The sequence below is a fragment of the Nicotiana tabacum genome, chromosome 16, assembly GCF_000715075.1.
Source record: "Nicotiana tabacum cultivar K326 chromosome 16, ASM71507v2, whole genome shotgun sequence".
In the NCBI taxonomy this organism is placed as follows: domain Eukaryota; kingdom Viridiplantae; phylum Streptophyta; class Magnoliopsida; order Solanales; family Solanaceae; genus Nicotiana; species Nicotiana tabacum.
This window is the reverse complement of record NC_134095.1, coordinates 70617755-70689843: the sequence shown is the minus strand read 5'-3', so window position 1 is coordinate 70689843 and position 72089 is coordinate 70617755. Positions and strand designations below refer to the sequence as shown.

The 72089-nt window shown below is 40.4% G+C and overlaps 3 protein-coding genes and 1 long non-coding RNA gene across 4 annotated transcripts; 1 reads left to right on the top strand and 3 right to left on the bottom strand.

Annotated features, from left to right (window-relative positions):
- Positions 1-19396: 19396 nt before the first annotated feature.
- On the top strand, positions 19397-21965 carry LOC142170283 (uncharacterized). Its single transcript, XM_075232158.1, has 4 exons — positions 19397-20053; positions 20120-20567; positions 20757-21007; positions 21450-21965. Exons 1-4 carry the CDS (start codon positions 19397-19399, stop codon positions 21963-21965), a joined length of 1872 nt encoding a protein of 623 aa, XP_075088259.1.
- Positions 21966-32166: 10201 nt separating this feature from the next.
- Positions 32167-33860, bottom strand: LOC107783613 (pentatricopeptide repeat-containing protein At1g77405-like). The gene has a single exon (XM_016604596.2). It carries the CDS (start codon positions 33632-33634, stop codon positions 32285-32287), a length of 1350 nt encoding a protein of 449 aa, XP_016460082.2. The 5' UTR covers positions 33635-33860; the 3' UTR covers positions 32167-32284.
- A 4089-nt stretch (positions 33861-37949) lies between these two features.
- Positions 37950-38393, bottom strand: LOC142170282 (uncharacterized). Its single transcript, XM_075232157.1, has one exon. The coding sequence runs from the start codon at positions 38391-38393 to the stop codon at positions 37950-37952; it is 444 nt and encodes a 147-aa protein (XP_075088258.1).
- A 16900-nt stretch (positions 38394-55293) lies between these two features.
- Positions 55294-58160, bottom strand: LOC107783618 (uncharacterized). Its single transcript, XR_001647482.2, has 3 exons — positions 57988-58160; positions 56336-56408; positions 55294-55501 (listed from the first exon to the last, which is right to left on the bottom strand). It is a non-coding gene; the product is annotated as an uncharacterized LOC107783618 (long non-coding RNA).
- Between the last annotated feature and the right edge of the window lie 13929 nt (positions 58161-72089).

The window sequence follows — 72089 nt, the reverse complement described above, 5'->3', positions numbered from 1 at the left end:
AGGAGGAAATGCATCTCCTATGGGTAAGACGTGGAATGTATGCCTCTATTATCTGGGCGGGCTCCCAATTTCAACACTTGAAATAAAAAAGACTGAATGTATGCCTCTGTTATCTGGGCGGGCTCCCAATTTCAACACTTAAAATAAAAGACTGAATGTATGCCTCTATTATCTGGGCGGGCTCCCAATTTCAACACTTAAAAGTAAAGACTGAAACCAACATATCCTATTTGAGGGCGGATGAACCCGACAAATCCTATTTGAGGGCGGATGAACCCGACAGATCCTATTTGAGGGCGGATGAACCCGACAGATCCTATTTGAGGGCGGATTAACCCGACAGATCCTATTTGAGGGCGGATGAACCCGACAGATCCTATTTGAGGGCGGATGAACCCAACATATCCTATTTGAGGGCGGATGAACCCGACAGATCCTATTTGAGGGCGGATTAACCCAACAGATCCTATTTGAGGGCGGATGAACCCGACAGATCCTATTTGAGGGCGGATTAACCCGACAGATCCTATTTGAGGGCGGATTAACCCAACAGATCCTATTTGAGGGCGGATTAACCCAACAGATCCTATTTGAGGGCGGATGAACCCGACAGATCCTATTTGAGGGCGGATGAACCCGACAGATCCTATTTGAGGGCGGATTAACCCAACAGATCCTATTTGAGGGCGGATGAACCCGACAGATCCTATTTGAGGGCGGATGAACCCGACAGATCCTATTTGAGGGCGGATGAACCCAACATATCCTATTTGAGGGCGGATGAACCCGACATATCCTATTTGAGGGAGGATGAACCCGACAGATCCTATTTGAGGGCGGATTAACCCAACAGATCCTATTTGAGGGCGGATGAACCCAACAGATCCTATTTGAGGGCGGATGAACCCGAAAATATCCTTAAGACTTGAAATGTCTTACCTCGAATACTTGTTGGGGATTGGGATGAATTTTCCCCCTTTTTTTTTCATTATTATCTTTTTTATTCTTTTTTTTTATTCTCTTTTTTTTTCTTTTTTTTTTGTTTTTGCATAGCTTCTTCCTTCGAAGACTACCTCCCTTGATTTACTTACCTGTTGGGGGTAAAATGTTATCAGCTAAGGGTACCTGACTTCCAGAAAATTTTCTAAATGAAAGGAAAATTTTCTGCCCCAGTTTGATAATATCCCTTGTGGCATGCGTTTCTGCATCAATGCCATTTCCTTTACCTGTTTCAAATCAAACAAAATTTGTTAGTTTAAAACATGGTGGTTGGCTGTGATACTCCTACTGGGATGGCTTTCCCTTTCTCCTTCCTTTCTCTGTGCTCCACAACTTGTTGGGGATGATATCGTGTGCTGGGGATAATCCCTTCCTGCTGGGGGTATCCCTCTTCTTTTGTGGCATAGCTCGGAAACTGGCATTTTCCCGACCTTTTAGTCTAGTATGGATTTCGCCCAATCATGCTCACTGCTCTCCTTGCTCTGTTCATGGGCCTTGGCCTTGAGGTTTATAACGCTTGTCAATCTTTCTGTCAATTCCCTTTTGCTGGGGATATCTGTATTGACACTGGCATCGCGCTTGTTCCTCGCTGACTATACCATTTGGATATACTAGTCAGATCTCATCTTGGAAAGCTGATGGCATATTTTGAAGTCCTTTCATACTCGTTCTGACCGGACAGACTCTATTGGGGAAATTTTTATGAAAGGAGAAAGATAACATAAACAAAATAAAAGACAAAGGAAACGATGACTCTTTTACAAAAGAAACTATAACTAAAAATATATCAAACGCAGATACCGACTCTAATGGCCATGACATGCGTATGTGGCCTATCCTCTGCCGTCAATCATCTTTTAAGATCTTCCATTGGCGATTCCCCCTCTGATTCTCAATCTTATTCGACTTGTAGTGCCCGAAGGGTTTTCACTATCAAGTCTCTCTCATTTTTGGCTTTTCTCTCAGCTTTCATCGCCTTATGGTGCCTGTGAAGGTTTTCACCGATAAGACTCTCTCATTTGTATCACTTTCCAGTTGAGGATTTGGAGTGTCGCCGGTACGACTCTTTCTGCTGGAGATTAGAGTCCTTTCTGCTGTGGAACAGAATGTTATGTTCGCCGGTAAGATTCTTCATTTGTCTGACTTGGTATCTTTTGAAGACTGATCAGAAGGTCTTTCTTTGGACCGTAATGTGGGTTTTTGGATTGGCTAGAAAGAAAGGGTATTAAAAGGCTCAAAAATACAATTTTTTTTTGTTAGTTACAACCTTCGGAATTAGATTTATTTACAACAAACACAACTTTTGCCCCAGTTTCTTGCTTGGGGATATTTTAATCGATGATTTTTTCATTTTTCAAAACTATGACCGAGCCGTGAAGCGCCTACGTATCCTCTTTGAGGAATCAGGTCAAACGTAGTTCCCAATTCCTCTTTTCATTTGATTTTCTTTTTTTTTTCTTTGTTATCAATTTCTTTTCTTTTCTCTTTTCCTTTTTGTTGTTTTCTTTTCTTTCTTTTCTCTTACCTGCCATGCTTGCGTATTTTATTCGTTGCTACTAATTCCGAACGAGGGGTATGAAAGAAAATAAATAAGGCTCAAAGGGCTAACGAAGGATAAAGTGTTTGGGTAGCGGAACAAAATGCCTTCGTCATTCCAGTCTTCAACACATGCCAAGTGCAAACAACACAATTAAACAATAGATTTATAGTCTCTTCCGATGGTGCCGGACTTGACAATTATATTCAACATCTGTTTGTTCATTTGTCACTTCTAAAACACCGTTGGGCGACACTCTCATTCTCATTATTATGAACGACCCTCATGCCAATTTAGGCGAATCTTTCTTTAACGGTTTTCTTTGTGTTTAACTTGCCCCAGTTCCACATGACTCGGGCTCCAAATAATCTCAAACCGTCCTTATTTTCTTTAAATGGTTTGATCGCCTTTCTGGGGTTTATGATTAACTTTTAAGATTAGGCCCAAACTGGGTGTGCATGTCATGTCCCTAGAATCGGCATTGAACAAAAATGGTAAAAAGGACTAAACAAAAGATGTCTGGAAATAATAAAAGACCGGACTTTGTATTAGACTACCGGCGAAATGGTTTAAATAACAAAACAAACAAAACAATCCAGAACAAAATCCTAAAAACAAACTGCATAAGACAACATCCGACTCATAACCCTAATAATCCGAACAACAGAAATGACAACAAAATGAGCCACCACAAGTTTCTCTCTTGCTGACCAAGGAACAAAACGTCCTCCCACTTTATCAAAATTGGCATTTTAGCCACTGAGCTTTGCATCAATATTACCAGCTTCAACCTCATCAACCTCCGTAGGCAAGTTCTCGAGGAGGTTCGAGTGCTCCATGTCACTGTTATTAATCGCAACCCGCCCTTCTCGGATCATTTTCTCTACTTCCTTTCTCCAGCTATGACAGCTCTCAATGTTGTGCCCTACGACATTGGAGTGGTAGGCGCATCGTGCTGCCGGATCAAAGCTCCTTGCAAGCGGATTTATAGTACATGCGGGGAGTGGCTCAATCGAACCAGCATGCCTTAGCCTTTCAAACAGACTGGCATAAGATACCCCGATGGGGGTGAGAGCCTTTCCTCGTTTCAGCAACCTCTTCATTCTTGCATGTTGACAGGGCCGGAAACCTGATCCAGGTGGCTTTTGGTAGGCTTGTGTAGGTGGGTAGGCGTTTTGTGGAGCCGGGTGCCTGGAAAGTGAAGTATGGCGGGGAAAGAAGTGGTGTTGGGGAGCGGAGAAGCATTGAGGAGTGATGGAGCTACTCGGGTAGCTGGGAAAGCTGCCATAAGTGGGTTGGGATGGAGAGTATGGGGGATCTTCCATTATGGTGTTGGGTGCTTGGGAAATGACCGAGCTCAAGAGACTTGGCGGTGGAGGGGGTGGTGCTTTTCCCGTTATCCATGCCTGATACATGTCTGCCACATGCTGTCTCAGCAGTCTCACTTCTTCTACCAACCCGCTGTTCCGTTCGATCAATTGTTGTCGGTCATCAGCACCGACCCACTCGGTTCTGCGGTTCTGAGCCATTGTCCTTTGATTTTGCTTTGCAAGGAGGAGTTACCACAACCAACCACTTTTCTATATATGAACACAGCAAAGGGAAGCCATCAATGTTAGTGTTAGGGCATTTGACAGACAATCATATATAGATACAATGCGCCTAAGCAGTCAGACAATTGTGCCCCTCTGAAAATTTCCCACACTTTCCTTTATTTATTTATTCTTTTTTTTTGTTATGGTCGAATCTTATGGAGATTGCCTACGTATCATGACCCCGCATGAATCAGACCTTGCGTAGTTCGTTCCAATAAAAGATAAACAATAATGAACATTTTTTCAATTTTCATATTGAAACAAACTAGGTTTCAAGGATTTAAAGATGACCCGCAAACTTGAAAATCAAACAACCCGCATGTTCTAATCAAAAGATTGGTAGACTCAAAAACAAAATTCCAGCTCCCTTTCTCTGTTCGACAAATGCAACCAAATGGTTATTTTTTGCAAATGTGGCCCTTCCAAATTTCACATGAATTTTGAGGCCGGGGAGGATTATTTATGACACTTTACAAACTTGTCCGTTCTTTTACGAAAATAGCCTTTCGACAACTGAAAGATACTCTAAGGCTATTTCGGCAAGAACGGTTTAAGACGCGGCCGAAGCTGGCTCGGCTTATTTTGTTTTTCATTTTTTTTTGACTAAACATCCAAACGACATTCACCTGACCGTTTACTCTTTGTTTTTTTTTTCAAATTACGATAAAAACCTTGTGTTGCAAACACGACCTTTCGACGTCTCGGGGACGAAGCTTTTTAAGGCTGTGTGGGTCAACTAGACCAAACTCCTAGACATGACCCAAAAGGTGGCTGTTTACGCAAAGTCAGCCTTCCGGCGTCCCTTTCGTAAGCATTCGGCTATTTATGACAAACAACGTCTCCTGACTTAGTTATGACTCTTTTATTGTTTTTCAAAAATAGGAAACTCAATATTGCAAACACGGCCTGTCAACGTCTCGGGGACGAAGATTTTTAAGGCTGTGGGGGTCAACTGGACTAAGTCTTAAAATGACCCAAAGGTGGCTGTTTATGCAAAGTCAGCCTTCCGGCGTCCCTTTCGGGAACATTCGGCTATGTCTTGATAAAACAGCGTCACCCGACTTCTTTATGACAAAAACTAAAATTTGACATGTATTTTTTTTTTATGATTATTATTTGTTTGTTTTTGGCTTTTTAGCAAAACGGTGGGGTTGGACCCGATGAGGGTTGCCTACGTATCTCACATCCGGTGAGAATCAAACCCGCGTAGTTCGGGCAAATAAGCTACTTTAAAAGAAGAAAGAAGCATTTTTTGATTGATTTTCTTTTTACAAGAAACACTTCTAAGATATATTTTGAATTTTCATTTGCTCTTTTTTTCTTTATTCTAAAGAAGAAGAAGAAAATATTTTTTTCGGAATTTTGCTTTTAATAAAAGAAATGCTTCTCAAAATGTTTTTTTTTGGATTTTGATTTTCTTTTCAATTTTGAAAAAGAATCAAAATATTTTCGGATTTGTTTTTTTTTTATTATTTTATATTATATTATTTTTTGAAAACAATTAGAAAAACTTCCTAGAGAAGCCAATAATGGAGAAAATATTTTTGGATTATTTTAATTTTGTCACTTTCATAAACAAATAACTAACACATATTTTAAAAACAAGACTCTTTTTTCATTTTTATGGCAAGACAAACAATTTTCTTTTCTATTAATGCTTTTTTTTAATAAAACAAACTAATAAGACATTTTTTTTTATTTTATATTCTCAAAATTTCGGCAGAGTTTCGACACTACTTGGACATTGATTTTTCTCTAAGTAGTTACATCTCTACACTGTCATTTTTTCTCCTCTTTTCCACGATGTTTTTTTTTTAATCTGTGGAAAATAATGAAAACATACAAAATCTTTTTGAATTTTCATGCTTTGTTTTATTTGTAATTTTATTTTTTTATATTTATTATTTCTTTCAAAAATGTGGCATGGGAGACATAATTATTTCCAAGACTTGTTGGATTCCGCAAATGCTCCCCATGCGCTTTTCCCAACATATGAAGCGTGGGGGACATATGGGAATTCCAAGACTTCTTGGATTCCACAAATGTTCCCCATGTGTTTTCCCAAAAGCAAGCGTGGGGGACATAGGGAATTCCAAGGCTTCTTGGATTCCGTAAATGTTCCCCATGCTTTGATTAAAATAACATCATGCTGGAAATGACCAAATGACCCATTCGCCCTTGACTGAATACAACATGTAGCACATAGGATGCCATAAGATGGTCTATTATTTTCAGGTTGCTTGTCCTAGACGGACCCAACCCCTGTGTTGAGTCCCCTAAGTCAAATGCACATGATGCAAATAAACGTTCCTACTAGGGATCCGGCATGTGGCTTTGTTATACTAAGTTCAAAAACCTGGGTCGGTGTTCTAGACAGTGTACCCGAGCGGACAGCTCGAGCCGAGGGGGGGCAGCGTATCGGGAATACAGAAGCTTCACCGGCTTAGCAACTTGTCCGAACCTCGTTCTAAATTGGGATTGGACACTATACAGAAAAGAAGTCGTACGAAGTACACCCTTCTTCATGATTCAGAAGACTCAGAGAGAAGATGGGTTTCGGCACAATTTATATACAGTTCACATAATATCAAAGCGGTAAAAGCAACATTTAGCACATAAACATGTAAAAATCAGATAAAGCCAAATATAACAATTTATCTAAGCTCAAATTTCTAACCCTGAACCAGTGGTTCTGGGTCGTAGTCCCCAGCAGAGTCGCCAGAGCTGTCACACCTCCTTTTTCCGCGCCCGCGGGGCGCAGGGGAGTTTTTTCCAATTAAAGGACAATCGAAACGGGATTTATTTGTTTATTTCAGAGTCGCCACTTGGGAGATTTAGGGTGTCCCAAGTCACCAATTTTAATCCCGAATCGAGGAAAATAATGACTCTATATTACAGTCTGCGTACCAGAAATCTAGATAAGGAATTCTGTTAACCCGGGAGAAGGTGTTAGGCATTCCCGAGTTCCGTGGTTCTAGCACGGTCGCTCGACTGTTATATTTGGCTTATTTATCTGATTTTTTAATACACTATGAACTTATGTGCAAATTTATCTTTTAACCGCTTTACTATTATTGTTTTTAGGAGAATGTGAACATCGCTTAAAACACGTCTTTGGACTGCGTCACATGAAATGCACCCACAATCCGGAACGCGTTTTATTTGATGTTTTGAGATTTGGATTTGGGTCGCATAAAATGCACACCCGAGCTTAAGAAAGTAAATTATTAAACACGCGCCTAAAGAGACTATCGCGTTATTATTTTTTTTTTGCGGAGGCCGCGAAATTCGCTAAACGGCCCTCCTGAATTCTAAGTAATTTTAAACAAGTATTTACTGAGGGCCCCGCAATTTGTATTTTTATTCGGCGAGGCTCATCTCATTTTTTATATTTTTTTTTTTTTTATTTATTTTTTTTTTGCGAGGCTCGTCTCATTTTTACTATTTAAGGGCAAATTTAAAACAACTACGATTTCCTACCAGTGAAGCCATCCGAGATTAAACAAAAAAACGATTCTAACAGGTAACAATATCCATGGAAAAAATGAAAAATAGGATAACCTCGTTCATATGCTCACATTTACTTTAAACATGCAGTAACTAAACATAACATAAACATTTTTAACACAAAAAATTGCATTGTTGACATTCATATATATCGAATATTCTCATTTATTGCCTTGAACCATAATATGCAAAACATGAATGAAACGAAACAAAGGACGAAGAACACCAACCTTCGAACCTCGACAATCCTAGAACGACAAACAGTGCTTTCTACGGAACTCGAACCGGACTTCACCGGACAAGGAACAACAACGAAAACCCCGGAACAAACTCGACGAACCGGACCTCGACTCAACTTTGGACTTTGGACTGGAACTCGACTCAGCTTTTTGGACTGGAACTCGACCTCAACTCGACCTCACTGACGGATTGTTTGGTCGACGACTGTGGAGCTCGCAACGGCAACAATGGCGGATTCAAGGAGGAGGAAGGAGATGGTTATGGCGGTGTTTGGACAGTGTCCAGGAGCTGGTCGTTGCTATATTTTTCCGGCGCGACCTCTGTGTATGTGAAGCAGCAGTTGGAGAGGTCGTTTGGGCAGTTGGCGACGGGGGGTGGTTGGACGACGCAGTTTGGGCAGTGGTCGACGACGGAGTGTTTGGTGGGGGTGACGACGGGTCGGTTTGGTCGTCGGGCAATCGACGGAGTTGGAGGGGACGGGTGGTTTTGGGTTGAGGAGGGGGTCTGTTGGTTTTCCTCTTGACGATGGGGAGTCCCCCTTTTTCGTAGGTTTTTGCTTCTTCTTCTTTTTTGAAGAAGAAGCGTCAACAGTACTTGTTTTCTTTTTCTTTTTTTTTTCTTTTTTTTTTTAAATTCCAAAATTCCCAAAAATCCCCCCCTTTGTCAAATGTGTAGTCCGTGTATTTGACATGGTTTGCCCCGAAAAATGAGCCCACGCGTGGTGGGGTTCAAGGCATATGTCCCCCACGCGTGGTGGGGTTCCCCACGTGTCCTGGACACGGTTTATTATGGGCTAGGTCCGAAAATTAGGCCTAAAACCGGGTAGTTTGAACCCGAATATTATTCTTTTGCCCGGACCCGAGAAATAGGAATACGCTGCTTAACTAGTCCTATGTAAGCAAAATAACTACCAAAAATAAGACTAGTATTTAAACGAAACTATATATTTTTAAATATTTTTCAAGATTTTAAAATAGCTACAAAAATATTAATAAAACTATTTTTTGTAATTTTCGTAAATATTAAGATAAAATATGAAGTACTATTTTTGTATTTTTTTCAAAGTTAAAACCATTTTTTGTAATTTTCGTAAATATTAAGATAAAATATGAAGTAATGTTTTTTTTTGTATTTTTCAAAGTTAAAATAACTATAACATATTAATAAAACTATTTTTGTAATTTTCGTTTTTTTTAATAAAGACAAAAATATGAAATAATATTTTTGTATTAAAATGACTTCAAAACATTAATAGAATTATATATATATTTTTTGTTAATTTTCGAATTTATATAAAGTACCAAAATAAAGTGCAATTTTTGATTTTTTTTTCAAGTTTATGAGGGATACATAAACTAAAATTTATATATATACTTTTTTTTGTAATTTTTCTTTTTGCAATAAAATAAAGTAAAAATAGTTAAAATAGCTATACTAGACCCAATTTCACATATTCACACTAAAAATGTGAAAATTCTCGGGGAGGGTCAAAAATCACGTGCTTAAAGCCTGCAATGCTCGAGGTCACGGTGACTCTCAGAATGCTCCAATTCGCCTAGCACAATATCTCGATCCCCTTTTTCGTTCAGAAGTTTATGGAAGTAAGTCTGCCATTTCCTCTTAATCTGGGCATCTTCCATCAGTATCCTACCATCTTCGTCTTTGATGCATCGTACTTGGTCCAAATCCCGAGCCTTCCTCTCTCTCAACTTGGCCAGCCGAAATAACTTCTTCTCCCCGCCCTTTTCCCCTAGTTCCTCGTACATACGACCATAAGCCGCAGTCTTTGCCTCTGTGACTGACAGTTTAGCTTCCTTCCTAGCTACCTTATATCTCTCCATGCACTCTCGCCTCTCCTCTTCACTTATGCTCCCCACTAACTTCAGGTATGCCACCTTCTTCGCGTTCAATTTACCTTGGACCACTGCATTCCACCACCAGTCTCCTTTATGCCTATCAGAGACACCGGTCGAGACCCCTAACACCTCTCTTGCAGATGCCTTTATACAGTCTGTTGTTGCTGACCACATAGTGTTTGCGTCCCCACTGCTCCTCCAAGCTCCCATAGCCGACAACCGCCACTCCAACTCTTGGGCTTTATCCTTAGTTAGGGCTCCCCATCTGATTCTCGGTGATCCCCGAGTAGAGCGTTTCCTCCTCTCTAACCTAATACCAACGTCTATCACCAAAAGTCTATGCTGCATCGCAAGTGTCTCTCTCGGAATCACCTTGCAATCCTTGCACAACCCGCTGTCACACCTCTTAAGGAGGAGATAGTCAATTTGAGTCTTTGCTACCACATTTTGAAAAGTAACCAAATGCTCTTTCCTCTTCGGAAATCTCGAGTTCGCAATCACCAACTCGAAAGCCTTAGCGAAGTCCAACAACGTGGTACCTCCTCCGTTCCTCTCCCCAAAACAAAATCCTCCATACACCTTGCCATAACCACCTGCGCTCTCCCCAATATGACCATTGAAATCCCCTCCTATGAATAGCTTCTCGGCAGGCGGAACCTGGCGCACAATCTCATCTATCCCCTCCCAGAAGCGTTGTTTAACTTCTTCATCTAGGCCCGCATGCGGCGCATAGGCGCTGATGACGTTCAGGGTGTACTCTCCAACCACCAACTTAATAACCATCAATCTATCATTCACTCGTCTAATTTCGACCACAGACTATCTAAGTTCCCTATCCACTAAGATACCCACTCCATTCTTACCTCTCTCGACTTCTGAGTACCAAAGTTTATACCCATCCACATCCTTCGCACTCGACCCTACCCACCTTGTCTCCTGGACATACACTATGTTGACCCTCCTCTTCTGGAGAATCTTCGCCAACTCTATAGACTTACCCGTCATTGTACCTACGTTCTATGACCCGATTCTTAACCTATAGGCACCCCTGTTCCCTTTACCTCCCTTGCCTCCCGACCCACCCCCTAACCCCTTCGCTACCTCCCACCCCACCCCCAGAGGACCTGACCTTACTCGACCATACCAGACCACCGCCACTATACCTACGACAAACTAAAGGGAATCACTAACATTCACACAAATCAACGGGCAAGATAGGCAAAGACAGGCTACAACTATAAGTGCACTAATACAATGGATAAACTAATAGGAACTATGATTGCAACATCTTAACTAACACAATAAAGGGGAAAATGAAAAACGGGAGGTACCAACTCCCGCGAGTAGAACCTGGGAATTGTCTTGGTATATACGACGAAGTTGCGTCCACCTAGCACGTTCGCATCCAACTCCTGCCGACCCTTGTCGGGGTTGTTCCTTTTGCTTGCACACGCGCGTCCCGCTCACCGATAATAGCTAGAGTCCCTAACCTGAAATACACACAAAACACCACGAAGACAAACAGAGAAGGGGGATTGTCACCGCTACCACTGGTGAGGCTCCACCCGTAGCAAAGGAGCGCTAAAAGGTGTAATAAAACCTTAAAATAATTTTTGAAAATAAATAAATAAATTAATTAAAAATAGTCAAAGGAAAATGCACAAATTATTAAAATAGCAGTAGGTAACTAAATAAAAGTGAACTACAAAATTGCAATAATTTCTAACAAAATTTTTAACAAAGATAATATGAACTAATATAACTAATCTGTTAACTAAGTTAAAGTAAAAAGTAGAAAAATAAAAAGACAATCGAAAAAAAATGGGGTTGCTGTGCTAATAAACAGATAAAATTTGCTGAATTGCATATTCAATGGTTAAGTGAAAAGTGCGGAGAAAACGAGAAATGAGAGAGAGGAGAAACCAAAGTGTGGAAATAACCGTTAGGAGCGCTGGCCGCTCAGTCGGTGCTTCAAGAAAAATCAATCCAAGAACCAAAAATACCACCAAATAAGCACTTACAACAGAACATACACAATTAAAGAAAGAAATAAAATCCCAAACAGCAAACAACAAAATAAACAATAATTTGGAGAAACAAAATCTAGGATTTTCAGCTAATAGCTGATGTGCATAAAGCTAGCTAGCTATGACAACACTTCAACCAGATCTTGTCTAAAAAGAGGAAGAATAGACGCGGGAACTAAGCAACAAAAAGCAGTAATTGAATCAACCAAAAGAAAGCAAGAGAAGAAAAGAGAGGAAAAGAAAACAGGGGGTGGGGTGCTTACTTGGGTCCGGTGGTTACCGGTTGTACGCCGACGCTGGCAGTGGTAGGGGGTGGGGGTTTGGGGAGTGGGGATTGAGACAGAGAGACGCTTCTTGAATGGTCCTTGAATGGTGGATTTGAAACTACAAACTCAACAAACTCATTATATAAGTTTCAAGGTCCTTGAATGGTGGATTTGAAGACTTTAAGAAAATTTATAAAATTTTAATATAAGCAAAAAAACACGAAATGCAAAATCTGAGCAAGTATAGGATTTTGACAGAAAAGTGATGAGATTACATAAAAAAATGACGGGGTCATCTGGATTTCATACTCTATCAAAAGAGAAATTTATAAGATTTTTCATTTCAAAGGGGAAAGGGAATAAAGTAAAAGGGAAAAAGGGATAGGTAGGCCGGATAACATGTTTTAGCCGAATAGCTAGTTTTTGTAACAAACTTCCGTATAGGTAATTATTTGGGGTTGTGTGGGCATTTAGTATAGTTTTCCCAATTGGAAGGGATTGGGTTATTCTAACGTCTTATACAGAGTACTAATGTGAGCAGCTTATTTTTGACCATGTTTGAATTTATTCCTACTTTTCTCTACTCACTACCCACTTTTTCCACTTTCTCCACTCACTACCCATTTTTCCCATTTTCCCCACTCATGTTCCCCACTTTCCCCACTTTCTCCACTCACTACCCACTTTTCCCACTTTCTCCACTCACTACCCACTTTCCCCATTTTCCCCACTCATGTTCCCCACTCTCCCCACTTTCCCCACTCACGTTCCCCACTCTCCCCAAAAAATATTTCCTCCACCCACTCTTCATCATTCTCTCTACCTATAACACACACATCAAGACCTCACCTTAAAAAAAATTTATATATAGAAAAAAGCGCATTTTACAAGAGAGCTCTCTTCTTTTTCTTGGATTTTTTCTCCAAGCAACAGACAAATACAATAGATCTCACCCTTTCTTCCCAAGAAAAACGGCCGCACACACTCATTTTACCACGGAAGCTTCTCTGAAAATGCACACCTGAATTCACACCCAACATTTGAGAGACTCACTTTGAAAATTTCTTCACACCCAAAAGAGCTGAAAGCAAAGGCTTCAAAATTCAAAATTTTCAGCTGGATTCGGGTAAAAGTTTGCTGCTCTGTTGCTACTGTTGAAATTGCTTGTTGAGCTCCTCATGTGATTTGGATTCTGCTTTTCTTTGGCTTATCTCTTGGTGTCCGCTTAACTCTGTTAGGTCAGTCCCAAATCCTTTGTATTATGTTTTGCTGAATGGTTATATAAAGTTATTGAATTCTTTTTAGAATTTTGGATTTGCTCAAAAATACGATTTCTGCTATTCTAGTGTGTCATGGATGAATGTTTGGTTTCCATTTGAATAAAGTAGTGTAATGAATCAAAAATATTAAACTTTAGATTAAATGTTGACGAAGTAAATGCTGTAAAGATTTTGGAATCTATTATTTGCTTTGGGAGTCTTTACTCATTTTCTTTAATTTCCACTTCTTGTCATCGAGGAAGAGAGTAAAATCCAAGCAAATTTGCTCTTAAATCGAGGATCTGATGGCCAGCAATGGTTATCTTTTAAAAGCAAACAAGCCGTAAATTACATTCTATACTCCACTTTCAGAAATAAGATAAGCGGCATCATGAGGTATATAGTTTTTTTTAGTAGCAAAAATATAAAGATATATAGTATCACATGTTTCAACTCGTAGGCATAATGATTCCTCAATAGTTTGTTAATGAGTTGTTTGTACACTCCAGCTTTTACAACCACAATCTACTTTATTTATTTGATTAGTTTAACGTCAAAATTTGTCCCTTATCCTCTCTGCCTCACGTTTTCTGGTTCTTGGACTTTTTGCCTCCTGATTTATCCAATCCTTTTTTTACTAGTCTATGTATTTTCATGACTTGTACATTAAGTTACATAAGTCGAGCAAATTTAAATATATATCTTCCTTTTTTACAAAAACTTTTGAAGTATGTATATATTCGTGTATGTATAAAAGAGATAGAAAACGCAAGCTAAAAAAATAGAAATTGGCTTGAACTTTCGTAGTTTACTTTAGATGCGTTAATTGAATAATTGTCATAGCTACGGGTACGGTTCCCGTAACGTAGTTTGTGACACCTAGTTACTAAAATCCAGAGGTACAGTTATGTGACCCGGCCACAATTTAATCTTTAAAAAAAAATTAAACATGTTGTAGATCGTGGGTACGGTTCTCATGACATAATTCGCAATATGTAACAATAATTAAATAAAAGTGGTTATAAGGTAAAAATACACAATAGTTTAAAACATGTATTAAAATCAGATAATATGCCAGTTATAATAGTTTAAGCGACTGTGCTAGAACCACGAAATTCGGGGATGCCTAACACCTTCTCCCGGGTTAACAGAGTTCCTTATTCAGAATTTCTGGTTCGCAGACTTCAAAAAGGAAAGTCGAAATTTTCCTCGATTAGGGATTTAAAATAAATCGGTGACTTGGGACACCAAATAAACTATCCCAAGTGGCGACTCTGAACAAAATTGAATAAATTAATCCCATTTCGAATAATGTCACTTTAATTGGAAAAACTCCCTTGTACTACCTTCGGGTGTGTAAAAAGGAGGTGTGACAACTCTGGCGACTCTGCTGGGGACTTAACCCAGAATCTCTGATTCAGGGTTCAAGAATTCGAGCTTAGAATAACTGTTATAGTTGGCTTGTTTTATTTGATTTTTACGTCTTGAGCCTAATGTGCTAAATGCCGCTTTTACCGCTTTGATATTGTTTGGACTGTATATAAATTGCTACGAAACCCTCCTCTCTCTGAGTCTTCTAAATCATCTGGGAAGTGTGCACTTCGTGTGACTTCTTTTCTGTTAGAGTCTTATCCCAATTTTAGAACGAGGTTCGGACAAGTTGCAAAGCCGGTGAAGCTTCTGTATTCCCGGTACGCTGCCCCTCGGCTCGAGCTGTCCGCTCGGGTAAGCTAGGTCTAGAACAATAAACCCAGGTTTTTAAACCTAGTATAACAAGCCTCATGCCGGATCCCTAGTAGGAACGTTTGTTTGCATCACGTGCATTTGACCTTGGAGACTCAACACAGGGGTTGGGTCTATCTAGGACAGGTATACCCAAATGAAAAAGACCATCCTGATGCATCTTACGTGCTACTTGAGCATCTGTTTGTTTCGGCTTGCATGTTGACCGGCTTCTAGAACAGAGGAAGAAAATCAAAAAAAAAAAATAAAATAAATAAATAATAATAATATAGGAGTGAGAGGTAGGTATTTAGAAAATTCTGAAACTCTGCCGAAATTCCGAAAAAAAAGAAGTCATCTCCAAATGAGCCAAAGTTTTCAACTGCCATGTTTCCCCTGTTCTGTCAAAACTGGCGAACTACGCGGGTCTGATTCTCACCGGATGTGAGATACGTAGGCAAACCTCATCGGTTCCGGCCCATAATTTTCAAAAAAAAAATCCAAAAATATTTTCCTTTACTTCCTCTCTAGAAAAGTCTTTTTTTAGACTCCAATTTTCAAAAAATCCAAAAAATAAAAAATATTTTCCATTACTTGCTTCTTTAGTACAAAAATATTTTCTTTTACTGCTTCTTTAGACCCTAATTGTTTTAATATATATATATATACAAAAATATTTTCTTTTAATTTCTTCCAAAAATCCAAAAATATTTTCATTCTTCTTTCAAAATTGAAAAGAAAATTCAAAATTCAAAAATATTTCAATTTTTTAGAAGCATTTCTTTCATAAATTCAAAATAAAATTCCAAAAATATTTTTCTTTCTTCTTTAGAAGTTTTTTCTATCTAAATTCCAAAAAAAAAACAATAAAAGTCTAAATTAAAAAAAAATCTCTTTCTTCTTTCGAAATTCCCAAAAAAAAAAAGAGTTAGTTTATTTACTTTATTTCTGGTCTTCCCGAACTACGCCAGTTTGATTCTCACCGGATGTGGGATACGTAGGCAACCCCCATCGGGTCCAACTTCATTTTTGTAAAAATAGCCCAAAAAGAACAAAATTTTTTTGTTTTGATTGTAAATAAGTAAGGTGATATCATTCTTGTCTAAAATAGTTGAATGACCCCAAAAGGGCGCCGGAAGGCCGTTTTTGCAAGAACAGCCACCTTTAGTAGTTTTTTTAAGGTTTTGGCCGTTTAGCAAACAAAACATTAAAATCTTCTTCCCCGAAGTACTGAAAGGCCGTATTTGCAAAGCCGGATTTTTTATGAAAATTTAAAAAAATAGTGATAACCTTTTCTTGAGTCAAAATGAGTCATAACCTTTTAAATTAAATCACCCTAATAAATGTGCAGGATGAGCACAGATGAAAACGAACCCTTCGCAGCTTTTGAAGAGATCCCCTTACAGCTCCACATGTGGTGGAATGACCTAGGAAAAGGTAGCCGAGGAACTGTGATAAAAGTTTTGGGTGGTCTTGTCGGACTTTTGAACATCAAGCCAAGATTGGACGTGATTGATGCCTTGATACCTTTTTGGGATCCGACTCGCAATGTGTTTCGCTTTTCTGATTTTGAGCTCACACCCACGCTAGAGGAAATAGCGGGTTACGCCGGCCTTAGCAGAAACTTTAGAAGTCGGTACCCGGTGTCACCGAGACCAGTATCTCCTCACAAGTTTCTGGATATGTTGAGTATTAGCCGGGATATTCAGGATGGGAATTTATCTGAAGGGTTTTGCACTTTCCAGTTCTTGTACCAACTCTATGGCAATCCCCAAGGTTTCGAAGCACCGAATACTGGTCTGACCCATGCCGGAAATAAAGATAAATGGGAGACAAGGCAGGGTTTGGTTTTTATAGTAGAATTCTTGAGTGTTATAATATGTTCGCGAAAAGACGACAACATAGAATTGGGCCTCGTGGGAATGGTTGATGTCGCAATCAAGAAAGCTAATGGCACTTTGGTTCCCCTGATCTTATCTAAGATTTACCGAGCTTTGACCATCTGTCGAGAAGGGGGAAAATTCTTCCAAGGCTGCAACTTACTACTACAATTGTGGATACTGGAACATCTCTGCCACCGTGTCGGGTATATGAACTACGACATGACCGGTTTGGATTGCATCGAAGAATTTGAAAGCCGAGTGGCGGGGGTTGAATTTCTTGAGGGTACCGAAGCTTGGTTTTCACACTTGAGTTCTTTAACTTCGGATAAAATTGAGTGGACGTTCGGATGGCTCCCTGCCACCGAAGTCATATACATGAGCTAAAGTGTGCTACTTTCTCCTAATGGGCATCCGGAGCATCCAGCCATATACTCCTCACAGGGTTTTGCGCCAACTGGGAAGATTTCAAACCGTCCCCCATGACGAAGATTTGAGTGTACATGTCGTCGAATTGGGCCCAAAGGCTGTATTTCCAGAAGGAAGAGTTCGCCAAGTTTGGAATGAGTGCAGATTTCTCGAACCCAAGACTATGGTGCGGGATCTAGCTAGAGGTGAGGTGGACCCCAATTATATGGTTTGGTTTGGCAAAAGGTTTCAAATTCCTCGAGAGCTCGAGAGACCTGCTAAGAGACCCCATGTCCAACAATTCACTAACGACTCGCAGGAACAGTGGGGCTGGTTGGCAAAAGAAGAAAGCTATAGGGCCAAGATAAGTAAATTAGAGGGACAAATCAGGGACCTCAAATTTGGCCACAGTATCCAAGCTGCCGCAGATGAAGGGGAAAAGAAAAAGCTAACTCAGGAAAACGAAGCTCTCAAAGCTCAAATCCATAAAATGAGAATAGTTGCTAGAAACCTGGAAAGAAGCCGGGCAGATGAAATGCTTATAAGCGGTATGAGAAAGAAAGTACTTGAGTGTCAAGATGACCTAGAAAAATCTGAGGCTAGTCTAGCAAAAGTCCAAGCACAATTGGCAGAGAATGCAGAAGCGGGCAGAGTTTGTGCGACAAATGAAAAGAAAATATGAGGGGACAATCGCCAATTTAAAGAGAAAGCTAACCACCCTTGAAAATGAGGCGGACAAACAGACCAGGAATTTTAAAGCCGATAGGGAACATTGTTATGCTCTGATGGCCCAAATGGACGAAGATATGCAACAATTGCGGAATCAAAATCATCATGACACTCAAGTGTTGGAAGCTCGGAATCAGCAAATCGGGCATTTACTTTAGGAAAAGGGTATTGTCCGAGAGAGGGTTAGAGCCATTGCCTACTATATCATCATGAAATGCCACGCATGTGAGGATATGACTCAGACCACTTTCTTCGCTGCTGAAATGACATTTGTCCGCCAGATAATGAGTGATTTGGAGCGGCTTCAAGGGTATCTCGGACGTAGGCCCGTGAGACCGAATGATGTCCCACGGGCCTCAGGAGTTGAAGCATTGATGTATTCATGATTTTTCATTTATTGAGTCTGTATTTTGGAAATTATTTTTGAGTCTGTTGGTAGTTTTTAAAATTCCAAGAAAATGAGTAGTTGGAAGTCTTTTGTAATAGAAAGTTTAGGAGTTTTATTAATGAAAATTTGAAAATTCCCAAAAATTATTTCTTTATTTTTCGCATTTGTTTTTCTTGAACTACGTATGATTGATTCACATGGCATCGTGACACGTAGGCAATCCTCATCGGATCCGGTCACATTTTTGTAAATAACTCAAATAAGAGAGGGATGTGAAAAAGAGAGCCAAAGAAAAACCAAAAGAAAAACGAAAAAAAAGCAAGGAAAGAGAGGAAAGAAAAGAGTGGAAAATAGGAATAAGAGGAGAAGTACAAAAGCCAAAAGTGGAAAGAAAAAGAAAATTGGGGAAAATAAGCAGAGCCGGGATGAAACATGCAACCATTGCGAAACATGTAAAAACACATTTAACTGTATAGGTGCATCACACCCCAACGTGCGATTACCTATGTGTTAATTGCTTCAAACTGACCGGTTTGTTTACTGTTAGTTAGGTTCTATAGTAAGGTGGTTGGTTTTGTGGTAGTCTGGCTTCACATTCATACTTCACAAGGTCAAAAGGAAGCATTGAAATGTCTTCAGAAATTCCTCTGCCAACAGTTCCTATTCCAGAGGATAGTCCGATCTCGACCATCCCAACTTCTGAGTCAGCAACTGCTGAGGAAAATAGAATTCTGCGTCTCCGCATGATGGAAATGTGGGACGCCTGGGCCAATGGAAAAGAACCACCAAGTGCGATCCCTGGATTCCCTGAGCTTTTTCCCAGGACAAGTGGGACCTCCAACATCCCCATGAGTTATCCAAATACCCCACTGGGATATCCTACCATTTCAGCCCACTTTGCTGGAACACCTTCTGAGTCTCGCCCCCAGGTGTTAGCTTCAGGTGCAGCTTCAAACATATTCACCGCTCCAGCTTGTTCAGCTATGGCACAACCTGCTTTACCCAGGCCTAACTTCGATTCATCTTCCTTCACATTTCAAGCACCATCTTTACCACTGGAACCTACCCAGTTTACTACCAATGCTTACCCTCAGCCGCCCCGGTACGAGTTTACCGCGGGGCAGGAAAAAGCTAAAAAAACACCTGAACAAGAGGAAATTACCAGAAAGATGAGAAACATGAAGCAAAGTCTCAAAAATATACAGGGTCTGAGTGGGCAAAAGAGCGTATCTTACGTTGACCTATGCATGTTCCCGCACGTACATCTACCTTTGGGTTTCAAAACCCCAAAGTTTAAAAAGTATGACGGGCATGTGGATCCCATTGCCCACCTCAAAAGGTACTGCAACCAGCTGCGGGGAGCGGGCGGAAAAGAAGAGCTTCTTATGGACTACTTTGGAGAGACTTTGGTCGGCATTGCTTCTGAATGGTATATGGATCAGGATATATCTCGTTGGCATATCTGGGACGACTTGGCTCGGGATTTTGTCAGGCAGTTTCAATATAACATCGGCATTGCCCCTAACAGGAATTCATTATCAAATCTAAAGAAGAAGTCCTCGGAGAGCTTTCGAGAGTATGCTGTCAAATGGCGCGAACAAGCGGCCAGAGTCAAGTCTCTAATGGACGAAACAAAAATGGTCAGTGTCTTCCTGCAAGCCCAAGAGGCTGATTATTATCGAAACATGATGTCTGCAATGGGAAAGTCGTTTGCCGAAGCCATCAAAATCGGTGAAATGGTTGAGAATGGGTTGAAAATAGGGCAAATCTTGAGTCAGTCTGCTATAAGGGCTACCTCCCAAGCAATCCAAGGCTGGTCTGGAGGAGTAGCAAACCGAAAGAAGAAGGAAGAAGTAGCAATGGCAACTTCGAGTGTAAGAAAACCCCGTTCGACCAGACTTCATTTCTCTGAAAGAACCCCACAATACTACTACCCCCATCACGATGCGACCTATGCTATGGATCTTCAACCATACACAGTGATGAATGCACAACCATACGCTAGGTCACAACAACAATTTCACCAAAACCGAGCTCAATTTCCCAGAAATCAACTTCCTCACCAAGCTCAGTATAATCTCCAACCTCCACAAAATAATTTCCCCTACAATGCCCGTGCTCGGGAGCCGCCCAAGACAAACTTCACACCTATTGGTGAGTCATATTCTAGCCTTTTCCCTAAACTGGTCCAAATGGGTTTGTTACAACCCGTACCCCCAAATAGGCAAAACCCAGAGTCACCCTCTTACCAACCTGGCGCCTGATGTGCCTATCATTCTGGGGTGGAAGGGCATGACACTGAGAGCTGTTGGACTTTGAAAAGGGTTGTCAAAAATCTCATAGAACAAAAGCGGATAGTGTTAAAGGATGAAGACATTCCTAATGTGACCAACAACCCGTTACCGGCTCACAACAATGGACCGGTTATTGGAATGATCTGCGAAGATAAAGAGTTTGATCCTGCCTTGAAAGCCATCATTGCAATCGCCGACGTCGAGAAAAAGCCAAAGGCTGATGCAAAGCAAGAAAAAGGGGAGAAGAAGAGTAAACCCACCCCTCAAAACACAGAAAAAATAGTGGAAACCAAAACTGAGGTAGTACCCTCGAAAGATGCCATCCTTTATGTGCCCCGGGGTCCTAGGAAAGGACAAGTGACATTGAGCCCTCCAAGAAGGTTTGAGCTGAAAAAAGGATCTAAAATGTATGTGCCAAAAGGGACCTATGTGGTACGGGGGCCAATAATTTCACCAAGGCTGAATGAGACCGTGGTTATTGGCCGCGCACCGCAGAGGCCCATGACAGATCCTACTGCTATAACGAGGCGGTAGTAACCTACAAAGGAAAAGAAGTCCTGGGAGAAGTAAATGAAACTAACCCGCTGAGAAATACCTCAATCTGGAGGAAGTGAATAATGCCACGAAGAAGCGTTTCCCACTCAAGAAGTCAGTTAGTGCCGAAGAAGCAGAAGAGTTCTTCAGGAAAATGAAAACTTCGGACTACGAGATAATTGACTAACTCCGAAAGTCTCCTGCTCAGGTCTCTTTGTTGTCTCTATTAATGAATTCAACTGAACATCATAAAGTGTTGATCAAAACCCTCAATGAAGCTTACGTTCCGATTGAAACTATTGTGGAACAACTGGAGAGGATGGCAGAAAGATTCTTCACAATCAATCAGATCTCCTTTAGCAAGAATGACCTGCCCCCGGAGGGGGCCACCCACAACAAAGCCCTCCACCTAACAGTTAAATGTGAGGGGTACTATGTGAAAAGAGTCATGCTGGATGGCGGTTCCGGAGTAGATATCTGCCCTCTCTCAACTCTGCAAAGAATGGATATCGAGACTGAGAGAATCAGGCCCAACAACGTCTGTGTTCATGCCTTTGATGGCATCAAAAGAGTGACCATAGGCGAGATCGATTTGATTTTGACTATTGAACCTGTGGATTTTGAGGTGACCTTTCAAGTCCTAGACATGGATACTTCTTATAATTTCCTCTTGGGAAGGCCTTGGATTCACGCGGCAGGAGCCGTACCTTCCACTCTCCACTAGATGGTGAAATTGGAATATGAAGATCAGGAGATCATAGTCCACAGAGAGGATGAGCAATCGATCTATCGGGACCCGCCGGTCCCATGCCCGAAGCTAGGGAAGGTAGTGAACATATAGTCTATCAAGTTTTCGAGGTTGTGGTCGCAGACCAATATGAAGAAGGAAGCCCTTGCCCTCAGCCTTTTCTCTCAAAAGTGTCAGTTATGGTTGCCAAGGAAATGATCAGGCATGGTTATAAACCCGGGAAGGGGCTTGGGGCATCATTGGAAGGTATCACCGAACCTATCACCTTACTTGCCACCAAGAAGTTCTTCGGTGTGGGTTTTCACGCCACAGAAGCTGATGTGACGTGGGCAAATCAACGAAAGAGCAATGGTTGGGTTTTATCTCAGCCAATTCCGCATCTCTACAGAACATTTGTCAGGCCCAAGTACAATGAAGAAGAAGAAGATGAGGCCTTCACGGCCGAGGAAATTGAAGAAATCTGTGGGGCTATGAGGCAAATGCTGTATGAAACCCACATGGTTCAGCCGGGAGAAGGCTCGAGCACCGCTGAGGTGCTGCATATGGGGCCCAATGCTAAGCTGCAAAACTGGAAGGCTACTCCGTTTCCAATCAGGCGGGAATCCCGGTAGTCCAGTCCTGCCACCTTTTCTGCATCACGAGTTATTTCAAGGTGTAACTCGGATGTTTTTCTTTTAGTTTCCTGTCTTTAAATGCTAATGTAAACCCTGTTATCTTCAAAATTCAATGAAATGAAATTAATATTTCATCGTTCGTCTCTCTTTATTCTTTCTAATTTTGTTACTTTTTTTATTTCTTCTTTCAGTTCTAATAATGCGGCTTTAAATAACATGACATGCTTGCGGACTTCATGCCCAGATCCAAACATGCTGTCTAATTGTGAAATAATGAATCAAGAAATGGAATATGATGAAGAAGATGCTTTTAAGGAAATAAATCGAGAATTGGAACAATTTGAGAATAAACCTAAGCCGAACTTAAATGAAACCGAGCCGGTTAATCTGGGTAGCTCTGAAGAAGTCAAAGAAACCAAGATAAGCATTCACACAGATGAAAGAACCAGGGATGCATTGATCCAACTTTTGTTTGAATTCAAAGATGTGTTTGTTTGGTCATACGATGACATGCCATGATTAAGTGTCGATTTAGTGGTCCATAAGTTTCCAACCTACCCCGATTATTCCCCTGTCCAGCAAAAACAGAGGAAGTTCAAAATTGATATCAGTGACAAGATTAAAGAAGAGGTCACAAAACAGTTAAAGGCGGGAGTGATCCGAGTGGTCCGATACACCACATGGCTGGCTAACATAGTTCCCGTGCCAAAGAAAGATGGGAAAATTCGGGTGTGCGTTGACTACCGAGATCTGAACAAAGCAAGCCCCAAGGACAATTTCCCTCTGCCAAACATCCATATCCTTGTTTATAACTGCGCCAAACATGAAATATAGTCTTTTGTGGATTGTTATGCAGGATATCACCAGGTGTTGATGGATGAAGAAGATGCGGAAAAGACAGCTTTCACCATACCCTAGGGCACCTATTGTTACATGGTCATGCCTTTTGGTTTGAAAAATGCCGGGGCAACTTATATGAGGGCCATGACTGCCATATTTCATGACATGATGCATCAAAGGATAGAGGTGTATGTGGACGATGTGATCATCAAATCCAGAACCCAGGACGACCATGTTCGGGACCTAAGAAAATTCTTTGAGCGGCTACGTAAATATGATTTGAAGCTAAATCCGGTGAAATGTGCATTCAGAGTTCCGTCTGGCAAACTCTTGGGATTTATAGTCAGTCGGAGAGGCATCGAGCTAGACCCAACAAAGATAAAGTCTATTCGGGATTTGCCTTCTCCAAGAACCAAGAAAGAGGTTATGAGCCTGCTGGGAAGGTTGAATTACATTAGCCGATTCATTGCTCAGTTGACTTCAACATGTGAACCCATCTTCAAGCTGTTAAAGAAAGATACAGCGATTAAATGGACGGATGAGTGTCAAGAAGCCTTTGACAAAATCAAAGAATATTTGTCGAACCCGCCAGTCTTGGTCCCACCTGAACCGGGAAGGCCTCTGTTCTTGTATCTGACAGTCTTGGAAAATTCCTTTGGCTGCGTCCTTGGGCAACATGATGTGACCGAAAAGAGAGAGTAGGCCATCTACTATCTGAGCAAGAAGTTTACCAGCTATGAAGCCAAATACACTTTGTTGGAAAGAACTTGCTGCGCTATAACTTGGGTCGCTCAGAAGCTTAGGCATTACTTGTTGGCCTATACCACTTACCTCATTACCAGGTTGGACCCTTTGAAGTACATATTCCAGAAGCCGATGCCCACAAGGAGGTTAGCAAAATGGTAGATCCTGCTCACTGAGTTTGACATAGTCTATGTCACCCGCACGACAATAAAGGCCCAGGCTTTAGCAGATCACCTAGCTGAAAACCCTGTGGATGATGAATATCAACCTCTGAGTACTTACTTTCCAGATGAGGAGGTGAATTCAATCGAGATGACATCAGAAGACACCAATGCTTGGAAAATGTTCTTCGATGGAGCTGTGAACGCAAAAGGCGTTGGAATTGGGGCAATCTTGATCTCACCCACTGGTCAGCAGTATCCAGCCACAGCCCGACTTCGGGTTTTCTGCACAAACAATACTGCTGAGTATGAAGCCTGCATTATGGGTATGAACATGGCAATCGACCAAGATGTCGAAGAATTGTTAATCATGGGAGATTCAGATCTGATTATCTGACAAGCTCAAGGAGAATGGGAGACTCGAGATGTCAAACTTATTCCCTACATGCAACACGTGGAAGATCTTAGTAGGCGATTCAAGTCAATAGAGTTCAGGTACATCACTCGTTGTCACAATGAACTGGCCGATTCACTTGCTACTTTGGCCTCGATGCTGCCATACCCAGGAAATGCCCACATTGATCCCTTGGAAATCCAAATCCGGGAAAAACACGGTTACTGTAATACGGCTGAGGCAGAACCAAGTATTCAGCCATGGTATCATGATATCAAAAGATTTCTGAAAACTAAAGAGTACCCCGAGCAAGCCAGTGGGGACCAAAAGAGAACCATCAGACGGTACGCAAGTGGTTTCTTCCTGAGCGGTGATGTTTTGTACAAAAGGACTCCGAACCTCAACTTGTTAAGATGTGTTGATGTCAAAGAAGCCGGAAGAATCATGTATGATGTACACGCAGGATTGTGCGGACCCCACATGAACGGGTATGTTTTGGCAAAGAAAATCCTGCGAGCGGGCTATTACTGGATGACTATGGAAAAGGACTGCTTCAGTTTCATCCAAAAATGTCACCAATGTCAGGTGCACGGTGATTTGATTCATGCACCGCCTACAGAACTGCATCCCATGTCAGCACCTTGGCCATTTGTTGCCTGGGGTATGGACGTCATTGGGCCGATTGAGCCGAAAGCTTCAAATGGGCATAGATTCATATTGGTCGCTATCGACTACTTCACAAAGTGGGTTGAAGCAATTACCCTTAAATTTGTCACCAAGAAAACTGTAGTAGACTTCGTGCATTCCAACCTCATCTGCCGTTTTGGTATTCCTGCAACTATCATTACGGATAATGCTCCAAATTTGAATAGTCATTTGATGAGAGATATATGTGAACAATTCAAGATAACGCATCGGAACTCTACTCCTTATCGTACCAAAGCCAATGGTGTCGTCGAAGCAGCAAACAAGAACATCAAAATGATTTTGAGAAAGATGATTCAAAGTTCCAGGAAGTGGCATGAAAAGTTGCCGTTTGCATTATTGGGGTATCGCACTACTGTGCGCACATCGGTCGGAGCAACCCCGTACCTTTTGGTTTATGGCACGGAAGCCGTAATACCCGCGGAAGTTGAAATCCCTTCTCTCCGGATCATTGTTGAAGCTGAAAGTGAAGACTGTGAGTGGGTCAAAACCCGTTTGGAACAGTTAACCCTGATCGATGAAAAGCGAATGGCTGCAGTCTACCACGGGCAGTTGTATCAACAAAGAATGACTCGTGCCTACAACAAGAAAGTGCGGCCTAGAAACTTTGAAGTGGGGCAACTCGTCTTAAGGCGTATTCTCCCCCATCATCAAGAAGCCAAAGGAAAATTTGCTCCTAACTGGAAAGGCCCATATATCATCAGAAAATTGTTGCCAAAAGGGGCATTATATCTTGGAGACATTGAAGGAAATGACTCTGAAATAGCTGTAAATGCAGATGCGGTCAAAAGGTACTATGCGGTCAAAAGGTACTATGTCTAATCCTTCTGCAGCAATAACATTATCCGATTGGGATGACGAAGGCTTTCATTCTCGCTACCCCAAACACTCCAATCCTTTGCTAACCCTTTGAGCCGTTTACCTTTCTTTCATTACCCTCTTTGGAACCTGAAAGTCTCAATAAAAAAAAGAGAGAAAACAAAACAAAACAGAAAAACAAAAGAAAAATCAAAAACAAAGTTTCCTGAACTACGTTCGACTTGATTCCGAAAGGATACGTAGGCAGCCTCTCCCTGGGGTTCAGTCACACCAAAACAAAAATCCAAATTTCCCCAAAAGTGAAACTGGGGCAGACGTTATAATAATTCGGCGATGATCCAGCCCGAACGGTTCCAAATTTGTAATTCGATCCAAGTTCTTTTTACCCAAACCTGTTTCTAGTCCTTTCGATCAATCGGCAAAAGGATTTTCAAAATCAAAGAACGCAGTTGCTTGGATATGATGCAATCAAGATGAGAGAAATAAAATGAGAGAGTCTTATTGGTGAAAACCTACGGGCGCCATAAGGCAATGGCGAGCAGAGAAATCGAAAATGAAAGAGTCTTGTTAGTAAAAATTCGTAACGAGCACTATAAGGCGACGATAAGAAGAGAAATGAGAGAGATCGATTGGTGAAAACCCACAAAGGGCGTCAACGATCGAAAAGAAGAAACCCATCACCACCATTGGTATTGAAAAAGTCCTGGCAAGTTTTCTCGGTTTTGAAACACGGGTCGCAATGAGTTTATGAGAAGATAGGATATTTGTGCGGATCGGTTGTCTAGTCCAAGAAGTATGTCATGTCTATTTGAAGTCTGCATGCACCTCAGATAAGTCCGTCCTTCCTCCCTGAAAGGGATGCTTCTCTTTTAAATTCATTTTCTTGTCATTTGTTTACTTTTTCTTGAACCTCTTTCGGTCTAACTCTGTTCTGTAACTAATACAAAGAAAAGGTGGCAAGATTGGTTTTATAGAGTTCTGCTTGATAAAAACCAAGTCCAAAGAAAAGTACCCCAGCCTCAGCGGGTGCATCAAGTCGATCCCGACTGGCCATAATAGCCGATGCTCTAAAACCAGAGTTATTGAAAATGAAAAGAAATTCGAAGTCAAAGCCCTAGAGGTGGATTAAAGTGAAAGGGACAAAGCCCCGCACGGTTGAACCGCCGTTTGGAAAGTTTGAAAAGTTGAGTTCCTCGGTTTTAGGAGAGAGATCAATCTTCAACAAGCAGCAGAGGTTCTCACCAAAAGAGCTAGACCGAGATTAAGTGATCAAAAACAATGAAGGCCACAAAACCGACCACCGTTTCAAACTAGCAGTTGTTCTTTGTTTGAAAAATTGAAACAGGTGCAATCCAAAACAACCATGCAAAAATCAGGTGCAACCAAAAGGAAATGTGCAAGGGTTAGAAATAGCTATGCTACAATAATCAACCCAAAAGGGAAGTCTCCTCCCAATTCTTTCCTGCATTTTTTACTCATTTTCTTAAACTCAAAAAAAAAATGAAGATTGATAAAAAATAAAAATAAAAAGAAGAAGAAGAGAAATTCAAAATCATGGTAGCATAGAGTCTCCAATCTCTAGCTACGTCCTTTCCAACATAGGACCCCATTCCCTAGTCGATGCCAGTAACCTGGTAATCTTTTCCCACCTAGGGTCTCATTCCCTAGTCACTGCCAGCATAACCTGGTAGTCTCTTTTAGTATTGAGTTCCACTCTCTAGTTGATCCCCGGCATAACCCGAGGACCTTTTCCTTTCTCCGGCATAATCCGATGACTTTCCCGACATAACCCGTGGATCTCCCCGGCATAACCCGAGGACCCTTTTTCTTTTCCGGCATAACCCGATGAACTTTTCCGGTATAACCCGTGGACCTCCCCGGCATAACTCGAGGACTTTTTTTTTCTTTCGCGGTATAACCCGTAGACCTCCCCGGCATAACCCGAGGACCTTTTTCTTTTCCGGCATAACCCGATGACTCTCCCGGCATAACCCGTGGACCTCCCTGGCATAACCCAAGGACCTTTTTCTTTTCCTCCCGGCATAACCGGTGGACTTCCTTGGCATAACCCAGAGACCTTTTTCTTTTTCTCCCGGCATAACCCGTGGACCTCCCTGGCATAACCCAGAGACCTTTTTTTTTTCTTTTCTCCCGGCATAACTCGTGGACCTCCCCGACATAACCCGAGGACATTTTTCTTTTCCGGCATAACCCGATGAATTTTCCGGCATAACCCGAGGACCTTTCCTTTTTCTGGCATAACCCGATGAATTTCCCGGCATAAACCGTGGACGTCCCCGGCATAACCCGAGGACCTTTTTTATTTCCGGCATAATCCGATGACTTTCCCGGCATAACCCGATCATTTTTCCAGCATACCCTGGTAATCTTTCCAACTTGGGGCCTCCAATCCCCATTTGATTTCATTTTAGATATAGGGTCTCCATTCCCTAATCTCTTTTTCTCTGGGATACACAATCCTGATTTTATTGCTTTCAATAAAGAAATAATTTAGATTTTGTTGCAATAACTCACAAAATTTTCCTAGTGAAAACTGGGGCAGAAAAATTTCGTTTGTTTGTTTGTTTTGGTGCCTAAGAAGGTTTTTACCTCGAGGGACAAGTTTCGAGGCGACCAAAAGAAGAAGTCTCTTTTCAAATAAAAGAAAAGAAACACAAGAAAAAAGATGTGAGCTCTAAAGTGCAGAAGCGTAGAAAAGATGCGGGCTGCTCAAGATAGGATTGAAGTCACAAGCTTCGCATGTCCTGCCTTGATCCAAAAGCTGAAGAATGAATCAGCGATTGCAACTAACGAGCATCAAGATTCAGATCGGAGTCCAACAGCAAGAACCAACTAAGACTCAAGATCAAGCTTCAAGAGACTTATAGATGGGAATCTTATAACTCATAGTTGATAGGCTTACCTAGTTTAGCTTTTTATTTTTCCATTTTTTTGTGTAATAAGGAGCTCAGCAAGCAGAAACAGCAGCAACAACAGTGAAACCACAGTTTCCCGGTAATCCCAGCTACCAAAACTTTCAGAACTACACCGACCTGATTCCTTTATAGCCAAGGATATGTAGGTAACCTCTGAAGCAAGGTTCGGTCAAACTTTTTCAAAATGCTTCCAAATGGAGTTTCAAACGGGCAAAAATTGCTTGTAGTTGCTCACTTTATCTTTGCCCGAAAACTCTTTATGTTTTCGAGCAAAGAGGGACAGCAGTTGTGAGCAGCTTATTTTTGACTATGTTTGAATTTATTCCTACTTTTCTCTACTCATTACCCACTTTCCCCACTTTCTCCACTCACTACCCATTTTTCCCATTTTCCCCACTCATGTTCCCCACTCTTCCCACTTTCCCCACTTTCTCCACTCACTACCCACTTTCCCCACTTTCTCCGATCACTACCCACTTTCCCCATTTTCCCCACTCATGTTCCCCACTCTCCCCACTTTCCCCACTCATGTTCCCCACTCTCCCCAAAAAATATTTCCTCCACCCACTCTTCATCATTCTCTCTACCTATAACACACACATCAAGACCTAACCTTAAAAAAATTTATATATAGAAAAGGGCGCATTTTACAAGAGAGCTCTCTTCTTCTTCTTCTTGGATTTTTTCTCCAAGCAACAGACAAATACAACAGATCTCACCCTTTCTTCCCAAGAAAAACGGCTGCACACACTCATTTTACCATGGAAGCTTCTCTGAAAATGCACACCTGAATTCACACCCAACATTTGAGAGACTCACTTTGAAAATTTCTTCACACTCAAAAGAGCTGAAAGCAAAGGCTTCAAAATTCAAAATTTTCAGCTGGATTCGAGTAAAAGTTTGCTGCTCTGTTGCTACTGTTGAAATTGCTTCTTCAGCTCCTCATGTGATTTGGATTCTGCTTTTCTTTGGCTTATCTCTTGGTGTCCTCTTAACTCTGTTAGGTCAGTCCCAAATCCTTTGTATTATGTTTTGCTAAATGGCTATGTAAAGTTATTGAATTCCTTTTAGATTTTTGGATTTGCTCAAAAATACGATTTCTGCTATTCTAGTTTGTCATGGATGAATGTTTGATTTTCATTTGAATAAAGTAGTGTAATGAATCGAAAATGTTAAATTTTAGATTAAATGTTGACGAAGTAAATGCTGTAAAGATTTTGGAATCTGTTATTTTCTTTGGGAGTCTTTACTCATTTTCTTTAATTTTCACTTCTTGTCATCGAGGAAGAGAGTAAAATCCAAGCAAATTTGCTCTTAAATCGAGGATCTGATGGCCAGCAATGGTTATCTTTTAATAGCAAACAAGCCGTAAATTATATTCTATACTCCACTTTCAGAAATAAGATAAGCGGCATCATGAGGTATATAGTTTTTTTAGTAGCAAAAATATAAAGATATATAGTATCACATGTTTCAACTCGTAGGCATAATGATTCCTCAATAGTTTGTTAATGAGTTGTTTGTGCACTCCAGCTTTTACAACCACAATCTACTTTATTTATTTGATTAGTTTAACGTCAAAATTTGCCCCCCTATCCTCTCTGCCTCACGTTTTCTGGTTCTTGGACTTTTTGCCTCCTGATTTATCCAATCCTTTTTTTACTAGTCTATGTATTTTCATGACTTGTACATTAAGTTACATAAGTCGAGCAAATTTAAATATATATCTTCCTTTTTTACAAAAACTTTTGAAGTATGTATATGTTCGTGTATGTATAAAAGAGATAGAAAACGCAAGCTAAAAAAATAGAAATTGGCTTGAACTTTCGTAGTTTACTTTAGGTGCGTTAATTGAATAATTGTCATAGCTACGGGTACGGTTCCCGTAACGTAGTTTGTGACACCTAGTTACTAAAATCCGGGGGTACAGTTATGTGACCCGGCCACAATTTAATCTTTAATAAAAAAATTAAACATGTTGTAGATCGTGAGTACGGTTCTCGTGACATAATTCGCAATATGTAACAATAATTAAATAAAAGTGGTTATAAGGTAAAAATGCACAATAGTTTAAAACATGTATTAAAATCAGATAATATGCCAGTTATAATAGTTTAAGCGACCGTGCTAGAACCACGGAATCCGGGGATGCCTAACACCTTCCCCCGGGTTAACAGAGTTCCTTATTCAAAATTTCTGGTTCGCAGACTTCAAAAAGGAAAGTCGAAATTTTCCTCGATTTGGGATTTAAAATAAATCAGTGACTTGGGACACCAAATAAACTATCCCAAGTGGCGACTCTGAACAAAATTGAATAAATTAATTCCATTTCGAATAATGTCACTTTAATTGGAAAAACTCCCTTGTACTACCTTCGGGCGTGTAAACTCCCTTGTACTACCTTCGGGCGTGTAAAAAGGAGGCGTGACAACTAATATTTTCTCTCTTGGTTCTTATATGACTTTAGTAACTTCCATTTTGCTAATTGCTAGTGCTTTGCTAAAAGCTCCGTTTACCCACAACTCGGTTATCGGGATTTGCCTTATCTACAAGTGTATATTTATCTTATAGAACTCTCTTTTAGACAAACAGTATCCATGTTTATTAGATGTATGTATGCCCTTTACAAAATTAATTATTTCGGCTAGAAAAGTTGATGACGAAATTCGTCTGACCGGGGGGCATGCAGTTAGTACATTATCCAAATTCTCAAGATTAGGTAGCTTGGTTTCTTCTTCGGCTAAATTTGCAACTTTTGATAAATTAACGATTAAATGTGCTACCTTAGATAATAAAGGGATAAACAATATAAAAAGTAGATCACACAGGAGCCTATAACTGTAGAGCACAGGGGAGTAGAACGTATAACCTTCTTGAACTCGAAAAAGCGCCGTGCTTTAGTGCCTAAAAAATTCCTTTTGATTTATGTTCTTTATAACTAGAATTCATAACCTAGAAAATGAGTCAGGCAACCTGCTATAATAGATTAAAATACATATCGAAAAAATTCACTACACTAATAGTGCATATAAGTTAAATCCTATATCTTTTATAAGATCAGAATCCATAAAAAGCTTAATATTCAATGCCAAGAAATACTTTCATGCTGCAACAAAGGTTTCATTTTCATCACTTGTCTAATCCTACCTTTAATACCATCTTCTAATCGCCTACAAAATTCTGCATCAAGTAAATCAATCTTCCCTGCAGATTCTAAAGCATCACGAACTAGTTTATAAGTATATTCTCTTGGAATTGAACCATGTTCAGCCAATTCCACAAGAAAATCTTTCGCCTCCACCACCCTACCAGCTTCACACAGGGCATGAATTATCGGTGTATATGAACTGTTACATGCTACCACTCCATCATCCATTCCTTGCATTCTTCTCAGCATCTCAATAGCCTTATCAATCTCATTAGTAGCACTGTAGTACCTTATGAAAGAATTATGCGTAATTCGATTAGGTGCAATACCCCTTTTCACCATATCATCCAACAACTCCATTGCCCTCTCTATCCTATTAGTTTTGCAGCATCCATTGATCAAACTATTATAAGTTACAACGTCAGGAACAAATCCTTTGAATAGCATAAGGCGAAACAAGTGATTCGCCTCCCATATTCTCCTCCTAATAGCTTTTCTACAGCCAGTTTCCAGACCATACCTACAATAAGAGCTAATCAAGATTGTGTAAGTGAACACATCAGGTGGACACCTAAACCCCGGCAACTCCATTTGCTCCAACAAAAACTTGGCTTTCTTGAAATTTCCAACTCTACAAAGAGCTAATATTAGAGTGTTGTAAGCATACACATCAGGCTTACAGTGAAACTGTTTCATTCTATAAAAGGTAGCCAATGCTTCTTCCACTAACCCTTCTTCTCCTAGGCGTTTTATCAAACATGTAACGGTCGGTGTCGTAACGAGCCCTTTTCTTGACATCTTTTTGAGAAATTCCCAAATGAGTTTCAATTTACAACCCCCTTTAGCAAGAACAAGAGACATCTCCTTACACGTGAGCTCATTGTGAGTAAACGCACAATGAGTCTCAACCCAATGGAAAAATTCTAGTGCTTTGTCCACGCCTATCTGTACATTTTGAGGATCTCTATGAGCAGCTGGACCAAGAATGAGTACCCGTTTTCGGGCCTTATGGAATTCTTCTCTTAGGTTTCTTTGCTTTAATGGGGTACGGTGGCGAAACCCACTTTGGCGGCCAATGGATCTTGGGGATTGAAAGAGGTATCTGGGGATTGATCTTAAGACTTGAGAAACTGCTTCTACAGTCCAAATGGGTTGCTTGGGAATTGAGGCTGCGACATTTGTCTCAAACGGCCGATTTCGATTTCGGATAATTGCAGCTAAAACTTGGTTTATCAGAAGGTTTTGGGTAAAATTAGGAGAAGAAAGTGATCTTGATGAGAACATATTATCATAAAGCCGCGAAGTGCAAGAAGAGCTTTAGTAGTAGTAACTGTACATAGCTGGAAGTTGAATGGCTTGAGAACTGAAGTGTGTGAAAACTGAAACGGAACCTCTTAAGAACTAAGAAGGGGAGTGAAGTTGTCGGATAGAGCCACATAAACATATGATATCACATGTGGAGATGAAATGATGTTATGCCTTGGACAGACAATTTGGATGCCAATTTCTTCCTTAGAGAATTTGAATATAAGAATACAGTTCTATAAAGGCGTATATTATTGTCAAAGGTAAATGATAAAAGTTATACTGAATAAATTTTTCATAAATTAATTTTAGCGTAATTTACTTGTAGTATTAGTATGACGAAATACATAAACAGTCCTTTTAAGTTGTCCTCGACAATCAGACAAATACCTCAACTAACCCTTTTAGTATTTTGACACTTATAGTCCATAAAAAATAGGCCTCGTGAACATCCGAGTCCTACTGACCATATGCGTGAGTTACACTCGCCAATGACTTATCAAACCAATTAAAAATGACACCTTTAAATTGTAATAAAAATTTGACAAATGTAATTAACAAAAAAAAAAAAACACATGCAAAGCAATTTCTTTTACTGCTCTAGCCTTAGTCTTAGTATGCGCACTCTGACTTATGGCTTTTCGATGATTTCGATCAGACAGGCAGCATGGGAGAAAAAAGAAACTATTTCCTTTTTATTATGATTGGGCCCTATGGTGGTAGAACCTCGTGAATCAGGCGTACTACTGAACTTGCTCCCCCCCCCCCCCAACAATATTCTTCTTCGTTCCCTTTCTACTTTCCTTTTTCCTTTTCTACAAATAACAAATAAAAACCCCCAATGCTCTTTTCCCCATCCCTTCTTCCTAAAGACAGGACCTCTTCTCGCCCCTCGTCCTAAACAAATTAACTGTAAAATCCACCAAGGACCTCGTTGGAAAAGGTCCTTTCCGGCAATCTTCTTTCTCTCTTTTTATCTCATTGTGTTATATTTGAGAGCTCATTCACGTCAATATTGACGAAGTCGACACATAGTAGCTACAGTATTATTAACCAGCTCGACAGCTCCGACGAGCTCTATCTATCTATTTTTTCGTCCTCAGTCTTCTCTCTCTTATTATATTGATTCAGAACTTGGGTTTTAAATTATTATTCTCTTTGTAGTATTCTAAATTTTTGAGTAATTTATTTTAATATTGGTATCCAGTTGATTACTTAATTCAAGCAACTAGGTTTCGATTGTTTCTAATGTAGATGGATGAAATAATTTTGTTGAGATTTCATGAGTTATGAGTTCACAATTTTTTGGTTGATGGTTGACTTTAATCTGCTGGAAAATTTTCTTTTTCTACCGTGCATCTTACAAGTCTGACAGCCACGGCGGTGGCGGATGCGGCGATAATAGCGTTGATGGTATCATAGCTGGTTGTTGAAATTTTGGGACCCACTTCAAATTAATTCCAAAAATGTAAAAGCCTAATTTACTTGACGGGTAACATGCGTTTCTGACCGCGTGTCATGCGAGGTGGGCTGACTAGACCAGATATTTACTTGATAGTCACTTGAAGTGTTAAAATGGTAAATGAGTCAGTTGGAGTGTTTGTCTGATCATTGACGACAACTTAAATGTGTCGTTTATGTATTTCGCCTATTAGTATTATAAAATTGTACTCTATGCGTTTATTTTTATTTGTCCACTATACTAAAATATATGTTCACTTTTACTTGTCAATTTTAACAAACTAAGAGAAGATCATTTTTTTTTCTTATTTTATCCTTATTATTTACTCAGTTCACAAATCATTTCCCATGACTTTTCAAAATAAAATTATTTTTATGGATAATATGATAAAATATACACTTCATCTGTTAATAAAGTCACAAAACTCTTTTTATACATAAAGACATTGCCACATCAGCAAATTAAAAGAAATTCAACTTGACATCTCCTCACATTTCGCTCCCTGACACAAATTCCCTTGTGGTTTACATACTGCGGCACCTCCTTTATTTTAGTTTTTTTTTGTAATAATTCTTTTTATTATTTTTCATCAATATAAGTTAAATACAGTATGACAAATTTTCCCTTTTTAAATGTTATATTCTTTCAATTAATTACTTCTATCAAAATATCATCTTTAACAAATTTTATAAAATATAATAAAAAGGCAATTCCTATAAAATATTTTGCTATAAATATTTTTTGCCAGACTGATTTTGCGCCCACAGATTATACGAGCCTATAATAGAGTTCTTAATAAATAAAGACTTTGACTTTTCTAACACAACAACAACAACAATATAACCAGTATTATCTCACAACGTGGAGTTTGAGAAGAATAGTGTGTACGCAGACTTTACCCCTGTGAGGATAGAGAGGCTGTTTCCAATAGACCCTCGGCACAGGAAAGTATAAGCACCACATTAACGAAAATATAGACAAGAAGGGACAGTACGAAAAAGCCATGTAAAAGCAGAATAAAAATAACAAGACAGTAAAGTGATCAACAATGAAAGAAAATAATGGTTAGTCATAAAAACCTACTACCAACAGAAAGCGAGACTGCGTACCAATACTACTGTTATGAACACTCTAGACTACCTACTCTACTATCCTAATCCTCGATCTCCATACATTCCTATCAAGGGTCATGTCTTCGGTCAGCTGAAGCTGCGCCATGTCTTGCCTAATTACCTCTCCCCACCTCTTATTTGGCCTACCTCTACCTCTCCGTAAGCCCTCCAATGTCAACCTCTCACACCTCCTCACCGGGGCGTCTGTGATCCTCCTCCTAATTAATATGACCAAACTACCTAAGCCGCGCTTCTCGCATCTTGTCCTCAATAGGGGCCATACCTACCTTGTCGCGAATAACCTCATTTCTGATCCTATCTAACCTGGTGTGCTCGTGCATCCATCTCAATATCCTCATCTCTGCTACCTTCATCTTCTGAACATGACCGATCTTGACTAGATAACACTCAGCCCCATACAATATCGTTGGTCTGACCATCACTCTAGAACTTACCTTAAGTTTCAGTGGCATTTCTTTTCACACAAAACCCCGAAGCGTGTCTCCATTTCATCCATCCTGCCCCAATACGATGTGTGACATCTTTATCAATCTCCCCATCCCCATGAATAATAGACCCAAGGCACTTAAAACTCCCCCCTCCTAGGGATGAACTGCGAGTCCAGCCTCACCTCCCCTTCCCCTCCTTGAGTCTCGCCATTGAACTTACACTCCAAGTATTCTGTTTTGGTCCTGCTTAACGTGAAACCTTTAGATTCCAGGGTCTGCCTCCATAGCTGTAATTGCGCGTTCACACTGTCTCGCGTCTCGTCAATCAATACAATATCATCTGCAAATAGCATACACCATGGTACCTCCCCTTGGATGTGGCGTGTTAGTATGTCCATCACCAGAGCAGACAAAAAAGGGCTGAGTGTCGACCCCTGATGTAACCCCATCATCACTAGAAAATGGTTCAAGTCCCCACTCACCGTTCTCACTCGGGTCTTTACTCCATCATACATGTCCTTAATCAACCTAACGTAGGCAACATGTACACATCTAGCCTCCAAACATCTCCACAAAACCTCCCTCGGAACTTTATCGTACGCCTTTTTCTAAGTCGATGAACACTATATGCAAGTCCTTCTTTCTCTCCTATACTGCTCCATCAATATCCTTACAAGATGGATGACTTCGGTAGTCGAGCGCCCCGACATAAGCCCAAACTGGTTCTCGGAAATAGGCACACTCCTCCTCACTCTTAGCTCTACCACTCTCTCCTAGACTTTCATAGTATGGCCAAGCAACTTGATACCCCAATAGTTATTGCAATTTTGGATATTACCCTTGTTATTGTATACAGGAACATCGTGCTCTACCTCCACTCTTCGGGCATCTTCTTCATCCTAAAAATGATATTAAATAACCTAGTGAGCCACTTCAAGTCTGCCTTGCCCGCACTCTTCCTAAACTCCATCGAGATTTCATCCGGCCTGGTCGCTTTGCCCCTGCTCATATTACGCATAGCCCCCTCAACTTCATCAACTCTAATCCGCCTACAATACCCAAAGTCACAACGACTCTCGGATAGTTTCAAATCACCCAGTACAATGCTCTTGTCCCCCTCCTCATTCAAGAGACTATAGAAGTAGGTCTGCCATCTCCGACGGATAAGCCCCTCATCCAACAAAACTCTACCTTCTTCGTCCTTGATGCACTTCACTTGGTCCAAGTCACGCACTTTCCTTTCTCATACCTTGGCTAACCTGAACAACCTCTTATCCCCTACCTCGACCCTCGAGTTTCTTACACAAATGACTAAAAGCTGCAGTCTTGGCCACCGTAACTGCTAGCTTTACCTCTTTCTTAGCAACTTTATAATGCTCTCTATTCGCCCTCTTATCCTCATCGTCTACACTTTCCACTAACTTCAGATATGCTGCTTTCTTGGTTTCCACTTTTCCTTGCACCTCTCTATTCCACCACCAGTCTCCTTTGTGACCACCAGAGTAACCTTTTGAGACCCTTAATACCTCTCTCACGGCTTCCCTAATGCAATGCGCAGTCGTGATCCACATAGCGCTTACGTCCACACTACTCCTCCAAGCCCCTATAGTCACCAGCTTGACCCCCAACTCCTGCGCTTTTGCTTCCGTTAAGGCTCCCCACTTTATCCTATGTTGGATATGCATCACCCTCTTCCTCGTGATCTCAAGGTCCATGACCAGGAGCCTATGAAGGGTCGAGGGGTTCTCACTCGGGATGACCTTGCAATCCGTGAAAAGACCTTTATCGAACTTCCTGCAGAGTAAATAATCAATCTGAGTCTCGGCCACCGAACTTTGGAAGGTGACCAAGTGCTCCCTCTTCTACGGGAAACTTGAGTTTGCTATCACCAAATCAAATGCTCTAGCAAAGTCCAGCAGAGACGTTCCTCCTCCGTTTCTATCTCTAAAACCAAAGCCACTATGCACATCATCATACCCCCTAAACATCGCTCCAATGTGGCCGTTGAAATCTCCTTCAATGAAAAGCTTCTCGGTATGCGAGATACCACGTATCATCTCATCCAAATCCTCCCAGAAACGCCTCTTGATTTCCTCATCCAAGCTTTCTTGGGCTGCATACGCACTGATTATGTTCAACGTAAAACCTCTAACAACTAGCTTAATAGTCATCAGCCTGTCATTCACCCTCCTAACCTCCACTACTAGTTCACGGAAGTCCTTATCAACCAAGATACCTACCCCGTTCCTGCCGCCCTCCCAGAATACCAAAGTTTGAAACTGCCCACATCTTGCGCCTTTTCTCCTACCCACCTAGTCTCATGTACACAAGCTATATTAATCTTCTTTTTCTCGAGAATCTTCGCTAACTCTACAAGATTTTCCAGTCAAAGTTCCTATGTTCCAAGACCCCACTCTCATCCTAGTAGCTCCCTTAGCCCTCTTACCCTCTTACTCCCCTGCACCCCCTCCCCCGCGCTGACACCCCCGAGGACAAGACCTTACCCGACCATTGTTCACCAAAGCCACTATAATTTAGGAGTCACTGCGCAAGCACTATCCCGAAAACAAGAGACAAAAATAAAATAAATTATCGAAATATAATCTACCACTAAAAGTTGCAAAACAGGTGAAGAAATAAAATAAAGGAATTAACCGGAACTATAATCTACAACTAAAGGTCAGAAAAAACAGGTGAAGAAATAAAATAAAGGAACTAAAGAAACTATAATCTACAACTAAAGAATAAAAAAACAGGTGAAGATATAAAACAAAGACTTTGACTTTTCTAATATCTACATAATTTGAAGATATATACAATATTTGGAATAGACCACATAAACAGGACAAGGGGAAATTATACAACAACAATTATAAAGTCAGAGTAATGCAAAATATCTCAAACTAATTAAGATAAGCACGTATAAATAAGACACAGATGGGTAAAATGCGTAAATTTGAAAATCAACACTAACTCTGTTTCTTAATTCAAATGATAATTTATCATGCCGCTCTTGTTTATACATTGTACAGAGAAAGAAACTTCCCATTATTGTTCTTTTCTTGTATTAGCACTTTATTTCGAGTATAAAAATACCACTTGTAAGATGCGTTTCAAGAACGGGCTTTTTAAAACATTAGGCCAAATGGCCTCCGAGCAATCTTAAACTTCCACCCAATTTTAAAGTCGATACATGAACTCTTCATTTTTTCATTTGAATACTTATACTTAATAGAATAATTATTAATTAGCACCTTTGATCATTGACTATACTTATGTGGCGGTAATTGATGTTGGGCATATTTTCATATATTTTGACACTATTTTTCTGTATTTTTACTGTTTGATACTCCCTCCAGTTCACAATAAGTGACCAATTTGCCTTTTCATTTTGGTTCATAATAAGTGTCCAATTATGTAATCAAGAAAGAATTCAATTTGTTTTTACAAAATAACCCCTATGTATATATCCCTAAAAAAAATTCTTACTCTTCACATTAAATGTTTAATTAGGGGTAGTTTAGTCATAGTAGGTATTTTTGTATAGAATTTAGTATTTTCTTAATGAGCGTGCTAAAAGTAAATTGGACACTTATTATAAATCGGAGAGAGTATTAAATATACTATACTTAGCTTGATTATGGAGTTTTACACTTATTTAGATGTTAATGAATAATGTAGGTACTTTTAAGGTAAAAATTCGGGAGCAAAATAATATTGCAAAGTATATTTATACATTACAATGATTAGCTCATGAGTATGCAATTATGACATAATGATAGGACGGAACATTTAATCTAAGCGACGCAGTCAGTATTCCTCGCGGTAAAGCTCGCGTCGCATTTTCCAATGCGAGAAAGTTCAGGCGCTTCGTGCTGCGACGCTCGGGTCTAGTTTTGAAGTTATTTTATCTTTTTATTTTTTTATTTTTTTATTTTGGACTTGATTATTTCGCCTAGGCTTTTATCCCACACCTATAAATAGTCCTTAAACATAATTTTTACACAACTTTTGATGAAGGTAAAACACAGAACCGCCATAGAGACTGGATTATCATTTTTTCTACCAAACTTTATAATTTTTATGTTTCTTTGTATGATTTGTTGTTTGGCTACCATGTCTATGTGGAGCTAAATTTCACGTTCTAGAGTTGTGGTTCTTCATGCCTATTGTTATTCGGATATTGATTTTTCTTTCTTGATTTATCATATTGATTTGTTTATTCAATCTTGCGCTTAATTATTTAATTGCTTGGTCACCAATTGAATACCATCTACGAATCTAGAATTGAATTCGAAAGTAAAATTCTAGATTGCACATAGGATTGAGTAGAACAAGTTCTTGAACTTGGGCATCGAGGAACGGATTCGCGGTTAGGATAGACATATACCTAATTGCCTTACTTGGTTGATGTACATGAATTATAAATGTGTTCTTGTTGATTCTAACTCCATAGACATATAGACATTAGGTTAGCTTGAATAGGCGAGTAAGAACTCGACAGATTCTTATGAGCAATATTAACCCTGAACCAATAAGCTAGATAAATTAGTTAGTCAATTTAATTGAAGAATACAATAGGAATGTTAGATAACCCATAACCCTAGATCGTTTTCATCACATTAATAACATAAAAATCTGCTCTTCATTTGTCCTTAGTTCATTATTTGTTTTCTTTTTATTTTAATTAGATTAGAATCATATACTTCTAGGTTTAATTCTTATTTAGATAATTATGATAGTCTAATTTAGTTAATAGTTATTCACAAGTCCTTGTGGGTTCGACATCCGACTTTTAGTCACTTTATTATTTGACGATCGCGTATACTTGCATATGCGTTTAACCGCAATAAATTTTTGGCACCGTTGCTGGGGACTTAGAATTAACTATTTTTCTAAATTAGACTTTTACTTTTTTCTTTACATTTTTTTTTTGTAAATATTTTGATTTTTATAACAATTTGATTTTTCTCTTAGTGTGTTTCTAGTTCTCTCAACATGACATATGGGGATGAAATATCCGGAGGTAAGGTTATTGATGAAGACACTTGGTTGATGGAAGACTTTTTGGGCTTGTTTTGACCTGAACTTTTGGAGATCTAAATTTGAATATGGGAGTAAGAGTTGGTATTGGTACGAATATTCGCGATTAAGGGAATATGCGAACCGACGTTGTCTTCTAACAATGTTGGCGAATGATTGGTTTAAGGAGAGAGTTGATCTTGCACAAAAAATTGACATGTTTGGCTTGGCTTTGAACAACTTGGATGCAGATTTGAGTGCAAAAGTTGATGCGTTCAACGTCCAACAATTTAGTGATGAGTTGTGTGAAACTGAAAAAAAATCTTCCAGACCAAATTGAGAAGCTAAAACGAGTATACCAATCATTAGACCATTTTTTAGGATGCCAATATTGAGAAGAGTGTTCTAGAGTCATGTGAGGAAGTAGATAATGTTATATTTGACGACTCTAGTGCATGTAAATATGAGGATGTAAATAGTAATACAATTCTAGAATTGAGGCGTATTGGTCCTCATTAAAAATATTTTTTGACATTGTGTTTGGATGACATGAAAATCGAGTCATCTGAGCGTTTGGAGGAGTCAACGGAAGAGGAACAAGGTGCTTACATTCTTGGATTTGTCGTGCCAGAGTGAAAAGATTACATTCCTCATCTAAAAGCCGAGAAGTGTAGAGTGAAAAATTTATTACTTGGCCTGGTTATCTTTGTAGCATCACCAAAAGAACATAGCCGCAGACTGAATGCCCTGTTAGGTGTACAATTCTTAAGTTCAAGGTGGAGGCAAAAAGCGGTTCACGTCGTGTTGAGACGTTAAATAAGGCGCTTGTTGGGAGGCAACCCAACTTTACTGCTTTCTTTTATTTGCTTTTATTTTTTATTATTTTTATTATTTTTGTAGTATTTGTTTTGTAGGATCATGAGCATGGGACTCCAAGCCATAAGAAGTGTGCAAAAGAGAGAAGATGGTTGGAACTGGTATGAGTTATCCGCAAAAAGGACCATCCTTGGGAGAAGTATGAGTACCCCGAGAGCCACGATTGCTTCGGTCTTTGTCCACTTAGGGAGTTTCTTTTCTACACTCGTTATTTTTGCTTTATTTGTTCATTAGGGATACTGTATTTTTTTAAGTGCAGGGTGAAGAATTCCTCTAGATAATTAGTAGTAGTATGCTAATAAAGTATTAACTTCTTATTTTAATTTTAGCTTCTTATTTTTCTTTTTATAGTTGTGTAGTATTATTATAGTAGTTTTAGTAGCTTAAATTTTTTTTAATGTAAAAAATTAGAAAAAACAATTTTTTTTTGAGAAATTTTGAACTTTTCCCAACGATGGATCTCCTATACAGTTTTCTTGAGGGATTAAAGTCTAACAAAAAATTATAATTTTTTTTTGAAAAAATAAAAAAAAATCCAAAAACATGTCATTTATTTTTCTTTAGGTAGTAATGATACATTGTGATTTTTCTTTGCACCTCGGTTCTTTTTTATGGGATGTAGATTGAACCGGGTAGTAGTTTTTTTTAATTTTTAGAGTAGATTAATATTTAAGGAATAAATAGAGGAAGAATGATGAACCTAGGCGCCTTTGACTTGTTTGATAGTAGCATATTTAGGCTTTGGCTTGTGTAATATCTTCCCTATATATTTGAAATTGAGCATGATGCCTCTATATATTGAATATCATGTCTTGTGACACCTATGTCTCACTTTCTTGACTTGTATTCGTTTTGTGCTTAATGCTTAATATCTTGTGGCTCCGTGAATACTGGCATTGTTTGAGAATCCGAATAAGACCGTCCTTAGTGAGTCATGTACCATGTGTGAAGTGAGTTTTTATGTAGTCTATGTTGTTGTGATTGAGTCTAGGACTTGCCCCATATGTGAGTCGAAGAGAGATTTTAGGTGATGCTCCATTTGAAAAATAATTTTAGGCTTTCTTTGTTCTTTTTGAGCTCTATTACTCACTATGAATAAAAGTTATCTCTGGTTAACCCTTTTGAGCCTATAGACTTTTATTTGGCACCCACATTACAAGCATATACTTTTTTTGTTCTTAATTGACATTGTTTTGATCCTTTTACTTCTTAAAGCACTTTAATTGTGAAATGAGCGCTAAACGAAGTAAGAAGCACTACAACATTTTAGGTATGTAGCCACCCCAAAAAAGTGTGGCTTAAACTATCAAAAAGTGTGACATTTGATCAAAAGCCACACTTTTCAACTATAAGCAATGCTTTCCGGAGGGTGGCCTAAAGTACCGTAACCTATTCCCTGTAGCCACGCTTTTTGGGCGTAGCTTTAGAAGCGCGTTGCCAATAAGATACAAAGGACACGGTTGTATTATCTGATACGACAACATTTTTCATGTGCTAAAGCTACACCTATGAGGTGTGGACTTTGATATCTATTAGGCTACGCTTTTGAAGTGTGGCAAATCTTGAATAGGTAATTCCAATTCTTTTTTAATAATATTTATGTGAGCCACAATTTTGTAACTGAAAAGTTATATGTTTTTACATAAATGTTGTAATTGTATGGATCTGAATTTGACCGACCATGACCTGCAGTGAGCACGACTGACGACCGAGCACCTTCGAGTCGATGCCCAGAAGGGTATGACCTTGTAGTAAGAGAAAGAATAATACGACCTCGGTGGTAGAGTAAGCATATTACGGGACATTGAGAATATTCCTAAAAAAGGATCTTTTGCATGTCGTTTCTACCGGGGGGGATTCCTCAATATATAAGAGGAATGAGAGCCTTGTAAAAGGGGCAGACTCTTTAAAATTCACGAACCTTGAATAAAAAAGGATATTTACAATTCTCTTCTCTATTACTATCATCCTAGAGTTTATTATCTTCAGCCACGATTTACCCCTTCATCTTTGATTGATTTATTCAAAAAGGTTTTAATATCTTTTGAGTCAAACAATTTGGCGTCGTCTGTGGGGATTTCCATAGCTAAAATCATAGTTCTCATCTAGGTTCTTGAAAGTGACGATTACTCTTCTTCAAACCTCATAAAAACCAACAATGGCGGAAAAAGAAGCGAGGCTGAAGATGATAGCAAATGTCTCAAACAATCTCCTGAACTCCCTCAACGAAGCCGGTAGAGAATACATCGAGAATACAACACCAAGAGTTACACCAGAGGGGGAGATCTCACCTTCTCCACACGGGGATCTAACGGTCTTGCGTGAAAGGGGATCCTCAACGTCCACGATGGAGGAAGCACCACCAACAGTCAAAAAGCTGCTAGAAGAATGGTTGACAAGCGCTCTGAGCAATATGCTCGAAAAACCCCCTCAAGGAAATGTCGAAGACTTACCACCTACAGAAATCGCAGCTACCACCAGCGAGCCAAGCACTACACAAACGAGAAACAAAACACTTCGTGATCAAATCAAGGAGCATCAGGAAAGGGTTGACAAAATACCAGGCGCCCCTAAGCTATTACCAAAACACGATGTGGGCCGATTCGTCGAACAGTCATACAACGACGGGGCTATTCCTCATCCTATTCCAAATCCTTCAAGATGCCGCCACACTTGAAAATATATGATGGGACCACGGATTCGGAGGATCATCTAATCCATTATGTTACTGCAGTAAAGAGCAACGATCTGTCAAAGGAACAGGTACCATCTGTGCTGCTAAAAAACTTTGATGAGACTTTGACAGGGGGAGCATTGACGTGGTACTCCCAGCTACCAGCACGATCAATATCAATATTTGAAGAAATGGCGGATAAATTCGCCACCGCTCATGCAGGGGCGAAGAAGGCTGAAGCTAGGGTCAATGATATCTTCACCATCAGGCAAACGGCGGGTTAGGGACTTCGGGACTTCCTGGCCCGATTCAACAGAGTAAGGATGAGCCTACCGAACGTGTTAGAAGGGGCAGTAGCAGCCTTTCAAAATGGGTTAAACAGGAACAGATCAAAGGTAACCAAAAAACTACTCAGCAGACTCATGAAATACCCCTCACCACATGGGAAAAGATCCACAATGCCTATTGCGCCGAGGTAAGGGCAGATGAGGACGATTTGAACGGCCCGATTCAGCGATTAACGTCGGTTCAGACTGAGTCAAGGAGAGATCGATGTAATGATGGGTGAAGGGCTCAACCCTCACGTTTCAATTGAGAAAGGCATCAGACCTATGTCCGAACATCTAACCCGCCCCCTCCAAGACATCCGAATGCCGTGCTACGACACACTGCACCCCTTTCAAAATGATAGAGGTATGCCTCCACTGTTATCTGCTCATAACTTTTGTGTTTCCCCTTCAGAGATAGTGTACGCATTGGAGAAGCTAGGCACGAAGGTGCAGTGGCCGCAAAAAATGAAATCAGACTCAAGCACTAGGAGGTCAAACGTCCTCTGTGAATTCCATCAAAAAAGAGGACACAAGACTGAAGATTGCATAGGCCTGCGGCAGGAAGTAGTTAGGATGTTGAACCAGGGGTACTTGAAAGAATTGCTCTGCGATAAACGGAGGGCCAACTTCGCCAGAGGACGCGATACATCTTAAGGACCTCCAAAGCCACCGTCGCCAGCACGCACCATACAGATGATCATTGGCGGTGGCAACGACATGGTAATCAACCATGTGAAATTCACCACCACGCATAAACTCAAACGGACGGTCGCCCACGAACGGTATGATGACCTCGAAGACAGTATCATCTTCGATAAGTCAAATGCCAATGGTTTGTCTTTCCCTCACTATGATGCTTTGGTTATAACTTTATGCATCGCTGATACAGATGTAAAAAGAATCATGGTAGACGATGGAAGCGGCGCGTGTATTGTTCACCTTCGAGTCCTCATGGAAATGAGGCTTGAGGATAAAATAATAAAGCGTTGCATAACACTAACAGGTTTTAACAATGCAGTAGAGTGGACATCCGGAGAAATAGTGCTGCCTGTCCTAGCAGGAGTCACACTAGAAATAACATTCCACGTCATGAACCATGATACAACCTATAACGCCATCATAGGGCGACCATGGATACACGCCATGCGAGCCGTCCCCTCAAGCTTCTATCAAGTGATCAAATTTTCCACCTCGTGGGGAATATTCAGCATCCGAGGTGATCCACACACCGCCCAAGAATGCTATCGGATCGCCCAAGATTGCACGCACACCAAACAACTTAAAGGAGTAAGTGCGGAGGCATAACAATCAGCCATGTCGGGAACTAAACTCGACCCACAAGCAGAGGCCATCCAGGACCCAGATATCATAGAAGCTTACAAGGCAACTATAGAGGATCTTGACCCCGTCCAATTGGATGACGCTGACAACACAAAAAAGGCTTACATAGGGCACAACCTCTCGGAGCCAAGTAAGTATCGTGAATTTTTAACTAACAACGCCGATTTGTTTGCCTTCTCTCACTCAGATATGCCAGGAATCCCAAAGGACATCGCCACTCACAAACTAAATGTCGACCCACTCTATCAACCGGTACGGCAAATGAGGAGAAAGTTCAATACTGCAATCAATGAAGTAGTCAGCGAAGAGGTGGATAAATTACTCACTAACGGTTCCATTCCATCAGAGAATCAAAGTACCCCCAATGGGCCACCAACGTGGTCATGGTCAAAAAGAAGAACAGGAAATGGCGAATGTGTGAAGACTTCACCGATCTAAATAAAGCATGCCCAAAGGATTCCTTCATGTTACCCCATATCGACCAACTGATCGATGCGATAGTGGGGCATGAATTGCTGAGCTTCTTAGACCCTTACTCCGGTTACAATCAAATCCTAATGGCTGAAGAAGATCAAGAAAAGACGACTTTCATCACTCACCAAGGAACGTATTGCTATAAAGTGATGCCGTTCGGACTCTAGAATACAGGGGCCACGTACCAGAGGCTAGTCACCAAGATGTTCAAAGAGCAGCTCAGCAAGACCATGGAGGTGTATATAAATGACATGCTGGTAAAGTCGGCAAAGAAGGAGGATCACATTAGCCATCTGAAAGAAGCCTTCGAAATATTAAGGCAGTATGGGATGAAGTTAAATCCCGAGAAATGCGCCTTCGGCGTAACCTCAGGAAAATTCCTCGGTTTCCTCGTATCACAAAGGGGAATCGAACTCAACCCGAATCAAATTAAAGCCATCGATATAATACCAGAAGTACTAACCAGCAAAGAACATGTACAGAAGCTAATAGGGCGAATAACCGCATTGTCGAGCTTCATTTCACGATCCTCGGACAGATGCCACAAATTCTTCAATGTGTTGAGAAAAGACCACGGGTTACAATGGAACGAGGAATGTGTCGACGCCCTTAGAAAGCTAAAAGCGTATCTGTCTTCGCCACCACTACTCGTCAAAACGGACCCGGGTGAATGTCTACTTGTGTATTTGGTAGTTTCTGAAGTTACAGTAAGTGCAGTCTTTGTCCGGGAAAATAAAGGTACGCAGTCTCCCATTTACTATATCAGCAAAACTTTAATAGATACCAAGACAAGGTACCCTCACCTTGAAAAGCTAGCTCTGGCACTGGTCGTAGCTTCACGTAAGCTTAGACCATATTTTCAATGTCACCACATAAAAGTGTTAACGACCTTCCCCCTGAGAGGTATCCTGCACAAACTCGAACTATTAGATAGACTTGCCAAATGGGCCATAGAATTAAGCGAGCACGACATAACATACCAACCGCGAACTGCCATTAAGTTGAAGGTGCCCGCCGACTTCGTCGCTAATTTCGGCGCAGAGATATTGCCCGAGGCAGAACAAGAAGCACTTCGCGCTCCCTCACGTACTGACCTCTGGGTCCTCTACACCGATGGAGCCTCGAATGCCTCGAGATCGGGATTGGGACTCGTCCTCGAGGTCCCTACGGGAGAAGTAATTCACCAGTCCATACGATGCCTCGAGATGACTAACAACGAGGCCGAGTATGAGGCTGTGATTGCAGGTTTGAAGTTAGCCCTCAAATACGGTGCCCGATGACTCGTCCTCCACTGTGACTCTCAACTCGTTGTGAATCAAGTTACCAGGACTTTCCAAATCAAAGATCAGAGACTACAAAAGTACTAGTCAGAAATCCACAAACTGCTGCCAGAGTTCGATGAATGCCGCCTCGACCAGATACCTAGGGCGCAGAATATTCAAGCAGATGGCCTCGCCAAATTACTGCGGCCACCAAGAATATCGACCAAGAAAATGTGGTCACCCCTCTTCACTCCGCAATAGACCACGTCGAGGTATGTTCTATAAACCTAACTTGGGATTGGCGTAACTGCTTTGCAGCCTATTTACAGGATGGATCGCTCCCACGAGACAAAAAAAAGCCAAAAAACTCCGGGTACAGGCAGCCCAATACAACCTAGTAAACCATGATCTCTACAAGAGAACGTTCAGCGGCCCCCTAGCCAAATGTCTTGGACCACATCAAACAAGGCGAGTACTGGAAGAAGTACACGAAAGGCACTGCAGCGCTCACATGGGAAATTGCACCCTCGTTCAATGTCTCATTCGCGCCGATTACTACTGGCCTACCATGAAAAAAGAAGCTGCAGACTATGTCCGAAGGTTCGAGCAGTGTCAAAAGTATGCCCCTATGATACATCAGGCAGGAGAACTCCTCCATTTCGTCATTTCGCCATGACCATTCATAAAATGGGGAATGGACATAGTCGGCCCCCTCCCAGCAGGGCGATGTAAGGTACGCTTCCTTTTGGTTTTAACTGACTACTTCTCTAAATGGGTGGAAGCAGGTGCATACACTCAGATACGTGAGCAGGAGGTCATCGCCTTTATATGGAAAAATATTGTATGTCATTTTGGCATCCCTAAGGAAATCAGCTGTGATAATGGACTTCAATTCATCGGAAAAAGAACAACTAAGTTCTTCGAAAAGTGGCACATCAAACGGATACTCTCCACGCCATATCACCCTGCCGCCAATGGCCAAGCCGAGTCCTCCAACAAAGTAATACTGAACATATTGAAAAAGAAGCTCGAAGAAGCTAAGGGCTATGGCCTGAACTACTACCCGAAGTATTATAGGCATACCACACCACGCCAAAATCTAGCACGGGAGAAACGCCATACTCACTAGTCTACAGGACCGACATAATTATACCCGTCGAGGTTGGGGAGCCCAGCTTGAGATACTCCAACGAGATCGGAGCAGATAACGATGAAAGTAGGCTATAAGATCTGGATGAAATTGAAGAACAAAGAGACATGGCCCACGTAAGAATGGTAGCCCAGAAGCAGCAAGTAGAAAGATACTACAACAAGAGAGCCAAGGTGCGATCACTCAAAGTGGGCGACTACATCCTCAAGGCCAAAACGCAGGCATCAAAGGATCCAAATGAAGGAAAGTTAGGAACAAACTGGGACGGACCGTATAAAATTGTAGCAGCAACAACAAAGGAGCATTCCAACTAGAAACAATGGAGGGAAAACTGCTCCAAAACAACTAGAACATCGCCCACATCAAATATTTCCACTTCTAAAAGGTGTCACTTAAGTCGTACTCTTTCTCCCTCACCCGGGTTTTGTCCTAATCGGGTTTTCCCAGGGAGGTTTTCAACGAGGCGGAAAGAGAGATGCCCTACGGGGTGACATGCCATTCATTACCTCCACCCGTCAATATGATCTCCGGATCGAAGTAATGAAGGGATTACATACAGATAATTTAATCTCCATTGTATGAATGGAATCTAATCTCCATTGTATGAATGGAATCTAATCTCCATTTCACGAACGGAAATTTAATCTCCATAGCATGTGCAGAACCAGATCTCCACTAATCGACAGGTGACGTCTTCCTACGGGAACATGGTCAAATCTCAAAACATGAGTTCGACCTCGTTCGAACTATGACGGGATACTACTTCGACGATAGTTCGAAGCAACATATCAATGGCCAAGGCCATCGACAAAACATGAGTTCGACCTCGTTCGAACTATGACGGGATACTACTTCGACGACAGTTCAAAGCAACATCCCAATGGCCAAGGCCATCGACAAAACATGAGTTCGACCTCGTTCAAACTGCGACAAGATACTACTTCAACGATAGTTCGAAGCAACATCCCAATGGCCAAGGCCATCGACAAAACATGAGTTCGACCTCGTTCGAACTACGACAGAATACTACTTCGACGACAGTTCGAAGCAACATCCCAATGGCTAAGGCCATCGACAAAACATGAGTTCGACCTCGTTCGAACTATGACGGGATACTTCTTCGACGACAGTTCGAAGAAACATCCCAATGGCCAAGGCCATTGACAAAACATGAGTTCGACCTCGTTCGAACTACGCAGGGATACTACTTCGACGACAGTTCGAAGCAACATCCCAATGGCCAAAGCCATCGACAAAACATGAGTTCGACCTCGTTCGAACTACGCAGGGATACTACTTCGACAATAGTTCGAAGCAACATCCCAATGGCCAAGGCCATCGATAAAATATGAGTTCGACCTCGTTCGAACTACGGCAAGATATTACTTCGACAGCAGTTCGAAGCAATACCCAATGTCCAAGGCCATCGACAAAACATGAGCTCGACCTCGTTCGAACTATGACGGGATACTACTTCGACTACAGTTCGAAGCAACATCCCAATGGCCAAGGCCATCGACAAAACATGAGTTTGACCTCGTTCAAACTACAACGGGATATTACTTCGATGACAGTTCGAAGCAACATCCCAATGGCCAAGGCCATCGACAAAACATGAGCTCGACTTCGTTTGAACTACGACGGGATACTACTTCGACGACAGTTCGAAGTATCCCAATGGCCAAGGCCGTTGACGAAAATATTGGTTCGACCTCGTTCAAACCACGACGGGATTCTACTTCGACGGTAGTCGAAGCAACATCCCAATAGCCAAGGGCATCAATATCATATGCAATAAACAAAAGAGAAAACGACAAACAAATAAACCGACAAAAGTAAAGTTTACATTGCAGCAAAATATCATTTACATTTGCCCCTACAAACAGGCCCTAGTACGGCCCTTGCCAAAAATTCCCAAGCAAAAGAAAAATACAAACCAAGACTAAGCATCATCACGAGCAGGGTAAGCATATTCATACCATGAATCTGAAGCAAGGTAATTCGCGTCATCAGAATTGATACCTTCCCCGTCAGGAGTGAGAGGGTCGTACCCACATGACTCACAAGCTGCATGCGCTTCAGCGTGCTCCGCCTAAACCTCCGCCTCCGTAGCCCTGCCCTCGGCATGAAAAGCCTTATAAACATCAAGCCGAGCCTCCGCATGGACCCATAATTCATACAAGCGATGGGACGAGCCCTGGTCAGCTGAGGCTCAAGACGTAGAAGGCTGAGAACGTCGATTTGCCTCCTCCGCCCTTAGCAAAGCCATTTGTCCCTGCAATTCGGCCAACTCTACCTCTAGCTCCCTAACACGCCCTTCGAGCCTTGCGACTTGATGACCAGAGGCTTCCCTCTCCCCAGTAAGTTCCGACCTAGAAATGCGGAGAGCATCCTCCCAGGATACCGACTCAAAAATAGTGGCTGCCAACTTATCAGCGTTGGCGCTTAGCTTGCTCTTGAGCACGTCAATCTCCACTACCTTAGCATTCAACCCGGTGGTCAAGTCAGCCACCTTCAGCTATAAATCGACATTCTCAGCCGTTACCCCTGGCTCAACTCGATCTCGTCCTCCTTCTCCTTAAGGAAAGACTCCAGTTCGCTATTACAGGCGATAGCCCTCACAAGCTCCTCGTCTCTCTCCCTTAACTCCTCTATCCTACGGTCCAATTGCCTCCTCTCGCTGCTTAAGTCCCTCGCGGAACACCTAGAACTTGGGATCCTGATGATAGATGTCAGACATCGCCCGGTGCTTAGCACGGTACTGCTGATACTTCGACGACATCTTCTTATAAAGGCCCGTCCTTTTCCTTTCACGACGCTCCCTCTCTACATCCAGGACGAGGGTTTGACAAAAGAGAAGGGCAGAAGTTAGAAAACAAAATGCACAACGCCGACTGTCGCACCAACCTCATGATAAAAAGAGAAGGAAAGGAAACCTACCTGCAAAGCCATACCAGCGACCTTCTGAGATAACTCCACGTCGCTCATCGCTCCAAGCATCCAGCTTTCAGGAGCGGCAGATAGAGGAGCAAGGGCCGACGCAACTTGCTCGTTGTTCAATAACAAGTTGTAGTTCCCTGGGACTATCACATGACGGTCGGACCCATCCATCCTAACCTCCACATAGGTGACGTCCTCTGGGTCGATATCCGAACCCGAGTCATCACCCTCGATACAAGGTCTTTCAACATTAGATGATGCACCACCCTCAACGGAGCGCACTGAACCAGCTCTTGGGCCAATTTCCTCCACTTGGGGAGACCTCCCCGACAAAATGGCATCAGCCATAAATACGGGCACCAGGGCTGTCCGGGATGCCCCGCTGCCATCGACATCTATAGCCACGCCCTTTCCCAGCTCCAACCTCCTCCTTTTCCTCTCTAACGGCTCGTTGCCATTAGAAGATTCATCCACAGGATGTGAAGTCGGTACCGACGAGGCTTCTTCCCTCGTGGCCACAGTTCGAGACGAATCTCCCAGTTGAATAAGCTAAGGACTGCCCTCCCGAATAGGCTCGCAAAAAATAAATCCCGTGCCCGCAGTAGCAGCGGCTTGTCTAAAAGCGGGAATGGGCACTTTCTGTCTAGAAGCTCCCCGACCTGTCATCATAATGGGTCGTACCTTTAAGCAGGATCGCATGGCCAATGAGGCAGTAAAAGCAAATATTTACCTAAGGAAACCTTAGGGCCATAACGTTGCACGAAGGCGGACCAAGTCCGAGTTTCCGCTAGATGAGGCAACACACGGGCTACCCAATCCTTGATATCCGCAATAGGGAGAGGCGGATGGCCCATAGCTGCAAAACGGTGAGTAAGTAAAAGCTACAATAATCACGGAAAAGAGGGGAACTTAACGAACGACGACACTTACGATTTCGGTTCCATCGTTCCGGAAATATGGCGGAGTCAAAAATGACGTGTTCGGTTTTGATGAAGAAATACTTGTGCCAGAACTTACGCTCGCCCGGCCATCTGTTCCGACCACCAGCCCTTTCGTACCACGAAGTCTCAAATGCACCATGGTACCCTTGAGGAAGCCGGGCGCGAATAGGTGCAAAAGATGATGAACCGAGACGCTACACTCTGCCAACTCTGCGTATTTAGTCAATAGCAGAAGCATCTTAAGCGTGTACGGTGAAAGCTGTGCTGGGAAAACCTGGTAAAATCTACAGAATTCTTCCGCCAAGGGGAAGAGAGGAAGGGTGTAGCCGATCACGAAAGGATACTCGTAGAAAGCACAGTATCCAGGCCTGTGGACGTCAACGTAATCCTCCCCCGCCAGAATCATCTCTACATGGGCAGGGATACCGTATTTTATACGGAGGGCATCAAGATGAACCTGCTTCATCTCTGAAAACATGGGGTTCGGGGTAGGAGGTGGATCTTTGAGGAAATCATTCCAGGACAAAGGATGCCTCGGTAGTAGCTCCTCCACCGTAAGAGGGTTGTCACCTTCTTCTGCCACCACTTCTCCGCTGCCAGAAAAGGCACTATGGATGAAGGGGTGGCTTCAGGAACCTCTCTTTGCTAGCACGACGGGACCTTGGCATAAGTTCGTTTAAAGGAGTAGCGACACAAAGGGAGTGAGAAAGAAGAAACTTCTGGCGAAGAATGGAAATAGGAGCAAGGAGGTGTAAGAACAAATGAAGAAGACTGAGAGTCTATCAAGAGGGGAGTAGCTAAAGTTTTTCAAAAAATTAAACCCTTCATCTATTTATAGGGTTGGGTAGCACCAGAATCGAGGCGGCAAGCCTCAAATCAGCACAAGAATCAAAGCGCCAAACCGTCAGTCTTTACCTCGAAAATTCGCGTAATGATAACGCACGTAAAGCTGACATCACCCCCGAGTAGCGTGTACTCTACAACGCTTCGCTGAGTGTGATAGCCATCTCGCGTTGGCCGCGTCGCAACGTCCCTACGGATCAAATTTCTCCCAAAGAAGGCAGAGTCCACTCATCGGGGACACACCCGGTCGCAACCCCGACGAGCGGAGGGACTAACTGTATGGGTCTGAATTTGACCGACCACGACCTGTAGTGAGCACGATAGACGACCGAGCACCTGCGAGTCGATGCCCAGAAGAGTACGACCTTGTAATATGAGAAAGAATAATACGACCTCGGTGGTAAAGTAAGTATATTAGGGGACATTGAGAATATTCCTAAAAAAGGATCTTTTGCATGTCGTTTCTACTGGGGGGGATTCCTCAATATATAAGAGGAATGAGAGCCTTGTAAAAGGGGAAACTCTGTAAAATTCACAAACCTTGAATGAAAAAGGATATTTACAATTCATTTCTCTCTATTACTATCATCCTAGAGTTTATTATCTTCAACCACGATTTACCCCTTCATCTTTGATTGATTTGTTCAAAAAGGTTTTAATATCTTTTGAGTCAAATAATAATCATATTTATTTCAAGCATATACATTAGGATCTCAAGCATTAAATTAGAAAACAAATAACCAAAAAAAAAAAACAATTCCACTGAACTTCAAAGCAGAAATATATTTCATGTGCTACACATTAATAAAGCTTTGTTTCAATATGTGAACTAGCAACAAACTATAAAAAACCGAATGTATTCACATAGATGAATAATAAATATCACAATTGTTGAAAAAGTCTTCATCATTCACTTCAATAAATTAATTGGACTTGTGGCCAACATTTTCAATTAGATCACCTGCATTTTTCTACACATTTGAGATGAAATTAGAAATTACAAAGAAATACATATATAATATGAACGGGTTAAAGCAACATTTGTCTTACTAAGAACTAACAAAAATCTGACATAAACTATAATGTAAAAGGTACAACAACCTTTTTTTTTTTTGGTCAAGATATTTTATTACAACAACACATAAGTGCTGGATTAGAAGTAACTTTGATTACAAGCTCCTTTAACTATATGTATGGAGTTAATGCAGTCAACAATATTACTAACAACTTCAACATCTTCAATTGGAATCGGGAAATAAATTGTGAGAAAGAATCACCATAGGCGAGTAGCACGAGTATAGATTAAGTTAAACTCTTTCAAAAATCCGGAGTAAACACTAAGCGATAAAGAGGGTGCATTATTTAGGTGTTGTCAATCTTAAGGTTCAGACATATCTTACCCGAATTTTAATCTATTATGTTGGTGAAAAGTAATATTTATATTTGTCAAATCTATAGTAAAAGTTTGAAATAAGAAAAGGCTCAACCTAATGCTAGAGCATCCCTTGCTTTATCTATAAAAGAAGCTAATAATCACCAACGAAATATCTTCAAAAGAGCTCATAACAGAGTAAGAGAGAATCAGCTAGCTATTTTAGCTAAATGCTCATCATATTTTGCAAGTGAGGGGACAAAAATTTGCAAGAATATCTTCATAAGCAAAAATATAATGCCATGAAAAAGACATTTTCTTCCGGGCGAGGCAACCTTAGACTAAGGAAAATTGAGAATTAAGTAAACTTTACATTGTTTCGAGTATTGCAAAATTAAATATTTAGAAAAGAATGTTCTTGTAAGTTAAATACCTTTTCAAGACTCGGAGGATGGCCTCAACCAGAAGAATGTAGATGATTTTAGCCTCTCAAAACCATGCACTGCCTGCATCAACAGATGAAGGAAGGTTGAATCCGACACACCTTAGTATATATCTTGAATATTCATTTTAGGGTTGTTTACCAATTGACTAAAAATATATCACATTTTTTCTCTCGTTAAGAGACTAAAATTAATGTGAAATACATGCTCACAATCAATCACATAGTATAACGAAAAAGAAAGATGGACTTGTATGAATTATAAAAGCCAATTGGCTGATAGCACAACTACACAAGACCTGGAAAGTTTCTGTTTCACCAAAATTTTATTTTGGAGCTCCAAGTACACTGTTCAAGCAACTCAAGTTTAACAAATCAATGGGTTAATGGATAAATTTCACCCAATTTATTACAAACTACTGGAGTTCTAAGCTAAAGCTAGCTCCCAATGAATAATATAGTTGCAGTTAATTTTTTTCTTAAGTGAAACAGAAGCAAAACACAATTTCTCAATAAAAGACTGCACTTTTTTCAAACTGCAACTTTATACCAAGTGTTTATCCGAAGAAAATGAGTTTTGGAAGTTCTAATGTTCGTATCACAATAGTAACCATGAAATACAAGAGCAAATTGAGCTTGTACACGTGTTTCCTATGTTTAAAGTACCATCAGAAATCATTTGTCTAAGTGGCAGTAGTTTCTGCTAGCTGAAACATGCAAACTTTGGGATGGCGCAGATGATCTATACTCCAAATCAAAATTCAGAATATAAAATGTACCAAATTATTCGAATACAACACTAACTCCTATCCAATGCACCTTTTATTCACATGAAGTAATGTTGATCTTCTCACAATAAATTTTAAGCTGCCCTGCGAGAGATACATATGTTTTACAGAAGATCACAAAAGTACAAGATATTACATATTATAGAAATGGAACAAGTTTTATACTTGAATGCAACCACCATACCAGTGAAACTCTCAGAGATGTTTTCCAATCAATAATAATTGAGACTGCTAAAATGAATCTACTTAAGACCTTTCTATACGTAGAAACAAGGAAAAAATGACATTTGTGAGTACCCAAGAAAGAAAATGACGTAAGCTGGTGCGAAGGTGCAGAGCAAGAAAAATATGAAATTTGTGAGTACCCTGAAGCCATATATACTTGTAGTCAAAGAAGAAAGCACATACCGTGAGCAGCTAGGGTTGTTGCTACTAGAATTAGGCTCACAAATCAACTAAGGTTTTGAAATAAATTACTAATCTTTGGGACAAACAAAACAATAAATAATTTATGCATTCATTCTTTTCTGGAATAAGTATCAAATTAGATAGCAGGAGTAACAACAAAAATATTAATACCGTTTAGAATATAGGAAATTACAGCAATCGGAGACCATAAGATGGTAAACATTGAAGTAGAAGAGCAGCAACCTGAAATTGAGGCCACCTCTTCTACCATATCTATCCATTTTTTGGCCCAGACAAATGCAAATGAATTCCCGTTTCTCTAGCTTTAATAATTTCTTCGATGTTTTTGGAAAAAAAGAACCATAATTTAAAGCAAACATTTTCTTTTGATAGGGATTTCAGAGGAAACACTACTTAAAGGAAGGTGAAAAGGTGCAGAAACACTACCTAAGAAGGTGTAGAAACACTTCCGCAGATTCGTCAGAGGTGCTGTAGTAAGAAACCCTAAACTAATATATCCATAGAGATTTTAGGGAGGCGCATGATCTTTTGCCCTTTTGAAATTGGGAAAAAATATTTCACTTAAGAGATACTTATAATATTGGAAGGAACATTTTAGCCAAAAAATTTATTGGACTTTTAGAGCACACTTATAAAGTGTTGCTTTTTAGAATCAAACAAAGTGCACGCTTAAAGGTATAGCCATATATACAAGTAATTGTTGTCAATTATTTTATGATTTAGCAACGTTTAATAAGCGTGGCCTAATAAAATAAAGAGCACGCCTTACAAGCGTGACCATGTTTTCCGTAGCCAAAAGTTCTATACAAAGGCCACCCCTTGAAAGCGTACTCAAATATATTTTTTGTCACACTTTTCAAGCGTTGTCTAAAACTAGTGTGGCATTAGGCCATATTTGTTGTAGTGAAGGGAAATTTGGTGGCTTTTGGGTGGAACTAATGAAATAAAGAAATGTGTACTTATTTATAAAATAATATACCACTAGCGAAAATTAAAAAGGAAAAAGAATAGTTGAAAAAAAAAGAAAAAAAAATATATGTAGGCAAATAAAATATTGTCTTGTTCTTGCTAGTGGGATATAAATTAAAATAGTGCTTAAAGAAAGAGGGAACGTTGAAGTGGGTGATTTTAGTTGTGAAATTAAAGTGTATTGAAGAATTTGCGCTTAAAGTTTATTACGTGATGTGTTAAAGTGCTTACGAGGGTGAACCACTAATCCTAAATATATCATACCCTGTCCCTTATCCCACATTACAACCATATAAAGTCCTAATTGATTATAGATCGAGTGAACCTACATTAGTAGAGATTTATATTATGGGTAAGCCTATGGTACCGTTTGCATGCATGCGACTTCTTTGTGAGAGTGAGAGAGTGAGCGACTTTCTTTGATATATGTGAGTCCTTAAAATATATTTGAGCATGAAATTCGAATGTGTGGAATCTTTTTACTCTGTTTGATTTTGCTGCGGGGGCACATGATTGCACGAGGCATAGGTAACGTTATTAGGGTTCTTTATGATGTTGAGTATTCAAGCCATGAATGCATTGTGACATTGAGTCGGTTTTGAGGCTAGGATTGTTATGAGCATGATATTTTGTTTTGAATATTTTTTAAGTGTGGCATAAGTTAAAATAAAGTGTATGGTGAACGTATATGCTCTAGCTTAATTGTTGCTATCAACCAAGGTCATACGCGTAGTGTACTTTGAATAGTAGGAGCTTAATTTTATTTCGTCTATTATAGTTGTTTGATCGATGACGAACAAAGATATAAGTGTGGGATGGTGATGTTGGGTATTTTTTCATATATTTTGACACTAATTTTTTTGTATTTTTACCGCTCTTTGATTATATTTGATATTAAATATACTTCACTTAGCTTGATTATGGAGTTTTACACTTATCTGGATGTTAATGAATAATGTAGGTACTTTGGAGAAAAAATTCGGGAGCAAAATAATATTGCAAAGTATATTTTATACATTACAATGATTAGCTCATGAGTATGCAATTATGACACAGTGATCGGATGGAACAAAACAGCAAAATAAACATAGGGAGGTGAAGACATTACCTTGGAAAAGGATGGACACGTGGAAGGGAAGGTCTTTATGGCACAAAGCAGTTGGAATGACTATTATCGGAGGCAAAGAATGGACATTGTAACAATATTAGAGTTGAAGCAGCGAAACATTTAATCCAGGCGACGCAGGCAGTTTTCCTCGCGGTAAAGCTCGCGTCGCATTGTCCAACGCGAGAAAGTTCGGGCGTTTTACGCTGCGACGCTCGGTATGAATACCTAATTTTTGCCTATTTTAACACCTTCTAAATTTATTAGTATTTTTTTTATTTAATAGTTTTTTTAATTTTGTGTGTTTAATTGCGTATTTCCGACCATAAAAATACCAAAAATAATTTTTTCTTCATTTGCGCATTTTAGAAATTAATTAAATGTTCAATAGGTGAATTAATCTAGTTAATAGATCATTTAAATAAGTTATTTAATTATTTAATTTGTTTGTATAAAATTTAGTTTAGTAAGTTTGAATAAGGAAGAAATTGGGCTAAATTTGAAAGAAAAAATGTCCAAGAGTGCAAGATAAGGGGCTGCCATTGAAAGGGTCCGAAACTACGTAGTTTTGCCTCAAAACTACGTCGTTTCACTAAATGAACAAGATCAAATCTTACCCATCCATTCCATCTTGATCCAATGAATCTCATTCACTTTTGGCCTAGGTATTTAAAGCCTCAAAAATCTGAAAAATTGTCCCCATTTCCACCCATAATTCTTTTCTCCTTCTTCTCTCTTCTCTCTCTCTTCACTCTCTCTTCGCCGCCTCTACGCCGCCGCCGGAAATCGCCCACCGACGGCGGACCACCTCCAAACCATCTCAAAATTTTATCATGTAATCTCCAATACCTCCTCTTTCTATATCTCCAAACCAAATCCTTCAAAAACCCCTCAAACTCCTTGAATCTTAGATCTAGAAAACTTTCCCGTCACTTTTTTGCCCAAATTCTTGAAGCTCCAACCACTATCACCCCACAATACCTACATCAACAGATAGAGCTCCTCAAGACCTAGCTATTGATGCCAATTTCACACTGAAATCCGGCGACCAAAATCCGACCAAATTCCGGCGGTCTCCCCGAACACTCTCTTTTGGCATACCACCATTTTTTCGGCCACTTGAATTGTAAAATGGTAAATATCATATTCTTTTTTCATGGCTGATTTTTTATTTTATTTTTATTTTTCAGATTTTTATTTTGTCTATTATTAATTATTTTAGCATTAGTTTTTGAAGTTTGAAATGTTAAATTTTCTGTTTTTGCACTTGTTGAAGTAGTAAAATAGCTTTTTATTGATAAAAGTGAGGTAGTGAGGAAATACTTGAGAGTATATGGTAAAATTGTAATCCTGCCCCGTTATTAATTTTCTGATTTTTTGGGTTAGAATTAGTTTCTGTCTTGTTTCTTTATTTAATCCATTTCTGATTATGTTTGTCTAGTTGGTTTGTTAAATCGCTTCAGCAATAGCGTGTGTTCTGTCTGGCTTTAACAGTTAATTTTTGTTTGCTCATGTTGGTTCATAGTACATGTGTTGAAGTTTAATTACATGTTTTAATACTTAGTTTAATTTGAATCAATAGGGTGATATTGGTGTTGCTAAAATCTGAAATTTAGATATTTTTATCACAAAATAGGGTGCTAGTAGCCTACTTTTACTAGTAGGTTGGCTGAAATGACATTTTTTCTCCTTGCTTCTGGCATAGTAGATTTTGGACAGATTTTGAACAGTGTTTAGCACACAATGTCAGTCCTTGTCGGGTAGACTTTTGGTGAACCAAAATGTGTCCAAAAAGTTGGCTTTTCTTTGCCTATTTAAGGGGCTGCCCTTTCCTCATTATAGGGGGGACTCCATCACACTTCCATAGAGCATTTTATTTTTGCTTTGAACATACAAAAACAAAAAAAAAATTCAGCAGCTGAAGCATCCTTTAGTAAGCTGAAATTGTAAGACTTAAGAGTAAATCTTAGAGTGCAAACTTTTTTTAGAAAAGTATAAGTCCTCTTTAGAGTTTGTTTTTGGGTTTCTTCTATGAGTTTCGGGCTGTTTTAACACGAATTTGCTGCTGGTTTTGTGGTTGTTGTGCTGTTGTTTTTATGCTGCTTTAATTGCTGGACTACTATTTATTCTTTTGCTATCCAGGTAATCCTTTAAGACTCGTAAGGTATGTATTTTCAGCAATGAGAACAACTTGAACATGCTGCATCATTTAAATGTGTTTGATGTGGTGAATAGTTCGACAACAAAGCTAGAAAATAATAATAATATCAGATTTTTCTACTATTTTTAATTAACTCGTTTGCTTTTAATTAATTTAAACGCTAGGCAATTAGTAGGCGCGCTTTAACTCACGGAATTACTTGTGTAGCGTGATGTTTTAACGTTCATTAAATTAATTCAATAATCTCACATGCCTATTAATTTTAGTTAATTCTCAATTTAGTTAATCTTTTTGTTAAGATCGCGGATTCGCTTGCGTAGCGCGATAGTTGATTTTTTTTAAATAATTTTCAAAACTAATTTCTTCGAATGTTGTAATTTTCCCAGAAGTAAATAACGTGCTAACAATCATTTGTCATGACTGCGGATTCGCTTGCGTAGCGCCGTTATGACTAAATAATAAATTTTGTCGATCACGCATTCGCTTGAGTAGTGTGGTTATGACATCTTCTTATTCAAAAATATTATTTAATTTTTCTAATAATCAAGAGATAAAAGCGGATAGGTAAAACATGAAAATAATATAAATCATAGTTTGTCCAAAATTAATTCAAGCCAAATGTAGTCGTTAAAGCGACCATGCTAGAACCACGGGACTCGGGGAATGCCTTACACCTTCTCCCCGATCAACAGAATTCCTTACCCGGACTTGTTTTTGCAGACCAATAATAATAGAGTCAAACCTTCCTTTGAATAGGGATTAAAATAAAAGGTGACTTGGAACACCGACAAAAATCAATTCCCAGTGGCGACTCTGTAAATAAAATAATCCCTATTTCAAATTTGTCACTTCAAGTGGAAAAACTCTTTAACCCACAATCCATAACACGTTACATTTTGTACATATCTTTTGGAGGGGTAAAAAAGGGGTATGACAGCTCTGGCGACTCTGCTGGGGAAAATACCAAAATTCGAGCTTGTACATGTTGACTTTTATCTGGCTTTATTAATTTTGTATATATTGTGATTTATTTGTGCCTAATGTGCTACATGTTCGTTTTTTACTGCTTCGATATTGTTGAACTGTACATATAAACTATCTTCTCACGCACCCCCTCTAAGTCTTCTTGAAATTAAAAATTGGGCATTTGCATGACATAGACCGCTTTCTTTGAGATAGCCGAGGTGCTTGTCACCCGGTGAAAGATTTTATTCATACATACTTTTAGGTGGGGAGCACCACTAGTTAAGCCGGAAAGCAATGCTACCGGTACACTGACCCTCCTCGGCTCGAGTTGTCCACTCGAGTAAGCCAGTCTAGATACCTTCTCCACTAGGATTTAAACCTAGAAGAACAAACCTCATGCCGAATATCCCTAGTAGGTTCGTTTAATGTGCATCACATGCATTTGACTTAGCGAAACTCGGCATAAGGGCCGGGTCCGTATAAGACAGGTATCCTCTTTGAGATCATTATATCCACTTATGTGCTACTTGCTACATTATTTGGAAGGCTTGCATACATTGTCGATCGGCTTTAGAAAATTGGCGTAGCAGAATTATTAAAAAAAGAGAAGAAAAAAAGGGAGTCATTCTTTTAGTTTAGCGCAAATAAACCCCTTTTAGAAGAAATATTTTGTTAGTAGCCTGGTGTGAGGTTTAAGGATTATTTTTCATAAAACTCAAAAGGGAAAAGTACTTAGTTTCACCGAACTACGCGGGTCTGATTCTCACAGGATGTGAGATACGTAAGCAAACCTCATCGGTTTCGGCCCCCAATTTTCCAAAAAAAAAAGAAGAAAAATCCAAACATATTCTCCTTTTTCCTTAATTCCTTCTTAGAAATCTTTCCTTAGAAAATGAAAAAAAATCCAAAAAATAAAATAAAATAATTTCTTTCAAAAAAAAAAACTTTTTTCAAAAATTCCAAAAAAAGGATTGAATTCCAAAATACTTTTCTTCTTTCACAATTGAAAGGAAAAATTTTCAAAATTCAAAAATGTTTTATTTCTTCTTTAGAAGTCTTTCTTTCAAAAATTTCAAAAAAAAAACTTAAAAAAAAAACTTTTAAAAAAAGAAAAATATCTTTTTTTTAGAAGTCTTTCTTTCAATAATTCAATAAAAAATTAAATCCAAAACAAAAACTTACTTTTGAAGCCTTTCTTTCTACAAAAAAAAATCCAAAATTTTTTCCTTGTTAGGAGCTTTCTTTGGAGTTATTTGTATATGAGTAAAGAAAAAAATGAGAGTTATTTTGTTTACTTTATTTATTATTTTTCCGAACTACGCAAAATCTGATTCATGCGGTGTAATGATACGTAGACAATTTCCATCGGATTCGATCATAGCCATAGAATTAGTTGAGTGAAAAATAAACTAAAAGAAAAAGAGAAAGAAAATTGAGTGAAAAAAAAAATGAAAAAAGAAAAGGAAAAGAAAGTTACATAAAATAAAAGAGTGAAAAAAAGAGAAAAAGAGAGTGCCAAAATAGAAAAGCGACATAAACAAAACAAAAATTAAGAGTGATTAGAGAGAAGCAAAAATGAAGAAAAGAGGTGCAGATTGAAAAAAGGGATAATTAAGGCCGGGATGAAACATGCAACTCGTTCAAACACATAGTAGAAATGTTTAACTGTTTAGGTGCATTGCATCCCAATATGTGATTTCTTATCTATTAAGCATCTCAAAACTAACAAGGTTGTTGGGTGTGCAAATTAGATCCAGGTTTTGGTGATTGGTTTTGTTGGTAGTCTAGCCTCCCCTCCTTCACAAGATCCAAAGTCACAGATGGCCTCCGCAAGCAATCTACCAATCATCAGTCCTGAGGATATCCCGGCATCGGCTTTTCTGCAGCTAGAATCAGCAGTTGCTGAAGAGAATAAGATGTTATGTCTCCGCATATTGGAAATTGGGATGCTTTGTCTAATGGTAGGGAACCGCCAAGTGCAATCCCTGGGTTCCCTGAGTTGATCCCTAGGTCAAGTGAGGTTACCAATGCCCCTGTGCCTAACCCGCTCATCCCATACAGGCACCCTCCAATGCCGTTCAATGACCCTGGCATGCCTTCTGTGGTTCGCCCCCAGGCGCCAGTTTATTGGGCACCTCCAATATTGTTCTCTACAGCACCAGTCTGCACCGGAGCACAACCAACTTTACCACGACTGTATATTGAGCCTTCAATGTTCACCTTTCAGGGTTCACGGCTTCAATCGGAAATAACATATGTGACCTCATACTCTTTCACTCAACCTCCATAATATGATCTCTCGATGGAGCAAGAAAAGGTTTTTAAAAATCCTGAGCAAGAGGAAATGGCTCGAAAGATGAAGAGCCTGGAACAAAGCCTGAAAAACATGCAAGGTCTGAACGGTCAAAAGAGTGTCTCATACTCTGACCTCTGTTTGTTTCCCCATGTCCAATTTCCAGCTGGCTTCAAGATGCCAAAATTTGTAAAATACATCGGGCACGGAGACCCGATCGCTAACTTGAAACGATACTGTAACCAGTTGGAGAGGCACTAGTGGAAAAGAGGAGCTGCTAATGGCCTATTTTGGGGAAAGCCTCACCGGAATCGCTTCTAAATGGTATATGGATTAGGAAATTACTCATTGGTACGTGTGGGACAATATGGCCCGAGATTTTGTCCGCCAGTTCCAGTATAATGTGGACATCACTCCCGACAGACACTCTTTGTCCAATTCAAAAAAGAAAACCGCGGAAAGCTTCCGCAAATATGTTGTCAAATGACGTGAGCAAGCTGCCAGGGTAAAGCCTCCAATGGATGAAATTGAAATGGTCACGATCTTTCTACAGGCCCAAGAGGAGGACTACTTCCAGAACATGATGTCCGTTATGGGTAAGCTGTTCGCTGAGGCTATCAAAATTGGGGAGATGGTAGAAAGTGGGCTAAAAACGGGTCGAATCTTAAGTCATGCTGCATTTAAAGCTACATCCCCAGATGTTCAGAATGGTTCGGAGGGTTTGATGAACAAAAATGGGGTTGAAGAGGGAACCATGATGGTTTCAAGCTCGAGGGGGGGGGTGCGCCAGTCATTCAACCAATCATATGTGTCTCCTATGGTCCCACCATACTATTATCCCCTTCAATATGCTGCTTACGCTGTGACACCGCCTCCCTATGCAGTAATGAACGTGCAACCCTACCCGTGGCCACAACATTTTCCGCAAAATCGAGCTCCATTTCCCAAAAAATGCCTATCCTTACCAAGCTCCATATAATCCTCAACCAAATGATCCCAAATATAATCCTCGCCTACGAGATCCTTTCAGAAAGAATCAGTTCACCCCTATTGGTGAATAGTATTCAACCTTGTTCCAAAAGCTAATCATGCTAGATCTATTGCAGCCAGTGGCCCCGAACCGGCCGAACCCCGAGTCCCCTTCGCACCGAGCTGACGCTAGATGTGAATACCACTTTGGAGCAGTGGGACACAGTACGGAGGATTGTTGGACCCTCAAAAGGGCAGTTAAAGATTTGATTGAAGCTGAAAGAATTATTTTTCGGGATGAAGAAGCTCCTGATGTAATGAACAATTTGTTGCCTGCCCACAACATCAGGCCAATGGTCGGAAATATTTGTGAAGCTGAGGAATTTAATCCGGCAGTGAAGGCCATTGCAGCCATTGCCGAGACAGAATAAAAGCCAAAAAATGGTCGCCAAGCATGAAAGTTCCCCATCAGACGGGAGTCTTAGTGGCCAGTCTTGCTATCCTTTCTGCATCCAGATTATCTCAAGGTGTGATCTGGATGTTTTACCTTATTGTCTTACTTTCTGATGCAAACCCTTCTATCTTCAAAAAATTGAAAAAAAAAATCAAAAATCAAAAATCAAATGAAATTAATATTTTATTTTCCAGGAATGTCTCTTTTCTTAATTTTATCATTTTTCTTTCTTATTCTCTTTTTAGTTCTGTTAAATGCAGATTTCAATAAGATGACATGCTTGCGGACTTCATGCCCAGATCCTGAAAGCTGTCAGGCCTCGAAATAATGAATCAAGGATTAGATCGCAATGAAGCTAAAGTTTAAGGAAATAAATCAAAGAGTTGGAACAACTGAAGGAAAATTGGTTCCCGGATTGGAAAGGTCCGTGCATTTTGCAACAAGAGTACTGCCAAAAGAGTGCGTTGCACTTGGGATACATCGAAGGAAATGTCCCTGAAATAACTGACAATGCAAATGCAGTCAAAAGGTACTATGTTGGATCCTCCATATGGTACTAATATTCTCCAATTGGGATGACGAAGGCTTTCATTCTCGCTACCCAAACACTATCAACCCTTTGCAAACCCTTTCAGCCGGCTCCCATTGTTTGATCACCCTCTTTGGAACCTGAAAGTGTTATTGAAAAATAAAATGAAAAAAAAAAGAAGAAAAAGAAAAAAAATATACAAAAAAAGAGGAAGAAAAGACAAAGAAAAATAAAAACAAAAGAGGAAAAGGAAAGGAAAAAGAAAGAGAAAACAAAACAAAACAGAAAAACGAAAGAAAAAAAACATTCCCTGAACTACGTTCGACTTGATTCCGAAAGGATACGTAGGCAGCCTCTCTCTGGGGTTCAGTCACACCAAAATAAAAATCCAAATTCCCCCAAAAGTAAAACTGAGGCAGATGTTGTAATGGTCCGGTGATGATCCCGCCTGAATGGTTCCAAAGTTGTAATTTGATCCAAATCATTTTTACCCAAATCCTTTCTCCTTCCGATCAATCAGTGAGAATATTCAAGGATCAGAGAATACGGGTACTTGGATCCGATGCAATAAAAATGAGAGAAATAAAATAATAGAGTCTTATTGGTGAAAACCCACACGGGCACCATGAGGCGATGGTAAGCAGAGAAATGAAAAATGAGAGAGTCTTATTAGTGAAAACTCGTAAAGAGCACTATAAGGCGAGAAGAGAAATGAGAGAGGTCAGCTCGTGAAAACCCGCAAAGGGCACCCCTGATCAAAAAGAGGATCCTCATATCCATCGGCACCGATAAAGTCCTAACAAGGTTTCTCGATTTTGAGGAAAAAATTGTGATGAATTTCTGTGAGTCGGACAGTTTACACAGATCATGCATCCAGTCCAAAAGGCATGTCATGTTCATTGAAGTCTGCATGTACTCCAAATAAATCCTTCTTTCCTTTCCCCGAAAGGGACACTTCTTGTTTTAAACTCATTCTCCATTCCATTGTTTGTTTTCTTTGAATCCCTATCGGTCTAACACTGTTCCGAAACTAAGACAAAAAAAGGATGGCAAGACTGATTTACAGGGTTCTCATTTGGCGCGAGCTAATATGTAGAAAGGCACCCAACCTCGTCATGGGCATCAAGTCGATCCCGACTAGCCATGGCGGCCGATGCTTCGAAATCAAAACTCTTGGAAAGAGAAAATCAAATGGAGCGCCTATAAAGGCAAATGAAGTTGAAAAGGTTGAGTCCCACGTGGCTAACCGTCTTGGCAAAGAGTTGAAAAAGCCAAGGTACCCCAAATGCTCTGAATTTGAAGTTGGGAGAAAGAAGCCAGAAAAGAAAGGCCTACGAAGGCGAAATAAATTTGGAAAAGGTTAAGTCCCACGCGACTAGCCGCTGAAGCAAAGTCTAAGGAGCCAAAAGTTTCCCAATCCTCCGAAGAAAAGAAAAGAAAAAAAATGATGAAAAAAAGAATATAAAAAAAATAAAAAAAAGAAGTTAGAAGGGAAAGGCCTATGAAGGCAAGATAAAATCAAAAAGGTTGAGTTCCACCGACCAATCATCATGACGAAGTCTAGAAAAGCTAGAGTTTTTCCAGAGTCAGAAAGGCAATTGGTATTCAGGAAGCAACCAGTTGCAGTTGAAAGGGTCGAGATCAAGTGATCAAAACAACCAAGGCCACAAAACCAACCACCGTTTCAAACTAACAATTGTTCTTTGTTTAAAAACATGAAATAGGTGCGATCCAAAGCAACCTTGTGAGAAGCAGGTGCAACCAAAGAGAAACTGCGCAAGGGCTAGAAACAGCTTTGCAGCAATAATCAATCCAAAAGGGAAGTCCCCTCCAAATTCTTTCACGCATTCCATGAAATAAAGAACAAAAAAAACGAACGTCACCAAACATAAGATCCTTAAAATCTCTATTTTTCCTTTTCAACATGCATCACTATTGTTCACCTCTCCCATTTTCGTAGCTTAACCCAGGTAGAACCTTTTCGCCTAGAAGAATTCAGCTCATAATTCCGGGTAGAAGTACTCTTCGCTCAGGTTGTTTTTACGTAGCTTAACCCAGGTAGAACCTTTTCCCCTAGGGGGATCCAGCTCATAGTTCCGGGTAGAAGTACTCTTTGCTCAGGTTGTTTTTATGTAGCTTAACCCAGGTAGAACCTTTTCGCCTAGGGGGATCCAGCTCATAGTTCCGGGTAGAAGTACTCTTCACGCAGGTTATTTTTGCGCAGCTTAACCTAGGTAGAACTTTTTCGCCTAGGGGGATCCAGCTCATAGTTCCGGGAAGAAGTATTCTTCGCTCAGGTTGTTTTACATAGCTTAACCCAGGTAGAACCTTTTCACCTAGGGGGATCCAACTTATAGTTCCGGGTAGAAGTACTCTTCGCTCAGGGTGTTTTTACGTAGCTTAACCCAGGTAGAACCTTTATCGCCTAGGGAGATCCAGCTCATAGTTCCGGGTAGAAGTACTCTTCGCTCAGGTTGTTTTACATAGCTTAACCCAGGTAGAACCTTATCCCCTAGGGGGATCCAGCTCATAGTTCCGGGTAGAAGTACTCTTCGCTCAGGTTGTTTTTACGTAGCTTAACCCAGGTAGAACCTTTTCACCTAGGGGGATCCATCACATAGTTCCGAGTAGAAGTACTCTTCGCTCAAGTTGTTTTTACGCAGCTTAACCTAGGTAGAACCTTTTCGCCTAGGGGGATCCAGCTCATAGTTCTGGGTAGAAGTACTGTTTGTTCAGGTTGTTTTTACGCAGCTTAACCCAGGTAGAGCCTTTTCACCTGGGGGATCTAGCTCATAGTTCCAGGTAAAAGTACTCTTCGCTCAGGTTGTTTTTACGCAGCTTAACCTAGGTAGAAGCTTTTTGCCTAGGGGGATCCAGCCCATATTTCCGGGTCGAAGTACTCTTCGCTCAGGTTGTTTTACATAGCTTAACCCAGGTAGAACCGTTTCACCTAGGAGATCCATCTCATAGTTCCGGGTAGAAGTACTCTTTGCTCCGGGTGTTTTTACGTAGCTTAACCCAGGTAGAACCGTTTCGTCTAGGGGATCCAACTCATAGTTTCGGGTAGAAGTACTCTTTGCTCAAGTTGTTCTTACGTAGCTTAACCCAGGTAGAACATTTTCGCCTAGGGGGATCTAGCTCATAGTTCTGGGTAGAAGTACTATTCGCCCAGGCTTAGTTTCTACAACTTAACCTAGGTAGATTCTTTTTCGCCTAGGGGAATCTAGCTCATAGTTCCGGGTAAAGGTCCTCTTTGCTTAGGTTGTTTTTACATAGCTTAACCCAGGTAGAACCTTTTCGCCTAGGGGGATCCAGCTCATAGTTCTGGGTAGAAGTACTCTTCGCTCAAGTTATTTTTACGTAGCTTAACCCAGGTAGAACCTTTTCTCCTAGGGGGATCCAGCTCTTAGTTCCGTGTAGAAGTACTCTTCACTCAGGATGCTCTACGTAGCTTAACTCGGGTAGAACCTTTTCGCCTAGGGGGATCCTGCTCATAGTTTCAGGTAGAAGTACTCTTTGCTCAGGTTGTTTTTACGCAACTTAACCCAGGTAGAACCTTTTCGCCTAGGAGGATCTAGCTTATAGTTCCGGGTAGAAGTACTCTTCGCTCAAGTTGTGTTTACGTAGCTTAACCCAGGTAGAACCTTTTCGCCTAGGGGGATCCAGCTCATAGTTCCGAGTATAAGTACTCTTCGCTCACGTTATTTTTACGTAGCTTAACCCAATTAGAATCTTTTTCTCCTAGGGGGATCCAGCTCATAGTTCCGGGTAGAAGTACTCTTCGCTCAGGTTGTTTTACATAGCTTAACCCAGGTAGAACCTTTTCACCTAGGGGATCCAGCTCATAGTTCCGGGCAGAAGTACTCTTCGCTCAGGTTATTTTTACGTAGCTTAACCCAGGTAGAACCTTTTTCGCCTAGGGGGATTCAACTCATAGTTCCGGGTAGAAGTATTCTTTGTTCATGTTGTTTTACATAGCTTAACCCAGGTAGAACCTTTTCACCTAGGGGATCCAGCTCATAGTTCCGGGTAGAAGTACTCTTCGTCCAGGCTTGTTTTTTGTAGCTTAACCAAGGTAGAACCTTTTCACCTAGGGGGATCCAGCTCATAGTTCTGGGTAGAAGTACTCTTCGCTTAGGTTGTTTTACGTAGCTTAACCCAGGTAGAACCTTTTCGCCTTGGGGGATCCAGCTCATAGTTCCGGGTAGAAGTATTTTTCGCTCAAGTTATTTTTACGCAACTTAACCTAGGTAGAACCTTTTCTCCTAGGGGGATCCTGCTCATAGTTCCGGGTAGAAGTACTCTTCGCTCAAGTTGTTTTTACGTAGCTTAACCCAGGTAGAACCTTTTCGCCTAGGGGGATCCAGCTCATAGTTCTGGGTAGAAGTACTCTTCGCTCAGGTTGTTTTTACGCAGCTTAACCCAGGTACAACCTTTTCGCCTAGGGGGATCCAGCTCCATATTTCCGGGTAAAAGTACTCTTTGCTCAGGTTGTTTTACATAGCTTAACCCAGGTAGAACCTTTTCGCCTAGGGGGATCCAGCTCCATATTTTCGGGTAGAAGTACTCTTCGCTCAGGTTGTTTTATGCAGCTTAATCCTGGTAGAACCTTTTCGCCTAGGGGGATCCAACTCATTGTTCTGGGTAGAAGTCCTTTTCGCTCAGGTTATTTTTATGTAGCTTAACTCGGGTAGAACCTTATCACCTAGAGGGATCCAGCTCATAGTTACGAGTAGAAACACTCTTTGCTCAAGTTGTTTTTACGTAGTTTAACTCGGGTAGAACCTTTTCGCCTAGAGGGATTTCAACACTTTGTCAATAATACAGGGCACCAACCCTTGGTTACATTTTCTTTAAGTATTACAGGGTACCAACCCCCGATTACATTCCCTATCAGTAATACATGGCATCAACCCCTGGTTACATCCTTTTCAATAATACAGGGCACCAACCCTTGGTTACATTTCCTTTTTCGGTATATTGTTGTCTTTGTCTTCCTTTCAATAAGTTAGAATGGTTTATAACTTTCTTTGTCTTCCTTTCAACGTGCCGTAAAGCACAAGTGATGATTAAAGCTTGAAG

Bases quoted from the DNA above. Each gene is read 5' to 3' on its own strand.
- LOC142170282 (XM_075232157.1), bottom strand. From the start codon at position 38,393: ATGGACCTTGAGATCACGAGGAAGAGGGTGATGCATATCCAACATAGG.
- LOC107783613 (XM_016604596.2), bottom strand. From the start codon at position 33,634: ATGTTCTCATCAAGATCACTTTCTTCTCCTAATTTTACCCAAAACCTT.
- LOC142170283 (XM_075232158.1), top strand. From the start codon at position 19,397: ATGGCACAACCTGCTTTACCCAGGCCTAACTTCGATTCATCTTCCTTC. The intron at 20,568-20,756 runs GTGAGTCATATT...AAAATCTCATAG, and splicing joins GACAAACTTCACACCTATTG to AACAAAAGCGGATAGTGTTA. The intron at 21,008-21,449 runs GTAGTACCCTCG...TCTCCTGCTCAG, and splicing joins TAGTGGAAACCAAAACTGAG to GTCTCTTTGTTGTCTCTATT.